A 72,089-nucleotide genomic window follows, 5' to 3' on the forward strand; every position below is an offset into this window, starting at 1 on the left:
GGCTCAAGCAATCCTCCCACCTCAGCCTCCCAAGTAGCTGGAACCACAGGATCATGCCACTATGCCCAGCTAATTTTTATTTATTTATTTATTCATTTATTTTGTAGAGAGAAGATCTTGCTGTGTTGCCCAGGCTGGTCTGAAACTCCTGGCTCAAATGATCCTCCCATTTCAGCCTCCCAAAGTGCTGGGATTAAAGGCATTAGCCACTACTCCTAGCCCACTTTCTTATTTCTGTTACTTATTTAGGGTGACACTGTCCAAGACTTGCCTAAATACCATGTTATTGTGTGTCTTTTTTCAATGAACATATAAACTGTGTTGCGAGTTTTAAGCTTCCTTTGCATCTCCCACAGTCCTTCCTGGGCATACAATGGAGCATAATCAACAAACATTCCATTTCAATAGCCCTCTTTGCACCTGTCTATAGAGTGCTGCAGCAATGACTCAACGCACAGCGCCCCCACGAGGAATCCTAGCTGCCAAAACACTGGAACTGGTGTATGGGTGTCTACACTAGAACCCTGGGAATCATTCTTGATAGTTTACTTCTATTTACCAAGCATATCCAGTCAGTCACCAAGTCCTTTCAAATAAATGTTTGGAACACATACTTTAAAAATTGACATACAATAAACTGTACATATTTAAGGTGTAAATTTGATATGTTTATATAACCATCACAACAATCAAGAAAATGAATGTTTCTACTACCCCCAAATTCCTCATACTCCTTTTTATTCCCTCCCATCCACTTTTCCCCCACCATCACATCAACCACTGATGGATCAGGTTCTCTCACCAAAGATTAATTTTCATTTTCTAGAATTTTATATAAATGGAATCGCAAAGTATACACTTTTCTTTGTTCTATATTCTTCACTCAGTGTAATTAGTTTTAGATTCATCCTTGAATTGTGTATATCAATTATTTTTCTCTTTATTGCTGAGTCATATGTTATCATACAGATACATAAAAATGTGTTTATCCACCAGTTGTTGGGCAATTCAGTTGATTCCTACTTTGGGATACTATTGGAAAAAATAATATAAACATTCACATATAATCTTTGTATAGATATATTATTTTTTCTTCTTCTGGATATCTGGAAGAACTGGAATATGTGGTAGATGTATATTTAACTTTTTTTTAAAAAAAATTACCAGACTATTTTTCCTAAGTAGTTGTATATTCCCACCAGTAGTATATCAGAGTTCCAGTTGCTCCACATCTTTGCCAGCAAGTGGTATAGTCAGACTTTCAAGTTTTAGTCATTCAAATATGTATGTAGTGGTACTCCTATTTTTTTTTTTAATTATACTTTAAGTTCTAGGGTTCATGTGCATAACGTGCAAGTTTGTTACATACGTATACTTGTGCCATGTTGGTGTGCTGCACCCATCAACTCGTCAGCACCCATCAACTCGTCATTTACATCAGGTATAACTCCCAATGCAATCCCTCCCCCCCCCCCCCCCCCCTCCCCGTGATAGGCCCCAGTGTGTAATGTTCCCTTTCCTGAGTCCAAGTGATCTCATTGTTCAGTTCCCACCTATAAGTGAGAACATGCGGTGTTTGGTCTTCTGTTCTTGCGATAGTTTGCTGAGAATGATGGTTTCCAGCTGCATCCATGTCCCCGTACTCCTATTTTTTATTTGTGCTTCCCTAAAGACTAATAATGTTGAAAGTGTCTTCATAACATTATTTGCCATCCACATATCTTTGTTTATGAAGTGTCTAATCAAATTTTTGACTGGCTTTTAAAAACTGGATTATATGTTTTCTTATTGAACTTTGAGAACTTTCTATATATTTTGTTAAGAAGTCCTTTAACATATATATAATACACAAATATTTTTCCAGACTGTAGCTTGCCTTTTTATAATGTCTTTTAAAGAGCATAAATTTACAATTTTGATCAGATCTAATTTATAGGTTTTTTTGTGTGTGTTTTTTTGTTTTATAATAGATTGTGCTTTCGTGGCATGTCTAAGAAATCTTTTCTAATCTAAGAATGCAATTATTTTTCTGTTTTCTTCTAGACATTTTGTAGTTCTAGATTTATTCTTAGGTCACTGATCTATTTGGAGTTACTTTTTGTATATGTTGAGATTGAAGTGTACTTTTTTCTTATATGGATATTGGATTGTACCTAGCTCATTTGCTGACAAAACTATCCTTCTTTTGTTGAATTGCTTTTGCACCTTTGTCAAAAATCAATTGTCTGTATATGTGTGGGTTTATTTCTGAACTCAATTCTCACCAATTGATTTTTTTTGTCTTGATGCCAAAACCACATGGTCTTGATTACTACAGCTCTATAATAAATCTTGAAGTCAGATACTATTACTCTTTCAACTATGTTCTCCTTTTTCAAATTTGTTTTGGCTCTTCTATATCTTTTATATTTCCATAGGAATTGTAGAATGAGTTTGTCAATTTTCACTGACAAGCCTACTGGGATTTTTATTAGGATTTCATTAAATCTAAAGTGTAATTTGAAGAGAATTGATTTTTTTAAAAAATAATGAGTCCGGGGGCGGAGCTTGCAGTGAGCCGAGATCGCGCCACTGCACTCCAGCCTGGGAGACACAGCGAGACTCCGTCTCAAAAAAAAAAAAAAAAATGAGTCCTTTGATCTATAAATATGCCTCTATTTATTTGCATCATCTTTGTTTACTCTCAGCAATGTTTTGTAGTTTTCAGTGTACAAATTTTTCATCAATTTTATTCAGAAGTATTTTGTGTTTTTTGATGCTACCAAATGGTATTTTATTTTAAAAATTATAATTTCCAATTGTTCATTGCTAGAATATATAAATATGATTGTTTTTTCATGGCGATTTTGTACTTACAACATTGTTAAATGCACTCGTTGTTTCCTGCAACTCTTTTTGTGGATTCCATAGTGTTTTCTATATATATGATAACATTGTCTGTGAAGAAAGATAGGTTTACTTCTTCTTTTCCAATTTGTATGCCTTTTTTTTCCTTTTTTTGTGATTCATTATACTGATTAGAACATATAACACAATATCAAATAGTAGTGGTAGAAGTAAACATCCTAGCCTTCCTCCTAATCTTAGGGGCTTTTCAATTTTAACTCTAAATGGTCACTGAATCCTTCATCTCCCCCCATATTTATCACTACTATCTTATCTTGGGTTACCTTATTTAGTCATCACAAACACCAAATAGAGCTCCTAATGCTCATCCTGCGTACTCCAACCCAGCTCCAGTTTCTTCCACGTAGTGCAACCAGAGTGCTATCTTCAAAACTTAAATCTGATCATCAAAACCCATGGACAGATTCCTATTACTTTTCTGATAAAGACCATTGCTCTTAATTTGGTTGACTGGGCCACTTATGATGGAATACCACTTAAAATATCTTAAAATTTCCCTCTTGTCCCACTCTGCATCTTAACCACAGCACATTGGTCATTCTTTTTTTTTTTTTTAATTTTTAATTTTTTTTTGAGACGGAGTCTCACCCTGTCACCCAGGCTGGGGTGCAGTGGCGTGATCTCGGCTCACTACAAGCTCTGCCTCCCAGGTTCACGCCATTCTCCCAATTCAGCCTCCGAGTGGCTGGGACTACAGGCGCCCGCCACCTTGCCCATCTAATTTTTTGTGTTTTTAGTAGAGACGGGCTTTCACTGTGTTAGCCAGGATGGTCTCCATCTCCTGACCTCGTGATCCACCTGCCTCGGCCTCCCAAAGTGCTGGGATTACAGGCGTGAGCCACCGCGCCCGGCCACATTGGCCATTCTTAAGTTCATCTGACTCACCATGATTCTTCCTGATTCTACCTCCGGGCCTAGGGATGTGCGATCCCCTCATCTCGGGAACACTTTCCTCAGTGTCTGCTTTACCTGATAAGCCTCTATTTCTTCTTTCTCAGAGAAGCCTTTGCTCAATCCCAATTACTAGGTTAGGCACTCGTTTGTTTAAGATCAGAATAAGCTGTACTTTTTGTTTTATCATTTTGAAGGCTGAAAATGTATTGAAATAATATTATTTGCTTTGCTCTTATCTCTATAGAAATTTCTTCCCCTGTCCCAATCAAAAACATAGTCAAGCTTTAGTGGGTTTTTTGGCTGAAGGACTTTTATGTTGTTGAGTTAAAAGAGGAGACACTATGCTGGAGAGCTTGAGCTCCCTTGCTTAATTTTTTAAAATAACCTTTTTATTTTAAAATGTTCAAGATTTACAGAAAAGTTTTGAAGATAGTATGGAGAGTTCCCAAATACCTCATGCTCAGTTCCCCAGTTATTAACACTTTACATTAGTGTGGTACATTTGTCATAGTTAATGAACCCAATATTGATATATTGGTATGTTATTGATATATTATTGATATATTTATCATTATTAGCACAACTACATGTTAGTAACTAAGATCTGAGTCTTAGGTGTGTTCATTGCTACTGGGGTATCATTATTTCAGAGACGACAAAGCAAGAAACTATATGTGCATATAATCACATGTATATATATGTATATTTATGAATGTTTTTATATTTTCATATGTATCTTTTTCTATACTGCACTAATTATGAGTTCATAGTTATGTCTCCAGCTCTAATCCATTATCACTTAGATCATTCTAACCTTTTCCCCTTGCTTATCTATAACTGTCCACTTCAACAGTGAGAAACCTGGCTTCCATATCTGTCATCCATAAATGTAAGTATTTAATTCCAGTACACATGTACACTGGTTGCAGAATAGAAGCAACTTTATCAACTAGAGTGCAGTGCTTATGTGAAATTCCTTTTGCCTTTAGTCTTAAGACTCCTCTCATTTCCAAAATCACTTAGGTCAGCACCTTTTCCCCTACCCTTTTCAGTGAGTTGGTACATACATTAGTAACACACATTCTTTTCTCATATTCTGTATTCCATTCTGGGATCTCTCTGACTTTCTAAATGATTTTTAAAATTTGCATACATTAAGATTCATTCTTTGTGATATAAAGTTCCATGGTCTTTGACAAATGCATTGTGTCATGTATTCACCACCACAGAATCATACACGATAGCTTCACTGCTCTAAAAGTCCCATGCTTCACCTATTCACTTTTCCATGCCTCCGTTCTGAATCCCTGGCAACCACTGATCTGTTTACCATCTCTCAAATTCTGCCTTTTTCATATATAATATAAATAGAATCATACAGTGTATTGACTTTGAACTGGCTTCTCTCATTTAGAAAATACATATTTAAGAGTTATCCATGCCTTTTAGCATTGGCTTGAGTGCTCATTTATTTTTAATGCTAAATAGTATTCTATACATATTCCATCTTATTAATGTATAATTTATGGATCAATTCATTTATTGAAAGACATTTTGGCTACTTTTCATTTTTGGTGATCATTAACAAAACTGCTATTAACGTTTGCTTACAGATTTCTGTGTGGACAGTTTTCAAATCACTTGGGTTAATACCTATACCTAGAAGCATAATTGCAGGACTATATGGTAAGATTATATTTAACTTTAGAAGAAATTGCCAAACTGTCTTCCAAAGTGATTGCAACAGGAGAGTTCCTGTTGCTCTGTGCTTTGCCAGCATATGACATTGTCGTATGCTAATTCTAATAGGTGTGTTGTGGTATCTCATTTTTGTTTTAATTCGGGCATTTTCCTAATGACAAATGATGCTGAGTCTTTTAATATGCTTATTTGCTATTTCTATATCTTCTTTATTGGTGTGTCTGTTTAGATCGCTTGCTTATTTTTCAATGTCTGTTTTCTTATTATTGAATTTGAAGAGTTTCTTGTATGTTTTAAATACAAGTCCTTTATTAAATATGTTTCACAGAAAATATTCTCCCAGTCTGTGGCATGTTTTTCTTTTTAAATCTCTTAACAGGGACTTTCACAGAGCAGAAGTTTTATACTTTGATAAAGTCCCACTTACCAATTCTCTTTAATGGATTAAACTTCTGGAATAAAGGACTATGATATTTCTTGCAATTTTAAAGTGCAAAATTTGTACCCACTATAAACTAATCAAGGTATAATTATATTTTTATTTGTGTTATTTGAAAATTCGCCAGGTGAGGTGTCATGTGCCTATAATCTCAGCTACTTGGGAAGCTGAGGAGGCAGGATCACTTGGGCGTAGGAGTTGGAGACAAGCCTGGGCTATATAGCGAGATCCTGTTTCAAAAAGCAAAAGCAAAAACAAACAAAGTCTTTGTTTTTGCTCACTAAATGCTAAGCTCCATGAGGTAGTGATTATGCCTTTTTTGATTACCATTATATCCCAGAGCCTAATTTTGTGTTCAGCACATGGCAGATACCTAACCAATGGTAATTGCTTTGTTCATATGTAATGAATGATTGGCGACTTCACTGTCCAGTGGACTGAATGTTTCCATTATTTTGTTCACTGTACTCTAAACTTTATTGCCTCTTTCTTTTCATTTTATTTACCAGGAAAATTCATAACTGTAGATGAGCGGAATCTTCCATGCATTCCTTGCTTGTATCAACCTAGAACCTGACCAGGGAGCTAAGAATAATTTTTACTTTTTAAGGATTGTTAAAATAGCAAAGAAAAGTATGCGAAAGAGGCTATGTGTGATGTAAAATATTTTCTATCTGGTCCTTTACAGAAAATAAGATTTACTGGCCGGGCGCGGTGGCTCATGCCTGTAATCCCAGCACTTTGGGAGGCTGAAGCAGGTGGATCATGAGGTCAGGAGTTCAAGACAAGCCTGACCAGCATAGTGAAACCCTGTCTCTACTAAAAATACAAAAAATTAGCTGGGCATGGTGGTGCATGCCTGTAGTCCCAGCTACTCAGGAGGCTGAGGCAAGAGAATTGCTTGAACCCAGCAGGCAGAGGTTGCAGTGAGCCAAGATCGCGCCACTGCACTCCAGCCTGGGTGACAGAGTGAGACTCCGTCTAAAAAAAAAAAAAAAAAAATTGCTGACTCCTAATCCAAACTATGGAGCATACAATGAAAAAATTTTACACAATTGAGCAGATTAGTCAACAACTTTTCTCCTATCCCCACTGAATCTACCATGTTCTCTTATCAGCTCACTTTCTCACTTTCTGCCATTATTTTCAAACCTATTCCCTATCCTCAAATCTCTGATCCTCTCATCTTTCATTTTCTCTACACATAGGTTTCACAGCCCCAAATACAATCTAGCTATATCTCACATTGTTTTGCTTTGCTATACTGGAGCTAGTGAAAATCCTCCCAGCCATGCTCTGGACCTCAGCCTTTCCTGCTGGAATGGATGTATGTCTTCGCTTTGCTACCATCCTTTCCTGTGGAGAAGCATCTCTCCATATTTCACAATCATCCTGCTCAGTTTAAATGGTTCAAATTGTGCCAGTTGTCACCATACCCTCATTCTTGTAGCCCCATGAGTGGTAGGCACATGGCCCCACCTTGGACAATTAGAATGTTCCAGCCACACGACTATGTATGGATCAGAATATGCCAGCTCCAAATATGCCACTTTGGCATAAGGATCATTTTGAGCTTAAAGACATTTGAGATTTAACTAATGCAGAAGGAAGTTTTCTCAGAGCTTTCCTTATTTGACTAAAAGCAGGAAATTTTGAAAAATGAAGACTGCCACAAATCCCCTCTTTCAGGGAAGTTTTATGGTCATGAAGAAGATAGAAAATGGGTGCTGAGATCGACCTGGACACACAAACCTTGCTCTGTTAGTTTCCCCCACATGCTGACCATTTTATGGTTTGCTGCCCTGGGAATCCAAAGACTTTTCTCTGTCTTGTCACTTTCCTACAAATTTATTGTTTTTTTTTTTTTTTTTTAAAGTAATATAATCTCAAGTTCTAAGCATGCTTTTGAGTCACTCATCACTGAGTTTTCCTCTGGGACTGTATGAGACATGTGTTAACAAACTCTGCTTTTTATCTTGTTAATTTGTCATTTGTCAGTCCAATCTGCAGGGCCCCAGTCAGTGAAACTATATTGGTAGAGGAAAAAGGTGTTTTTGGTTTTTCTCCTCTACACTGACATTGGTGGATTCAGAAAAGACATGTAACCAAAGTTGGGCATAGTCATTGTCCTGGGGAAGCTATTGTCATCTTTTCCTCTTGGAGAACCTTTCTGATGATCAAATACCAGAAGGAAGTGAAGAAGCGTGGATATTTTCATGTTTCTGCATGGTTAGGGATTTTTGGGGCAAATTTTACTGGGATTTGGGTTCAAGGTCAAGCCTTGAAACTTAAAGATAACTAATAAGATAGTAAGAGACTTGCCTCCCTAGAGATATGTTTCTATTTCAAGAGGTGATGAGAAAACATGAGAAAAGCTGGAGCATGAAGACATTCCAGGGGTGGTAAAACAAGGAGAAACTTGTCTTATATTCCCCTATAGACATTTACTTACTTACATGCCAAAGGGTTAGCACCCAGGATCCTTCCTATCCTCTCCCAAAAGTGCGTTTGTGTACGTTAGGAAGCAAAGGCTTCTTTCTCTGCTTCAGAAGGGAAACAGGGAGGTAAGTGTCTCTCTTCTATAAAAACTCTCAGATTCTTATGGGATTCTTTACCTATAGTACAGATCCTGGCAAGTATAAGGTGACATCTGGCTTTCATTGCATTACCTTATAAGGGGGAAAAATTAAGGTAAGGGGAGCTGATGCCTTTATTAGTATAAGTAAGTACAAATAATTTGTCCGTGCCCCAGAAATCATGTTTGTATTCTCATAATCATGAATAAATATAGATATTAAAACAATAGTATTTGTAAATTAAATTTTTATGTTCACAAATAGGCTACAATGCCCTTGGGTGTAGGAATCCTTGTGATTCATTATGGAGTTCCTAGTGCCTGGGAGCATGTGGTACTTAAATCTTTGTTAATGGCTGGTTGAACAGGTAAGTGAATTGTCTTAGTGCCTGAAGAATAGGTAAGTGTCATTCAGTAGAATGTGGGAGCTGATCTAACAACCCAAAGCTGCTGATGGCTCAGCGGGTAGGTAGGGCTTTCTTGAAATATTTGTCTGAAGAATTCCAGCGACCTAAAGTTGGTGGAATTGGGTCAAGTCTGATGAGGCCAGTAAGGGTGTTCCTCTCCCCTGTAGACTAGTCATGGGTTACTCATTTGCATGGCCTCGGGTATTCCGCTGCCTTGGTGCTGTCCTGGGTGCATTCCTTGAAGGACTGTTTCTACAGAGCAAAGGCTCTGGAGTGTATAGTGCCTTAGTTCCCCAGTCTCAGCTCTGCCCCTTGATAGGGCCAGTTTATTCAACTTCGTTGTGACTCAGTCTCCGATCTGTAACATGGGTGGGATAATAATACACAGTTATTGTGAGAATAAAAGAAGCCAGTTTGTTCATAGGAGTTAACATAATGGATTGTTGTGATGAAAAAAAAAAGTAGTAATTTCTTTTTCTTGTTTTCTTTCTTTCTTTATTTTTGTTGTTGTTGTTTTTTGTTTTGAGACGGAGTCTCACTCTGTCACCCAGGCTGGAGTGCAGTGGTGCGATCTCGGCTCACTGCAACCTCTGCCTCCCGGGTTCAAGCGGTTCTCCTGCCTCAGCCTCCCGAGTAGCTGGGACGACAGGCGCACGCAGCCACGCCCGGTTAATTTTTGTACATTTCAGTAGAGAGGGAGTTTCACTGTGTTGCCCAGGCTGGTCCCAAACTCCTGAGCTCAGGCAATCCGTCCACCTTGGCCTCCCGAAGTGCTGAGATTACAGGCACGAGCCCAAAATCCTTAGAAAAATACAGGACACATAAGTTCCATAGTTTTTTTCTAATTTACTATTCAATTTAAAAAGGTTTCAGAGAGAAAAGAAAGTCTAGTGAAGCCAATTTCTATTTTAATACCTGAAAACATATTTTATGGCTACTGAAAAATATAGTTCAAAAGAAATCAAATCAACATTATTGTCTCTGGTTAAGAAAGCTTTTCTCTAAGTATTATGACAAGTTTTATCCCTGAAATAATTTCCCCCAAATTAGTGCATGATAAATGAAGATTCTGCCTGAAACTATCTGAATTACATAAAAAGAATAACATCAGATTCTACATAAAATGCAAGGTATATTTTTAGTTACAAAGAACTATTGTCAGATATTCTAAGAAAAAAGTAAGAAAATATTTTCTACTTTTTCTAACAAGCCAGGGTACTGTTTTCAAAGCTTTTAAAGAACCTTGTTTTTTTTTGCTTTTGTTATCTTTCTAAGGTCCTACTTTCACAAGATGAAATATGATATTTAGAAGGGAACAACTGAAGCCTAATTGTTACTTTAATGGCTTAAGCCTCCTTTCATCCGCTAGACAAACAATTATTGAGAGTGTGCTCTGGGCAAAGTGCTGTGTTAGGCTGTCTAGATATATATTTATAATGTGTAGTGAGCCAGCTTCTCCTCTGTGTTCAGGGAGGTGCAGCTTTGCAGCGCTCTCAATGGGACCTAAAAGAGTTAATAGATCTCATTAGGTAACACATGGCACCACCATCCACCCAGTTTTTGGTTGGATAGCATTACTGAAGAGGCCAAGGTCTCGGTTTGATCCCTGTCTGAACAGGTTTCAGCCTTCCTCAGCAGTTTCAGGTCACAGACCATACTTTGATCTAAAAATTGAACCCAAGAGTCACAAACAAGCAATAGGGTGTATTAGAACACATTTGTTACTATCACTGATACATTGCGTGCTTACACTGTGTGACTTCCTATCTTAAAGATCATACTTTATTTTTATTGCAATCAACTCATTTGTTCAAGAACTTAATATATGGATCCAGTCTCTAATGCTTAAATAGTATTATTGATAAAATAACTAATGCGTATATAGTATTTCTTTCTTTTTTTTTGGTTTTTTGTTTTTTGTTTTTTTGAGACAGAGTTTTGCTCTTGTTGCCCAGGTTAGAGTGCAATGGCACGACCTCAGCTCACTGCAACCTCTGCCTCCCAGGTTCAAGCAATTCTCCGTCTCAGCCTCCCGAATAGCCTGGATTACAGGTGCCAGCCACCACACTCAGCCAATTTTTTTGTATTTTTAGTAGAGACAGGGTTTCACCATGCTGGCCAGTCTGGTCTCGAACTCCTGACCTCAGGTAATCCACCCGCCTTGGCCTCCCAAAGTGCTAGGATTACAGGCATGAGTTATCGCACCCAGCCATGTATATAATATTTCTTATGTGCCAAGCACTGTTATAAATACTTTACGTATATTAGCTCATTTTAATTTTCATGACACCCCTGTAAGGAAGAGGCTATAATACTACTCCCATTTTACAGATCGGGAAACTGAGGAAGAGAGAAATTATGTAACTCCCAATAGCTATGAAGTGGCAGAGCTGGGATGGAAAGCTAGGCAGTCCAGCTCCAGAGTCTATATGTCTGACAACTACGACCCTTGGGTGCAAATCCATTGTTTCAACTCATCAATCAATATATATCAATGCTCTCTTTGGTTATCTGAATATTACATTCTCATTTCAGAAAGTTGTACTAATTGCTACACTGTATTTTGTAAATGAACTGACAATATACATGGTCTTGAGATTTTACTCAACAGGGCGATTTGGATCTTTTTACCATTCTATTATCTCTTTGATACCCCAGGTGCCACATCCAGACATTCAAACTATCTTCAGTTGAGCTCCCGTTTACCTTTCCAACTTTCTCTCCAGATACTTTCTTCAAAGTTCTTCTTTCCATTTTCCGTACATAAATTGTCTTCTTTTCACCTAGTCACTTTAGTCTGAAATCACTTTTCTTTCTTTAAATTTTTTATAGTAATTCACATGAGTGCATTAACCTGGCTCTCTCTCTATATATAGGTATATATATTTTATGATAGGCACATACATATATAGGTATTATATGTGTATTATATATAAATATATAAATAATATATGGTGTGTATAGATATATAAATATATAAATACATATATGGTGTGTGTGCATATATATATAAATATATATATGGTATTATGGTATCTTCTCTATTGTTGCCTTGGAGTGTTATAAAAATCCTTGGCCACAATTTAAGTTCTTACATGTTTGTATCTTGACTCTTCAAATTTGCAATAGGATGCTAAACTCCTTGAGGGCAAAAACCTTGTATTAAGCCTGAAATAAAAGGTTTAAATTAGTGTGTGTATATATTACAGCCATGATCCATCTGGAAACAAGCATAAATCCTTCCCAAATTGAAAAAGAAATGCTGAGGGCCATTAAAAAGTACAAAGATGGATGGCATTGGTCTTAAGTCAGTAGAATAAACTGCTCAATTAGAGATTATTCCATTGCTTTTCTCTGTCTTTCCAACTCATTGAAAACATATCAATTATGAAATGTTTTTTCATATCTACTATTCGCAAGACAGGCTTAATGTCATGGTCTTTACGTAGGTATGTATAACTCATGGTCCTAAATTGCAGGGAACACACAATCTAGTTGGGCTTCTGGACTTTATACCTATCTGTAACATGTAACTAGCACCCCTAGCAGTTATAAGTATTAAAATTGTCCTGACCATGTGAGAGTTTACAAGAGGTTGGCATGCCCAGTCCATGAAGGTCAGATTTAACCTGGGCCCAGAAGATTGTAAAAAACAGAGAACAGAGGAAGGGTATTTCAGGTAGGCATATTTACAATGAGCAAAAAGAAACATGTTTGTTACATGTTTAGAAAATAGTATTCTGAATGGTTCAGTAATGGAAGATATAAATTGTAAGGTTGAAGTGCATAAAACTGTAAATATCATATACATTTCAGATTCTTAGGCCCTGGGAAGCCAGTAAGGGATTTTGAGCTTGGCAGTAATATTATGAGAAGGCTGGTTTAGGAGAATGAATCTGGCATTATAGTGCAGGTAGACTGAAGAGAGATTGGAGGCAGGGTATTTAGTAAAGAATTACTAGAAAACTTACATTCAGAGACTTTAGAATTTGGCATGCCTTTCTTGTACAAAACCCATTTAGGTAGAGGAGAAGATTGAAACTCAAATAGGTAAAGAGAATTGCATAAGAACATGATAAAATATTTTTGTTTTAAAGTCTATTTCTGTTTTTAATAATCAATTTATAATAAAAATCATCATCTTTAAAAATGAACTTAAAAGAAAAAGATTGAATCAAGGGCAATTCTACCAAATATCTATCTATATCACTATCTATCTGTCTATATTTGGGTAGAAACACAGTAAATAACATAGCTATATGAAATGGATAAAAACTTAGATTTTGCCATTCACTAGACTATTTGTCTTAGATATTAAAGCATCCTTTTACATGTATGGAAAACAGTATACCAATAAATAATTTCTAGCTATATTGCATTATTTGACAACCAGTCCTGTGTAATTTCCATTACATTAATGGTAGCAGTAAACATGAAAATGATGTCTCATGATTCGTTGATGACCTTTATTATTTTGTTGCTGGATTTATTAAGACAGCTCACATCATTTTCATATCATTTAATAGATTCAACATGTTTTCAAGGTTACTGACATTTCTGCTGGTTTTGAGTGGCTTTTAATGTTTATTTGCACTTGGGCAGGAACTGAAAAATCCCATCAAAAGACAGTTATTCATTTCCATTAAGGAGCCATGATGTATGGATGGTAATATGTTTTCATCTGAGTCCAAGGTAAATGCAAAGAAAGAATACTCATAAAATCTGAAGCCCTGGCCCATTTGCTCAAGAAATTTCCTTAGTAGTGATAACATTAGCCATTATTTAATTTATTGTGATATATGTAATAATTTCACAGCCAAAGGCCACCGATGGAAAGTGACATTAAACAAAAATGAGTTGCAGTTTAATTGGTTTGGAAACATATCTCAGAGTGTCTGCAATATTATAAAACTTCTTTAATACATCTTCCAGCATGAGATCTTATAAACTTTGATGTACTATTACTTAACACAGAGTTCCAATCTATCCTTAAATGCAGGGATACTGTTCTATGGCCAGAAGTTTATTCATGTGTTCATTTATGTATTTAGGCAGTGAATGTTTATTGAGTGCCTAGTAACTGCGATATAAGGTAAAAAAAGGATAAATGTTTTTTAAAAAAAGACATATGTGGATGGAATGCTAATGAAGATAGAACCCTGCTGCTCTAGGTGTTCATAGTAGGACTCTTATATAGGCTTTGATGTGACTTCTTATATAGGCTTTTATGAAATTATAAAAGTCTCTTAATTCTTCCACCAGGACAGACCAAGATGATCAGGAGATTTCACACACATTTTCAGTGTTGGTATACATCTAAATGTAAGTGCATCCCTGAAAGTATAGTAGGAGAATAAAGGAATTATCACGATTGATGCCCAGGTTACTAGCTCACAATGATCTCTTTCTCTCTCTTTGCATATGCATTGGTGGTTGAGATCAAACACTATTCCTAGCCAAATGTGGAATTTGAGAGAAGTGGTCTAAAGATAGTTTTGGTGGAAATTTGGCCCACTTGATGGTACTTGAAAATTAGTTTCCTTTGGAGCATACACATTGACTTGAGTCAGATATATGTGTGCAGACATGGAGAGTTGTAGGATTCAAAGTTTTACACTTATTAAGAGAACATGAGTGAAGATTCTAAGACTGTGGAGTGCACTAACTCCCTACTTCCCTGGCAGCTTTGTCCAAGAAACTGTACAGCTAGATCTTGTGCATGTGTGCAGGTGCGTGCTCCTCTTAGCTACGCATGGTGCAGTGCTTCCTCAACAGAAGCAGAAAAAATGAAGACAGTCAAGGAAATAGAGAGTCTCACTGTCAACTTCACTAAAGGTATTTTAGTAAAATGTCAACCTTACTATAGGATTTTTAGGGTCTAATGCCTTAGGCTAATGGCATTTTTTATTCAAATATGATTATTTTGACAAGATTTATAATTTAGTTATGGCAAACTCATTCCACTGTTATCATTTAATTCTAATCTATTTTCCTCCTTTTCTTCCCTCCTTCCCTTCCCTCCTCCCCACCCCAGTCACCCATTTGTAGAACCTTGCCAATAAGGGCATTAGGAAGGTGGGCAAAGAATGTTGTCTAATGATAAAGTAGGATTAAAATAGTAAAGAAAAGCACTAAAGAGAGCAAAGATAATACATACCACAATTTAACTTAGTAATTTCTATCCTATTTCCACCTTATTATTACTCTGACATTTAATCCAGAAGTCATTGGGAACCTAAGTTATCTAATTATTTTGGTACTCCATTGTTTGTATGCAAACCCAGACATAAAATGAAACCTTAAATTTACAGAAATATGCAGAGAACATATGCATTGCAAAAATGATTATTGTATACAAATTTATAGGCAAGCACACCATTGTACTGTGTTATCTTAACTCAAATTCTTAGTACCTTGAGGTAAAGCGAGAAAAGAACTTTAAAAGACAATGTCTTCTATTATCATAAAAAATATTTATTATAAAAAATTATCACATTTCTCTGTACATAGCATAAAGATAAACACACAATGTATACATTAATAATTTAAGTGGGCCTGAGTATTCAGTATCCTTCTACTAGAAACCCTAAAGCTCTTCCACAGATTTCACAAATACCAATGTAGATTATTTCTATTTTATCAAAGTCCATTTGCACCGTTAATGTAATTGAGATACTAACGTTTCTTTTTTCTAGTGTTTTAAAGATAGTTCACAGTGTTTAGGTTAATTAATTAATCAACTGATTTAAATCTTTGGTAAATACAAGTATTTACATGTAAAAATGTTTAGCTCAAATTTCAGTAAAAAACTGAAATGACAAATAACCTGCTGCAAACTGTTTTGTATAATCAGAAATGCGAGCTGGACTTCCACCATTAAGAAATGTTACTGTCTAGGACTTCTGATGATAAAATCTGAAATCCACAAAAAAATAGTTGAGCTTCTATTACCATTACCAGAAGCACCACAACACTAGGCCACCACAAAATTACACACACATGTCAAATTCAACATATAAACCATACTGATTATCTTACAATGCAGAAAATCCTCCTTTTTTTCTATATGCCAGTTTAAATGTTAATTGACACAGATAAGTTTATCTCATAAAAGCCTACCATCTTGTAAGAGTGAGAGCCATTTAAATAATCCATACTGCTTTCAAAAACACCAGCTCTTCCTCTTGCCAATGACACATGCATGAAAATACAGACTTTTTTTGAAATAATTTGTGGGGAAAATAGAAAAGTGCCTGCCTTCTGCTTCCCTCTCTACCTATATCCTTTCTTTCCTTCCTGCCTTCTTTCATTTTTCCCTTCCTTCTTCTCTAAGAGTATTCAGTGCCACTGCCTGCCAAACTTCAAATTATACCTTAACTCTCGCAAAAATACCATATGCATTTCGGTGTCATTCATTAGCTCTCGGTCACAATGATTCACAAATGAAAGCATGCTCACATGAGAATCTCTTATATCCAGGCTATTTGTTTTAAAAAATCACTCTAAAAGGTACTTAAATTCTAATGTTCTTGAGTCACTTGCGAATTAGAAATTTTTAAATAGACATATTAATGCTGGAGTGTACAGAATATAATTAAATATATCAAAAATATATCTTTTAAGCCTAGAAAATGGATGCCTTTGGATTACCATCATTTCAGGATAGAGAAAAGCCCTTCTTACTGAGTTAGGCTCTGAACATGTGATTTCTTTCACTAACACTAGTTTTTCCAATCTGCTGACTTATTTATAAGCAAAGCAAAGTAAGAGATATTTTTGCTGTTACTTTGGCAATTCTCTCTCCAATCCCCAACATCCTGAGTTCAGTGCACATCTAACAATTCACTCAAGACCAGGCACCTGACAATAAGTGTTCACTTAGTGTGTAAAGTAAACAGGAAAAGCAGCATAATAAAGGAGCTGTGTTTTTATCAGAGGAGCCTTCCTTCTGAGATTTTACATAAGTTGATGCCTTCACTGCAACCTTGAATAAAATGTTTTGAATTTTGAAACATTTGAATAAAATGTTTGAATGCTTTGAATAAAATTCCTCCTCTTTCAGCGTAAACCTTATTTTAGTCACCAGCCTTTCCTTCCAGAGCACATAAATATGTTCAAAATGTACATTTACATACATTTCTAACCACATAGTGTAAACTAAGTTTTAATCCTTTGCATGGCAGGAAAATGCTGGTATTCTGACACCAATATCTTTTGATGTGAACAAGAGGCCTAAAATATTAGTCTATTGAAACTGCTAACTGCCATCTTCATGCTCACTCCCTTTCTCATTCTTGTTATCAAAAACAGATGGAAAACTGAGGCTTATTTCTTTGGGATTTTATATAAACTCATGAGTTATTCTACATAAAAAAATAAGGAGCTGACCATCTGTTAACTCCTGTAGTCTTGCACTAAGTTCTCCTGGGTCACAGAAACAAGCTCCAATCCTCATTGGATCAGTGTTCTGATTAAGGAGTTTTCGTTGCTGTTGTTTGTTGTGGAGGAAACAAGGGTTAACACACAAACATTCAGGAAGCAGCACTGGTGCAGACCCACTTTGATCCCATAAAGTGTCTTGAGTGTCCCTCTTCACATGGCCGCTTCTTTTGCCAGGTTCTTTGGTTCCCTGCTTGGGATACACCAGTCATCAGCCTCAGAGCTCATCTGATAATGTTTGAAGGCTGACATGTTAAAGACTGGAAGTTTTTCTATAGACTCAGAAGACAAAGCCTAAAAGAAAAGGGGGGAAAAACATGAGACCAAAGACATTATGCATGGCATAATTTGCACTTGAAGTTATTATTCAAAATACATTCAGAGGTAAGTATCCAAACACTCAAATACATTCATTTAATTGATACAGTAATAAGAGCACAGTGGTGTCTGCACTCAGTCTATTGCTCTTTCTCAATAGTTTGAAGGCTTTTGCTCACTTAAGAAGTGAATACATTAACTGTTTCAGGTGATCAAAGGCCATTTGGCAAGTAATTCCAGTGCAAAAAATGGGAGCCTGAAAGTTTAATGTTTTAGTTGTTAATATCTGTAAATATATTTTCAGTTGAAATAGTTGGCAAATGATGAACAGAATCAAGACAGTGCTCTTAACAAAGAAATTGAGGCTTTACCAGAAACAGAAAAACATGCACCAAGTTTTATTTATTATTATTTTTAAACGGAGTCTAGCTCTGTTGCCCCAGGCTGGAGTGCAGGGGCACCATCTCGGCTCACTGCAACCTCTGCCTCCTGAGTTCAAGAGATTCTCTTGCCTCAGCTTCCTGAGTAGCTGGGGTTACAGGCGCCCGCCAACATGCCCAGCTAATTTTTGTATTTTTAGTAGAGATGGGTTTCACTGTGTTGGCCAGGCTGGTCTAGAACTACCGAACTCGTGATCCACCCGCCTCAGCCTCTCAAAGTGCTGGGATTACAAGCGTGAGCCACTGTGACCGGCCAACATGCACCAAGTTTTTAAGTTCAAACAGTGAATGTCTGGCACCCCACTGACAGTTTGCGAACAGTCAGCTTTCCTTTCCCAGGATTTCTAACAAGGTCAGCTTAAGGTCCTGAGTATCTTGATACCTGTTATTTTTTCAGGCTGGAACATTATTAGCATATACTTCCCACAAATCTAAGTAAAATAAAAGTACAGCTACTCTCATAGATGCCAAAAGGAGTTGCCTTAAAAACTTTGCATTAGCATGTCCTCATTCTGAAACTTTGGTAATGTATTAACACTTCTCAGGAAGCAATTTTGCTTCACTTGAGGCAGGTAGTATGGCCCAGCTTCCTCTTTGGTAAGTTATCATATTAAATAATGTACACACACCCAGAAACAGAATAGAATGACCTGTGGTCATTTGCATTAACTCAGTTTGGGGAATTCACTCTGGACCATAGCACTGAGGGCTATAAAAGCAGCAATGGTTTTAGAAATAGGATTTTGCTATTGAATTCAAGGGATACCTTTAAGTAGATGACAGCATCTGTTCCATATCCTGATAAAGAGTAGAGATTCAGATCTCCTTGAAAGTACTTGGCATAGAGACGAGAAATTGGCAAGCCGTAACCAAAACCAGCCTAGAGAAGAGAGATGTTATCAGGTAAAGAAGTGTACGCGATCAATGAAATACAAACAAATAGGAAATTACTGTCCTCACTGATACTAATGTCCTAGAACCTAAATAAATATCTTCTACTTCCAATCAGACACCCCTTGTTTCACCATTTTTAGCTTGCTTTATCCTGCATTCTCATATCCTTCATGTCTAATTTTACTAAATTGATCAACTTGTCTAAATAATCCCTTGCAATCCTTGCTCTACATTTAGAACTAGGTGGCTGAGATTAATTTAGCCAAATAATTGTTCTTACCAAAGGAGCATTCCGGGAATTATCCATCACAGGCGTTGGTGCAGTGGAGTATGTATAACTAAAGAGGCGGTCAATAATTCTCAGGGGAACACCACCTCCTCTGTCTGAAATCTAAAACAAACAAACAAGTCATCAGAGCCACACATTAAAAACAATGTCTATTTGTCTAAATAAAAATGGCTTTCCTTCATTTAAAAAGCACCTGGCATCTATGACTGTTATCTATTGCAAAAAGCAGAGAGCTTTGTTACAATTGACCCTATTTAATTCTCTCAAGAGACACCCAAAAGAAAGACAGAGAATGGTTACCTTAATTGTGAGGTCTTCTTTTCCCAAGACAACAATCACCTCAATTGGTGTAAGGGAAGGCCGATTTTCCTGGTGTTCAACTGTTGCCCGCATTGCATTCTAAAGGAAACCAAACCGTAAGGAATTCAATGGCAGAGGAATGAGGGACAATAAATATCTGTTTTTTTAATGTTTAAAATAAAAGTAGCACAGGGAGGGTAATTCAAAGTTCCTATTTTTTTAAGTTAGTAGTAAAACAGCTTTGTAAATAGCCATTTATGAATGTGTCATGTAGGATGTATAATGAAAAATATTCATTTACTGTGTAATATAGCTCCTGGGAGTAATGTCTAATGGAAAAACAATTCTGCTAGCTGTCAAGTTCTTATTTGTAAGCTTAATTTAAATGTGGAAATTGGTTTTTATAGTCCATTTCCTAGCTCTCCCTTTTCTGTCTTTCCATTACATTTTACATCCAAGCACCAAAGACTATTACATAACAAATGAACAGTGAATCACTGAACCAATTTATTGGCTTTTATAAAACTTGCTGTGAAAAGGTTGTTACTATTTAAGAGGACAGTTGATAATTCTAAATTAAATTTCAGTTTGCATTTGATTATCATCTAACTTTCACCAATGATGGCAAAATAACTCTATGAGTTGCATCATTCAACTTAAAAATAGATCAAATCAATGAAAAAGTATCCTTTGTCCTTTAACACAGAGCAAACTAAAAGAAGTTTTCAGTCTATTGGCTGAATATCATACAGATACAGTCTTGGTTTTCTTAACCCATTTTCCTTTCTCACCACCTATCCGCTTTCTGCTTTCTGGTGTTATATAATATTAAGTTCTAGTCATTAGCTGGAGTGAAATAAAGTAGATCAGATGTTTGTAGTACAATCAATACCTCACAGCAGTAATATTAGAATAAGTTAGGAAACGGGAAGTTCCGGAAAGAGTTATGTCAGAATTAGAGCCAGATTTCACTTTTTTTAGCCTGCCTTCTCTCCAATTCAGGGGACTCTTGGGAAGCATCTAAAAGCTTAAGGTGTTTTTCTATTTTTTGGTTTAAGTTCAATTTGATCTTAATTTAATTTGATCTTAGGACGCATGAAAGGATTTGATTCTTAGCACCAGGCTGCCTCAGACCAGTAACATCTGTACCCTTTGAGAGCTTGTTAGAAATGCACATTCTCAGACCTAAAGAATCAAAATCTCTGGGGTGGAGCCCAAGAATCTGTGTTTTAACAAGTCCTGCAGGCGATTCTAATGCACACTACAGTTTGAGAAGACAGCTCAACAGGCCTGCTAAGAAAAGTGTGCATTTGGACCAGCAGCATCACCCCTTAGCTTATTCAAAATTCAGAATCTCAGGCCCAACTCTAGACTTCCTGAATCAAAATTTTCACTTTAACAAAGTCCCCATGTGATTCATATGCACTTTAAAGTAGATGATTGAAGGAAGTACTGACTTTGCTCTGAGCACATTCTGGACTCTGAATGGGGCCATGCCACCTACAGGAATTCTGGACCTGAACCTCTGAGTTTGGAGTTGGACCAGCCTGTGGGGGTGGAGGTAACAAGGCCTTATTCACTGAAACATTCACCCCATGACCTCTCTTAATGAATGAATAAATGACTGGTGCTTTGATGGACACCTGAAAAAATAGTAGGAACCTCTTCTTGGCTCTAAAGCATTGACACATCATGAATTGTATGATGCATTCTCAAATACGTGTTGATGCTACAATGAGCTACATGTACTTCGTCAAACATTGACTGTGTAGTTACTTTCTCCTAGGAGGACTAGAAGCATTCTTGGGAAAAGATATTGAGGCTCCTGTTTTGTGGCAAATAATAAAGGAGATAAAAATATAACTGTTAAACCTTTTTAAAAGGTAAAATTTCAATTATTGTGAAGTATCGTACCTTAAATAGTTCAAAGAGCATATGATGGAGGTGAGAAGGAACATACACGATGTGAATTGGTTGGTCGGGAAATTTTCCTAGAAAAATAAAATTCATGAAGATTTTGTAAACAAATACTTCACTAAAATAAACCACCACATTCATGTGATTGACATTTTAGATTTCAAGAGGGTTGGCATATTCTCTATCTTCTCCCTCCCCAAATCCTGCCCTAGAACCTTCCCGCTTAAACAGTACATACTACTGGCTTATGTACAAAATGTTATTGTAGTTGCTACATAGTATTCTTTGGTTAATTGTTTTTTTGTAGAGATGGGGTCTCACTATGTTGTCCAGGTGAGTCTGAAACTGCTGGCCTCAAGCGATGCTCCAGCTTTAGCCTCCCAAACTGCTGGGATGACAGGCATGAACCACCTTGCTCCATATGATTAATTTTTGTATTTCTCCACAAATGTATGAAGTTGGGTAAGTGTGGAAGAATAGTGCTACAAATTAGATTTTGTGGATTATTTCTATTTTCACCATTTTTGTACTGGACAATTTCAGAGTCAAAATTATATGTATTTTAAGATAGAAGGGAAAAACTGTGCTTATAGCATAATATTGAAATTAATGCTAACTATAATTTTCATATTTTTAGTGCATGGTAAAATAATACACCTGATTTTTCTTGTTTTTTTGTATCACCCAAACATTAAATCTTATATGCTAAATATGCTCAAATTTTACCAAGAGGATAAAGAAAACAGAGAAACAAAAACCTCTTAATGCTTTTTGAAAAGAAAAATAAAAAGTAAAATAAAATTAGAAAACAAAACATAAAAGAAAAATAAAAGTATTATTCTTCAGTATTCCAGGCCTTGGCAAAGTTGAATCAGAAAACACAAGGTCTGGCACAAGCCCCTGTTTATTTTGTCAAACAGTTGGAGCAGTTTATCTACTAGTATTATGCAACAACCCTGTTTATGCTCAGAGATATGTTCCATTCTTTATTTGCTCTTCTACTTTTAGTTTAGTGTTTACTTACATTTGCATGTCCCTAATCTGTTAGGCTACTCTTTGAGCAACTTGATTTAAACTCTCACCATAAACAAACTGTTGCTGTATAAATATTACTTGAGAAAGATGTTTACTTTAAATAGAAAAAAGAAGTAATTCCAATTTAAATATACTGTTTTAAGATGCAACTATTTACCAGAACAGAATGGGAAGGGGTGAAAATAGTGCCTTTCATTCATCATGTAATCACTTCAGTCATTCAGACAGTATGGGAAGACCTTGTCAGAAATGAAGTTTTGCTTGTTTGTTTTTCTGAGACAGGGTCTCACTCTGTCACCTGGACTGGAGTGCAGTGGGACAATCACGGCTCACTGCAGCCTTGACTTCCTGGTCTCAAGTGACCATTCCACCTTAGCTTTCTGAGCAGCTGGGACTACACGTGTGTGCCACCGTGCCTGGCTAATTTTTATTTTTTGTAGAGACAGTGTCTCCCTTTATTGCCTGGGCTGGTCTTGAACTCCTGGGCTCTGGCAGTCTTTGCACCTCGGCCTCTCAAAATGCTGGGATTACAGGTGTATGCCACTGAACCCAGCTGAGTTGAAGCTTTTTGAAGTATGTTCTCCTTCCAGAACAGTAGTCTAAACCAATAGTGCAAATTTTTTTTTTTTTTTGTATTAGGGTGAAGGCATTTAACATGAGATCTACCCTTTTAACAAAATGTTAAGTGTACAATACAATATCGTTAATTATAAGCACTATGTTGAACAGCAGAACTCTAGGATTTATCCATCTTGTGTAACTGAAACTTTACATCTGTTGGATAGCAACTCCCCATTTTCCCCTTCCTCACAGCCCCTGACAACTACCATTCCACTCTGCTTCTGTGAGTGTGACTATTTTAGGCATCTCATATAAGTGGAATAATGCATCTGTCACTGGCTTATTTCTTGCAGTGAAATTTAAAGTATTTTTGTTTCCAGGTCTTATGGGTAACCTCTTTAAGAGGATATTTCCACAGCTATATCCTCCCTACTTCTGGTCTCCTTATCCCTCATATTCTACCGCAAGTAATCTTTCTTTGATCTAAGATATTGGAAAATAGTTGCTACTTTAATCCCATATTATTTGTTCAAAACATTCTTCTTTATGAATCCTCATTAGCAACTGAATAGGCAGAATTGGAGCCTTCCAGTTGAGACAGTTAAAGAGAACCTTGTCTTCAAAAAAAAATGTGTACAAACTCTAGGCAAGAGAAAAAAGGAACACAGAAGTTGCTTTATATTTACAAAAAAAAATCGTATTAGGAGAATACAGAATTTTCCATAGGTTAAAATATATTTTACTTAAAACTTACCATTCACTTGTGTGAGCTTTAATTCTGGAGATGTTAAATAATACTGATCACAGAGCATCCTTGAACACTCAAAGGCATCTGGAATAGAAGTTGTTTTTTATAACAATGAAATGAATTTATGCCAAGTACAGTTCTCAATTAATCTTCAGTGTCTGTATCGCCCTACTATAAAATATGCACTAAAGTACAGGTTTATGTACATAAAAATATATTTTAATATTTTATTGAAGAAAAATTAAGACAGTGTTTGCACTGCAGTTTTAGCAATACAAATATGTGCACTTCAGAGATTAAATACAATATATAAAATATGGCAAGTTAGTCACTTATATTTGGATTTTTAAATAATATTTTAAAGGAATGTTTATACTGTTGACTCTCAAAAGGAAAGGACCTTGAAGATAACATTTATAAAATAAAATGGAACACTCTGTGAACATAAATTCATTCGCAGAGTCACCTCAATTATAGATATGTCAATCATACAGTGTACATTTTCAATAAGCGAAATGCAGAAATATAGAACATACCTTGGACCACTGCTACCACATCACAGTTAGGATCAATGCTTCCAATGTGGGTTGGGTTTCCTGTCTGTGAGTCACTAAATATAAGAACTGTTGAAAAATAAAAACAAAATATTGTTATAAAATTCAGGATAGTGATTAGTACTACCACTGAGAATGTGACCTGCTGATTAGTGAAACATCTAGTCATAGTATGCCTTATATTCTACACCCATGTCAATATACCATGATCATGATGAGCTAACTTACTGTGCTGGTTCATCAGCATCCGAGTAGAAATACGGTTCATGTAAAATCGATCCAAGAAATACTGAAGATTTTGATTGGTGACTGGGTCAACTGTACAGGCATCTTTATACTCTATGATTCCTTGTGCCATTGTAGGGACTACATTATGGTGTCGATTTCGAACTTTGATGAGTGTATCTACAAAGCTAAGCCACAATATTTATGGTTAGTAAAAGTTCAAATACATTTCATTCACTTATACTCCTTAGGTTACTTCACAGAAGGCTAAAGATCTTTTTGCATTACTCATGTGAACAAATCAAATGATAAAACGTTAGTCCTTTATTAGTAATCTCATCACAGATTCTTCCACTAGAGGAGATAATTTCATAAACAGACTCATTTTGTTTCTAGCTTATATGTAAAACTATTAGCCTTATAACCAATGCATTCATCAGATGTATTCATTAAGTCTTCTCTTTATAAACTAACGATTAATATCTAATATCATCATTCTAGAGATGACTCTAGAATGCCATTGTAAAAAACTTTCAAAATTTCTTGTCAGATTTAGAAAAGATTCTTATTTAGGTAGCTAGAAACTATCAGTTACTCTGAAAAAAAATGTTTAATCTCCAATGACACTGAAATGTATTAAAATTATGTAATGGTAAATCCTCCTGCACATCTAATCATTGGAGTAAATTTATAGTAAAAATAGGTCTCCCTAGGGGGAACAAAAATGAGTCCCCTTCACACTTAGCATCATTTCTTCACACTTAGCATCATTTCTTCACACTTAGCATCATTTTCAATGCTGTATTCTTCACTTCCAAAAAACCAACAAGCCAAAACTTGTCATGTGTAAGGGGGTAGTGATTTATTATTCAGAGCTGAGTTCCTTTAATTTAGGTCTAAAAATATCTTAGGAATTTGTCTGGAAAGAACCAAAGTTTTAAACATTTATTCTAATGCATAGAGCTTACTCTGATAATGCTTTCTGGTCATCTGGGCTTTTCTCATGGAATTCCACCAAATCCATCAGGCTCTGTATATACCTGTAAAGAAACAGGCATGCTTTAAGTTTTAAAATTAACAGTCAGATACAAATGGCTGAAAATAGAATAACTTTTTCAAATAATTTTAAAAGAGAAAGTAAGCATTATGTTCAAAATTAAAACTTTCCTCCAGAACATTTGGAAAATAATAAAAATTTAAAATGCTATAATTTTTAATCCTTGACTTTCAAACTTAAAATTTAACGCAAAATGTTTCTTTAACTATTTCAGGTCAGTATTCAGTTTCCTGACTATTTTATTTGGCAAATATTTTCATTTCTTCTAGCAATAATACTTAGAAATAACTTTTTTAAAGCTTTTTATTTTTTTCTACTACATTCATTCATAGAAGAGTATAAGTCTTGACTGCAAAAGTAAATACTACACATTGAATATGTTTTAGATTGTAATTGTCTTATAGGTATATAATACATGTATTTCTTGAATCAATGAACAAAAGGCTGTGCAGTCAGTGGATTAAGATAAGGCTCTCATGCATGTCTGCCACCTGTGCATATCTCGCTTCTGTGATCCAAAAATTTGCTGTTTGGGGTTACCTACCATCTCTAAGCATCAGTATCTTCATTTATAAAATGAGATTATAACAACTGACACTGACTGCTGGCTGTGTGCCAGCTACTGTCCTAAGTGGGTTTTTTTTCTTTTTTTTATGGATTATCTCATTTCATTACACTCAAACATCCCTCTGAGGCATATACTTTACTCTCCTTAATGAGAGATGGGAATAATAATTCAATGGCAATAAAGAGTTTAAGACACTTGCCAAGGATTCCACAACTAGAAGTGACAGAGGCAGGATTTGAACCCAGAGCCCACTCTGCCAATCACTTTGTAAGTGACAAAGATTAGGCCTCCCCTCAATAGTAGTCATTTGAATTGGTTTCTAGGCATAGGATTTCTTTTGCAATATCAAACTCTTATTATTGAAAGTACTCTTCTATAATTGAAAATTAAAATTGCATGCCAATTATTTTTCCAATTTATCCTAGAACTCAAAATTTTATTATAAATTAGTCGACTTTTTCAGGGTAAAAATGTCTGTTTATAGTTTTATAGCTTCCCTAATGATAACTTATCCTAAATTAATTTTAAAATCCCTACATCTTTCAAAAGTAATTACCGTTCAGACAGATCACCTGTTTTCCAATTATGATGTTAACATAGTATAAGAATTCATACCCAGGTAACTGTTTCAAAACTAGAGACTTCAATATGGTTCACCACTTACCAGCTTTTAACTAATTGCACTGAAGAGGTATTTATTAACTGGGTCGGGAGGATATCAATTTCCCTCAGAATGTTGGCGAGCCTCACAGGCAATTCTTGTCGCAAAAATGCAAAAGAAGTTCTTTCACATGCGTTTTCTGAACCTATAATAAACGAAATTAATTTAGTTTTTGGGAAAAAGGTGTGTCTAAATGATATATCTAAATAGCATTAACTATCAAATATTGAACACACATATATTATAAAATTATATTTCACTCTCAGTTGGGTTACTGTTAATCGATAATTCAGGGGCGATTGTCTTCTTAATTGACTATCTCTTGTCTTCCTATTTTCCTTCCTTTCCTTTCGTCTTTCCTTCTTTCTTTTAAAAAGTGACAAATACAGGATAATTATTGTCTTCTCTTTTTGAAGAGGATTCACTTCCAAGAAGTAAGAATATCCCACAGTTCTTAGCATTTTTTAAAGACTGCAGGATTCGGTCACACCACAATGTCAACAACACAACATCCTTTAATGAGTGTGGACATGAAAGATGGGGGATAAGAGGCTGGAGTGGGAGCTGTAATATTTCCAGAACAATGATATCACATTTAAACCCTTGAAACTTTCCTTATAAGATTATTGCAACAAATGTGTAAATATTTTCAGCAATCATGCAAATATATGGAAAGTTATAATGATAGACAAATCTGTAGGGATGCAGAGAGATGTACCCTGTGGAAGGATGCCGGTGGCCAAGGAATAAAATCTATTAATTTGAGGCTATTTAATACCATTTAGAATCTTCTCCAAACAGTACTATGCTGTGAAGGAGGGGAAAAAGTTTCCAGTCCACTGTTAAGCGGTGACCGAAAGCAAAAAGTAATTTGACTGGAAGAACGGGTCAGAAAGAAGAGTGTGCAGATGAAGTCAAACCTTATCCAGTGAAGGCAGGCTTGTAGGTGGCCTTGACCTGGCGGCACCCTGTCAGAAAGTAACCAAATCTAGGAAAAGGAAAGGTGTGCTGTCGTCGAGGCTCCAGGGCTCAGCAGCAATGTGAACCCTAGTTATTTTAGCTTGATCCTAGCCTCCCTCTCCCGAGGCTGAAAGTTAAGGCAGTTCCCCATCCCCAGGACCCAGCTTGGGCCCTGTGTCCCCTCTCACCAAAGTCCAGTAGCTGCTTCATGGACAGCGGGGAGGGGCTGTAGCGCGAGAAATGCTCGACCTCTCGGGGCACCAGGCCGGCGCCGCTGAGTGAGCCAGCGCTGCGCAGCACGAAACGGGCCGCCTTCATCTTGACGCCCACCCGGCCTTGCAGGGACTGTGGCTCGCTTGAGGGGCTAAGGCTGCTCGCAGCAGAGCCTGGTTCCGAGGGGGCGCGGCGCGTCCGGGCGAGGACTGCAGGTGCGCCGGCTGTCTCGTGCGCCCGGGCCTGGGCTAGGGTTTGAGGGTGCCGCGGAGTGAAGAGGCTGGGCAGCGAGTCGGAGATGCAGTGGGTTGAAACTTAAGTTCGCGTCTTCCCACCAGCCGCCGCCGCCCGAGGTTTTATTTGTTTCCCCGCACTCTCCCCCCGAGTCCCAAACAGGAGGAGTCCCTGGAACTTGGAGACGCGCCCTGAACTCCAGGCCGCGCCAATCAGATCACAGAAAGAGGTAGGGGCCCCGCCCCCCTGGCCGCGGTCCCCGCAGAAATGGCCTGACCCGGTGACCACGGAGTGCCCTGGCACCGGTGCCCGCGGCTGTGAGGGGAATAGGGTGGGAAGAACAGGGAAGAGGAAGCAGAAGCAGGTATCTGGGGCAACGTGGGCTTAAGATTAGCCTCTTGGGACAGGGCTCCAAGTCGCGTGGGCTGGGGTCCCGCCCAGGCTCGTCCTTGTTTACAACTCGGAGGCTGTCTCAACGTCAAGCACTCCTGGCCACAAACTGTGTCGAAGACTTTGGGCTCCGAGTGCTCATTGGTCCTTTCTCAGAGCAGGGCTTTTACAGTAGCCAACAAGCTGCGTTCAAAAGTATGGGCTTCTCTGCCACTGGACAGAGAGAAAGGAATAAACAACCTAAAGACGTGCGCCCCCACCCCCACCGCCCCCTTTTCTTCAGAAGAGACCGGCACAGGGGAGGAATTGTACGTTCCTTTTGCTGAGACTTGAGGGGCTGCCCAAATACATTTACTTTTTCCTGTGGTAATAAAAGGCCACATCAATTCGTTCTTCTCCGGCAACACATTCTTTCCGTTAGGTTTAGTTCTATTAATTAAAAACAAAATTAAAAAGGGATCAATTTGTCAGTTTGCCTTACCTTTTGCTGTGATCAGATAATTTGTTCACTCTGACCTGTACGAAATGTCCTTACTCCAAATCTTTATCTGAGACATTCCATTCTACCCTCAAATGTCTGGCACAAGCTGTCTGCTGCAAAAAGTCTTCCTTGATTACTTCTCCCCACTTCTTCCAAATAAGGCCTTGGTCTTTCATAGTATTATTTCATAGCTATTTATGTTTTTATATTATCCCTCTCTGACTACCTCCTTTCCTGAAAGAGATCAGGGTAGGGACCCTGTCTGATACATCTTTGTGATTTCTACTTTTTCACTACTCAGTATTTATTAAATTAATGACAGTGGTTGAGACGCATTATCCTGTCATAAAAGTCTCATACTAACCTCCGTTTCCTCTCCTGACACTCTTAAAAGGCCTAGGGAATGAAACCACCGTGTTTGGGAAAGTTGGGAGTAAGAGATTTGGTTACAAATGTAATAGAATGGGAACTAATGGGGTGTTAAAAATGATAATTTGTTATAAAAGACCCCTTTTGACCTCATCCCTCTGCGTTTATTTTATTTTACTTTAAGTAATTAATTTATTGAGATAGAGTCACACTTTGTCTCCCAGGTTGGAGTGCAGTGGCGCCATCTCGGCTCACTGCAACCTCGGCCTCCCGGGTTCAAGCAATTCTGCTGCCTCAGTCTCCTGAGTAACTGGGATTACAGGCACACGTCACCACACCCAGCTAATTTTTGTATTTTTAGTGGAGATGGGGTTTCGCCATGTTGGCCAGGCTGGTCTCCAACTCCTGACCTCAAGTGATCCACCCACCTTGGTCTCCCAAAGTGCTGGGATTGCAGGAGTGAGCCATCGCGCCCAGCCTGCCCCTGCATTTACAAGCAGAATGGGCCACTGTGAAAGTCATGAGTGATCCTAGGCTCTGCTGTCATCCTTTGCCCTTTTCATCTAGGAGACTGCATTAAATCACAGGACAGATTTCCCATTCTATCTCTAGCACGAACTTTCTTCCAAGATCCAGATTCTTCTATTCAATTGCCTATTTGGTTTCTCCATTTGGATGTCTAATAGGCATCAATTTTGCTTCTCTAAAATCAACCACCATTACAAGGGATCTGAAACAGTCCTGGCAAACCCTTTGTCAGTTATGTGGCCTGTGTGGAGGCATCGTATTAGCTCTCCTATTATTTCCCCCATTGTCTATACATTACCTATAGATGGTCTAGAATTTGGGACTTTCTGTTATGACCAAATATTTTGTTCAGACCTTTGAGAAACAGTTGTGTGAAGACATGCAATATTCATGATCTTCCAATGAAGAGGATGGGGCCTGGGTTCTAAGAGAATATTGAGGGATGATCCAAGTATAGACTCTAGCAGTTGCACTTGAGTGAGACAGAAAAACAACCAAAAACACAACAGCTCAAGCATTTATCTGAAGCTGAAATAGTTGTGGGAATATGTGGGAATATGGGGAATTTCATCTCCACTTGTAGACAGGTTTTGATGCCACTATTATTTATATTTTTGTACTTGGAATCCTTTATTAAATATTTGCATAGCTTAATGCAGCAAAGAAATGTGTTCAAGTAGCCAAAAAACTAAATAAGAATCTCTTTGATGAAGCAAGTAAATTTAAGGTAAAAATCCCTTCTTTTTCTTAGGTTGGGTCCTAACAACATAAGTAAAAAGTAAAGCATGCATTTGCTTTTCTCACTGTATGTGGAACCTGGAATAGGCAAAAATATATATTACAAAGAATTATACTTTGATTTTCAGAGAAAAGGCAATGGAATTACGCATTACAGGCAGTCTAATTTAGGAAAGTCCCATGTCCCCAAGTACATTTTACCCAGCATTACTACTCTATGTGCTGTGGGTTGATTAAAAATCAGGTGAAATCATATGATGTTCACAGAGATGACTTAGGGCTAAATGTGAACTGAGGTCGCCAAAATTTTGTTTCTGTGTCATCCCTTCTAATAATATTTACCAAGTTACTGTCACAGTGCATTGCATTCTTCTGTGTCATTTCTGTATGATGGGAACTGTTATTATAATTGGCAGCATTCATGATAGCTGGCCTAGAAAGGTCAGGTCAAGTTGTTTACCCAGTTGGCTAAGATGCTATGTATTACCATGATTAGAGAGTGACCTGAGAAAAGAGTGGCACTTCTCTTTTCAGGTTGAACACAAATCTTGGAGGTTATCTGGTTGGGACAGAGGTGAAACAAAAATATTATTTGGGGGCAATTGGTATGACAGATCCATGCATTCATTTGAGTAAAAGTAAACCATGAGAAGACTATTAAATGATTAATGCTAAGGAGTAGAAGAAGTAATCAAAGCTGTTCCCTTGCATACAATGCTGAACATAACATCCCTGCTTGCAATACCTGATTCCTAAAATTTCCATGGGCACCTTACCTAGCATTAAATGAATTCTGTTCAGTTTGCCTGGAAAAATCTAATAACATAAGGCCACTAGTAGAACTTTCAGAATGCAAATCACACTTTTTCCAGAGGGTGGAGGATGGCCAATTTGACAAAATCGGTCAGATCACTTAAAGAGACATCTATTCAATTTTTCCACCTCTAGGATCATATTCCAAGAAAGCAATTTAAAATACACATAACAGGAACTCCAAAGACATGATGGAAAGATTAACAGACTTGACCATAGAACATTAAAGTTAAAATATGAACAGCAGACTTGGAGAATATATTTACAGAATATGTAATAGACAAATCATTATGTAAGAGATGGCTGTTTCAGTAGGGAACCATGTGGTCATGATCTATTCCCTCATGGAGATGATAGACTTGTGGGGGAAATTGGCATTACAAAAGCATATGGACAATAAGCCTATACGTTAAGATAGGACAAGGGCTAAGAAGAAAATGATTGTGAAGAGTGTAATAGGCTGGAACTACCTTAGATTTGGTGGTCAGGGAAAGTCTCCTTGAGTAAATGACAATTAAAAGAAAGGGAATGAGCTTCTACTGGGGTTGAGAGGGAACACTGGTGAAAGCATATTGGTGAAGCTATTGGGAAAAGCAGGACCTAACTCAAAATTTGGTCTCTGATGTTTCTTATAGTTACTGTTAACCTAGAGGATACTAGGTGCCAGGAGCTGGAGTAGGTGCCCTGATGGGTGCAAAAACGTCTGCTCTCATGCACCTCAGATTATTAGCAGATGATAGAAAACAATAACTAATTATTTTTTAATTTATTAGATTTTCATTTAATCCTCAGGGTAAAATGCTATAATTAAACGCATTTAAAAAAGAGCCCATAAGAAAGGTTCATGCCATGGGCAATTTTGATTGTGGTGGTATTGGTGGTAATAGTGATGGTGCCAGACAGTGGATATGTTAAGCGTGATCTGGGGTGTCTGGAGGAAGAGCTATGTTGGGGATCAGGAAATACTACTAGAATTGGCATTCTAGATGGCTGTAGAAAGATGAGCAAGATTTTGGCAAGTAATTGGTAGACAGTGGGGAAAATTGTCCAAGACTGAGTAAAAGCACAGATGTAGGAGCTAGAGATACATTGGAGAAATAATGACTAGTTTCATCTGGCTGCTGTCTAGAGTATCCTAAGGGCAGAGGGAAAGGAAGATTCAGTTATCCCATGAAAGCCTGAAATGCTAGTATGAGGACTATGAGATTACTAGAGTAGGCAGCAGGGAACTGTTAAAGCCTTTAAATCAGGGAGCAATGTGTTTTCTGTTCAAATTTGTTAACAGTTAAATAATTCTACTAAACTTTATTGAACGCCCACTATGTACTAGACACTGTGATTGATGCTGAGGACATAAAGATGAAGAAGGCATAGTTTGTCTTCAAAGATGGGAGAAAGACATGAAAATAATCTAAAAAATAGCATGTTGCATATACGGTATGTGTACTGGGGGGACAAGCAGCAGCCAGGGGAGCTTCCTTGGAGGAAGTGATAGGTCATCTGACTTATAAAGGTGGAGCAGATATTCATAGAAGACAAAGAAGAAAGGTGTTGGAGCAGCGAGGAGAGGGACTGAAAAGAGCCATTTGTTGGTAGTATCTCTAGGCTTTGTCAAATCTGATAAAGAAGAATTTTTTTAAAGTTCTCTAATATTCTAAACCTGTACCGCTGGGAGGAGGTGATTTTATTGATAGAAGCAGGGAAGTCAAAAGTGTCAGGAGAAAAGGATAAGTTGACTGAGGACGGACCAGTAGTGCAAGTGATGGGTTTGTTTGGGAACACTTTGAGTTAATGAAAAACCATACGAGAGTCATGACTAAATTACCGTGAAGGCAAGATGAGAACCCAAAGGCTATTAAGCCTTTGCTGAGAAGTGAAGATAGATGGGTGAGATTCTGTCCCCGGTTTCTTTATACAAGATGCCCTTCTCCTATCAGCCTACAGCTATATCTTACTTTTTTCTGTGCACAATAGTTCCTGCTAGAGCAGCTCTTTGTTTCATTCTTGGCCTCCTTTGTTTCATATCAAGGCCAAAATCTTTTCCCTACATCATAGCAAATGGGTTCATTCTTCTTTTTGCACTTGTGGCTCCAGTGTTATCTGGAAAGAAAAGGAAGCAAATCCTGAAGCTAGCACATCTTGACTTTTCATGGAAAGATAAGAAGAATTTTGCATCAGTTTCAAATATAGGTTAAGCATTGTTTTTACCCCTACAAGAAATTTCTCAATTGTGTTTGATGTTTGCCTTTGATGTTAGTAAGGAAAGGTGAATAAAGGAAATGAAAAAACTACTGAAGAAGGAAAACAAATGTGTACTAAGCATATAAAAGCATGCTCAAACTAATGAGTGAATAGGAAAATAAAAAGTAAAAAGATAATAAGACACCATTGTTCTAATATTAGACTGGCAAATAAAGAAAAGGTTGGTAAGATCTCCTTGTTGGCAAGGCCTGGGGAAATGAACACTCTCCTATATTATTTGTGGGGATGAAATTGGCAAGTTTTTGTTGGAAGGCAATTGGCAGAATCTATAGAAATTTTAAAGATAGCTACCCCATGTCTCAGCCATTTCACTTCTAGCAACTTATCCTACGGTTTTACTGACAGAGAGAATAAAGATATATGTACAAGATTGCTCATTGTAGCATTACCTGTAAAAACAAAAATTGAAAAAGAACTTGTTTCGACAATAACACATAGTGTAAATAAATGATACACCCATGCACTAAAACACAATGCAGCTGATATAATGAACGACATAGATTTTTGCAGCAGCTTTGAGGTCTACCCTGAGATTTCTTTTAAGGAAGTGCTTGCCGTTAGTTGCAAGGAATGAAATTAGCTGACAGCCTTCAGCTGCAGAATCTTTGGGATCCAGACAGCATTTGAGCTGAGACCACGCCCTTCTCAGGCAGCCCCACAGTGATGGAGGAGCATCTAGAAGGACCTGGCCATTTTTCCTCAATGTAGGATCCCTCTGATGGGAATTCTTTGTCTGGAGACCCGAGCTGAGACTTTGTCATATTGGCATCCCTGTCCCTGCTCAATTCTGCTCTCCATGCCCCCTTTTCTATCACAGATATCATAGTCTGAAAGCTTTCCACACCCAATACTTCTTCCTATACCCCTTAGCCTTTCTGGATCTCATTGAGGCTACCATTTTACTTTCCTTCATTCTTCTTATGTCTTTTCTTCCCCTCTTATCCAGCATGGACGCCATGAACCAACATTATAATTAGGCTCTTGAGAAAACCCTTAACTCTCTCTCTCTGTTACACTCACTTGGCAAGTCTAATTAAAACTACTCTAGTTAAACCCACTAAGCCTTTGTTAAAACTATTCTAAATATATGGCCTGATGCGGTGGCTCATGCTTGTAATCCCAGCACTTTGGGAGGCCGAGAAAGGTGGATCATGAGGTCAGGAGTTCAAGACCAGCATGGCCAAGATGGTGAAACTCCATCTCTACTAAAAATACACAAATTACCTGGGCGTGGTGGCATGCGCTTATAATCCCAGCTACTCGGGAGGCTGAGGCAGAGAACTGCTTAAACCCAGGGGGCGGAGGTTGCAGTGAGCCAAGATCGCGCCACTGCACTCCAGCCTGGGTGACAGAGCAAGACTCTGTCTAAAAAAAAAAAAAAAAAAAAAAATTCTAAGTGTAGAAAGTGGTTACAAATTTCAATTCATAAATGTCAAGTGTACACGTGTTGATATTTTCTTTACTTTTGATTTCCTGTAAGTCAGTATAATGTCTATTAAAGGTCTTTTGGTTAATGTGGGATTTTATTGTTATTTTCCCCTGGAGCAGCATCTATTTTCCCAGGAGTGTATATAGGCCCAAGTTACCAGGGAAAGTAGACAAGTAGCCATGCTAGTTTCCACTGAGATGATTCCTATGAAATCTAGTCCTAGATTATTGGTTCGTGCAGATTGCCACTCCATCATGTCTCATTCCCATCCAAAAGACCCATTTGTGCCTGGCTCTCTTTGTCGCTCTGGTTGTTCTTGGATCCAAGGACAGCATTCCATTCTGTTGTTCCTGAAATATACTGAACCATACTCTCATACCCCATCTACCTTAGTGCCCCCTCTGTTGTGACCTTAACACATTGGGCTACAGAAACTCTACAAGGCTGTCACAGGTCTGTCTGCCTAAATCCCTCATGAAGCCATTTTTATTCCTGCTATTTTCTAAGGTCTTGGCATAGGGAATGAGTCTCAAAAGTGTAGTTCTTGAGGGGATTTGTAGCATAGTGAAATCACAATAAATCACATCAGGTTTCCCACTATTGCCCCTTGAACTAGAAGAGACTCTCTGATTATAGGGGTGCAAAAGAGAATAAAAACTAGAGGAGACTTGATGATAGCCCAGATGAGCCAAAAAAGGGGGTTAGGGGTGCATCACAGAAACCACATATAGGTTTTGTGGATCTGAGAAAAAGGAAAACCTGTATCTCAATTCCTCAGTAAAGCAGATTTCTCAAAACTTGTGTAAGTATTTTTGGCTCCTTCTGTGAGTCATGGTGCAGCTGCCCAGATTGGGGAGAGGATGTTGAGATCATAAGAAATATTGGTGGAAAACGCACTTGGTTAATATTTTAAATATTATATGCACAAACATATACACAAATCTATGCAGAAGAAAAATATATCAGATTATCCATAGTGGTTATTTTTGGGCAATGGAATTACCAGTATTTATATTTGCATTTTAAATGAGTTTTCAAATGTTAAGCCATGAAATATGTGTTACCTCTGAATTGTAAAGAAAATAAATGTTATTCCAAAAGTTGAAATGAAAATAGATGTAGCAAGAGAATGGGCAGAGGAAGTTGGCAAATATCTGTCCAAATAGGCTTTACACTGACTTGGAAGGCAAAATTGGGACCAGGAAATGGGCCAGCAGCCCTCCTGCCTTCTATTTCTTTTTTTATTTTTATTTTGTATTATGCTTTAAGTTCTAGGGTACACGTGCACACGTGCAGGTTTGTTACATATGTATACATGTGCCATGTTGGTTTGCTGCACCCATTAACTCGTCATTAGCATTAGGTATTTCTCCTAATGCTATCCCTCCTCCCTCCCCACAACCCATGACAGACCCTGATGTGTGATGTTCCCCACCCTGTGTCCAATTGTTCTCATTGTTCAATTCCCACCTATGAGTGTGAACATGCGGTGTTTGGTTTTCTGTCCTTGCGATCGTTTACTCAGAGTGATGGTTTCCAGTTTCATCCATGTCCCTACAAAGGACATGACCTCATCATTTTTTTATGGCTGCATAGTATTCCATGGTGTATATGTGCCACGTTGTCTTAATCCAGTCTACCATTGATGGACATTTGGGTTGCTTCCAAGTCTTTGCTATTGTGAATAGTGCCGCCATAAACATACGTGTGCATGTGTCCTTATAGTAGCATGATTTATAATCCTTTGGGTATATACCCAGTAATGGAATCGCTGGGTCAAGTGGTATTTCTAGTTCTAGATCCTTGAAGAATCACCACACTGTCTTCCACAATGGTTGAACTAGTTTACACTCCCACCAACAGTGTAAAAGTGTTCCTGTTTCTCCACATCCTCTCCAGCACCTGTCGTTTCCTGACTTTTTAATGATCGCCATTCTAACTGATGTGAGATGGTATCTCATTGTGGTTTTGATTTGCATTTCTCTGATGACCAGTGATGATGAGCATTTTTTCATGTGTCTGTTGGCTGCATAAATATCTTCTTTTGAGAAGTGTCTGTTCGTATCCTTCGCCCACTTTTTGATGGGGTCTTTTGATTTTTTTCTTGTAAATTTGTTTAAGTTCTTTGTAGAGATTCTGGATATTAGCCCTTTGTCAGATGGGTAGATTGCAAAATTTTCTTCCATTCTGTAGGTTGCCTGTTCCTCTGATGGTAGAGAAGACGTTAAATGACCTGATGGAGCTGAAAACCATGGCACGAGAACTTCCTGCCTTCTATTTCTAACAAGCTCAGGCATACCAAGAGACTTGGAGACTTAAAACCTGAAGAGCCTGCAATTAACTTTCTCTCTTACTATTCCTGCTCATTGTCTTCTGTGGACTAATACTGAATCATGAAACTTTGCTTACAGTTTTGTGGCCTGTTCCTTTCCTCTGATTGCTGATCATTGCATGAATTTCCTGAGATTATCACTGAATAGGACCTTTCTTTTTCCTGTATCCTCTACTACACACACAGAGTTCAAATAGAATTCTTTTGGTTGGAAAACGCCAGATTTTGCCAAGTTCCAGCCTTGGTTTGTGTAGCACTGGCTGGCTTCCTTAGACCACTTTTTCTGGGGTTTCAGATAATAAAAAGGAGCACAGTCAAGCACCAGGTCATCTGAAAGACAAATTTTAGAGGTCACTTTCTTTTCTGATTTTGTTGCTTAGCCCAGTGCAGGGGCATCAAAGCTGTATCACCATTGCATTCACTGTCTAGGTAAAAATGGGAAAATTCAGTCAGTTATATTAATATTCCTTACTACTTGCAATTTATGTGCACTGGCCTATTGTTATGAGCAATGCATTGCACATCTACATTTTTGGCAGTAAAAGGACAGATACCCAGATGTCATACTAATTTTTCTGCATTTGTTTGAAAATACTAGTTTAAGCAATTACATGTTATGCAAGTGGTTAGTCCTTCCCTCTCCAACTTGGCTGCCACCAGTAATAATAGATCATAACATCTTCTCCTGTGTGATCTGATGTGGCCTTGGGATTCATCCCAACACAGGACTCCAGAGATCAGTGGATCAGTGAATTACATTTGGGAGATGCAACCCCTGTTATTACTGGGCTGGGGGCCCCAGCAGCTGCTGGTGGGGTATTCTGCCCTACAGTAGCACTCTACCTCCACCCTCCCCTTTCCATTTGGAAGAACTATCCTTTAGTGAGACTGTCAATGGAAAACATGAAAACCATTCATTTAATACAACATTTTCACTTGCAGAGGAAAAGCAGGCAGAAGAGTTAAGTCACCAGAGTCATATAGCTGGTAGGAAACATGGGTTCTCTAAATCTCAGTTTAAACAGAAATCCTTGTCACACTCTTCTGGCCATTGAAAGCGTAAGATTTTTTTTTTTTTTAATTGCCTTTCTGAAACTTTAGAAGAATACCTATTTGCCTTGTTGGCCAAAACCAGGCAACTGTGTGAAACAGTTGAGTGCTAAAACAAACTAAACAGATGCTGGAAACTCAACCGTTTGTTTCTTGAACAAAATTGATTTTACCTGATGTCCTCTTGAGCATCAGTTAGACTTTGCCAGAGAGAAAACTAGACTGTCTGCAAATTTAATAATAATCACACAGACACACACTTCTTTCCCCCTTTAGTTTCCCATTTTGAAAATAACTCGAAGGCCTGACAAATGCTGAGTTTGGGCAACATGGTTGTGTTCTTAATTGAGGAAAGCAGGCCTGCCTGACCTGTTTCAACAGTCAGTGCAGAATTTCAAGAGGAAATACAAACAGGAAGGGTTAAGGGTCCTCTTTTTTGTTCTTTATTCCACCTCTTGCACACTAGGGTTCTCTCACCTCTTCTTTCAAATAGGCTTCTCAAAATGCACTGTGTATTGGAGCAAAGAGGGATTGTTTATTTTTATTTTAAAATAAGAAACGAAACCTATAAATTAGTGCCCTAGGGAAAAAACAAAGTTACTTTCTGCTATGCACAATTTTTACCAGCATTGTGTTGGAAGGAAGAAGCAGCTGGCCTGCGGAAGCTAAGCAGATGCTGGGGCTCTCTGGAGTAGTCTAAGTGGGTGAAAGGTCAGTCCCACACCCACAGCCTGGGCGGGACTGCCTGGCTTCAGTCAACAAGGGGAAGCTTAGTAGGTGAAGGGTCACTGCTGCTGGAGCAGAACTAACTTTCCATGCCTCAGCTCCCAGGCATCTAGTTTCTGTTCATGGAAATAGAGCTCACTAGGGGAAAGGTCGGTGAGACCAAAGTGGCTCTATCATAGCCCTGATCTGACGCTGTGTTCTTGCCTGAGGCTCAGCTGCTCGGGTCTCCTGGCTGTTAGGAATTCTGTTGCTCAAGTGGAAAAAACAGATTGCAAAGTACTTCATAGATCACCCTGTACTGAGTATGGCAAACTGATAAACAGCCTACTTACTGCTACATTTATATTATGTAAAATAACTTTGCCAGGAGAGATTGTTTTCAAAAGTGTATTTCAATAAAGAAACCTGTAGGTTTTCTTATCAGTTGCTCTCTATAGAGCAATGATTCCTAATCTTCAGGTAGTTTAATGTGCAACATTGCTGTGAAATCTTTAAAACATGGTGTTTGAAACGACTCCAGGTCAGCAGAGAACTTCTCCATGTTCTAGACAAGTGCTTTTTAGATTGTGGGTTGTAACTAATTAGTGGATCATGAAATCAGTTTGATGAGTCACAAAGAGCATTAAAATGAAATAGAATGGACGGAAAAAAGCACTTTTGTGATAAGTGCAGTTTTTTGGGGGGTCAAACTTTTGTTTCAGGTCTATCTGAATGATGATGTAAGAAGACCACTGTTCTGGATTTTAAGAACAAAAGCTTTGCTGCTTTGAACCCCCAAATAATTGCTCAAATTCAAACTGGTGGTTAGCTTTTTAAAAAGCTCAGCTGATTCCACAGGATGTTGTGGCTGTGAATTGGGAAACCTGCCATGCTATTATTTTGAAAAGTGCTGTGCACAGAGTGTTCCTCTCAGATGGTTTCCAGAGTTAGTTCTTTACAAGCATTCCCTCTTGAAACATCGGGAATCTAAATAAAGGTAAATAAATTCCATTTACCAACCCCCAAAGGTAAATTGATTCAAGCGAGAAAGACTTTGGTTGCTCACAAGGCTGGATGAAAACTTGTTTGATGTAAACTTCATTCAAAGAAAACTGAACTAGCTAAGAAGGAGCCATGATAGCCTCTCTTACCTTTGCGATTATGGGGTGGTAAACAGGCTGTCATGAAAACGTCTAGAATCGGCTACATGGTAGGATTTGCGCTCTGAGAGGATGGAGCATTCCCACTGCAGGAGCTGAGCAACAGCATAGAGGACCATTAAGTTACTATAAGAGAAAGAACCCAGAAATGGGGTTTGTATGGAGAAGATAGTAATAGTGGTGCAGGGCTTTAATTTTTGGATGGCCGATTTTTCCCTGTCCTTTCTTCTTCTTTCTTATTTTTCTTTTGATTTTCTTTTAAATGAGTGCTTCTGAGTTATGCTAATCCTTCCTTGGCTGCTAACGGATATGGTATTTCAGGATGCAGTTGGAAAAATCTATACCCTGCATCAATTTGAAAGGAGATAGGAGGCCACAGAGATATTAGACATGTTTAGGACATCTTTGAATGACTGAGATTTCTACATTTTATCTCAATATTTTGACACAGCCTTTAAGGAAACTCATATTTTTCTTCTGCCTCTACATTGAGGAAGAAGAATTAATATATTGTAATCTATCTTTCAGAGAAAGGTGTCTAATGGTCTAATCCACCAACTTCAGTATGCTGATTTATGAAAGAATTGCTCAAACCCAGTGAATAATAGCACTTCCCCTTCTTTCTCAAAAAAGGAACATTTGCTTTATTTTGGCAAGGAATAATTAAGCTAATTTCTCCAAGAACCTTGAAATAAGTGGCAACGAATAATGGATTTGTCCTTCAAAGAACATTTCAAGCAAGCCTCTTATCAGCTACGAATTCATTTGAGGCAGTTCCAGGTCAGCCATAGGCAATTTTTCTCATTAAAATGCTGTTTAAATGGTTGTATCCAGATGACACAGGAGACATATCAGACAAACAACACCTGCAAGAAGAATTGGTGAAGTATTGATTTTTCATCAATCAAAAAGTTTACTAAGCAGATGAAAATAATTTGCCTCCACAGTGACATTTTCCTGAGGTCTTGCTAGTACTTTAAGGCATTGTTTTTTCTTTAACACCCAAACTTTAATTACCAGAAAAGGTTAGCATCAAAACAAAGGACATGTTGGTAATTTAGAGGCCACATCAGAAAAATAAATTCCTTTTGGTTTGAATGAATTTTTAGTCTCATCTCCTTCTCCCACTTTGGCCACATCCCCCTCCCCAGTATGACCATGCTTTCCTGTGTTCATGATCATTCTGTTAACAATGGATAGATTTGGAGATTTCTTTCTAGTTTTATAAGTTTTTCTAAGTTTTATACATCTGTCAGTAAACGCAACTATTCAGTTTAAAAAAAGAAGCAGTATTTTGTAGCAGAGAAGTATGAGTTGAGGACATAGGAATCCTGTTTTACATTTCTTTTGATATTTACTCACTGAAGGCCTTTGGGGGAAAATTATTTCATCTCCCTACATCTCAGCTTCCATATTGACAAAAATTTTATTGTTCTAGATGACCTCTAGGGTACAATCCACTTTTCAAATCTCCTTGGTTGCTCATTATTGATTTTAAAATTCTCACAGAATGAATCTGAATAATTGTTGCATTTCCCTTATTGAGGAAGTATCTTTGATTAGAGTTCATTTAGCATAAACTCCTTCTCCAAGTAGGACATCCTTACAGCATCCCAAACCAACAACCCTCTCATTGCCGCTGGGATACTTCAGGTGACATAGTGCTCCCTGTATAGTAAGGAACTTTATTTCCTCTTGGCACAGAAAGAATTTTTATTATTTCTTTATGCTAAAACATTGACTTCACTCTACCTGTCTCTTGTTTTTCTAGTTCTGCCCTCTGGAAGAACTTGAAATAAATTTAGCCCCTTCTAGTTTCTTCATCTAACATTTAGTAATTTTGGCTATCTCATAGCCAAACTTCTAGCTTGCAAATTGTGCCCCGATTTCCTTTTGGGAACACCCCTGTTGTGTTTTGTCTTGGAAGAGGAAGTGTTTGCCTCTCATAAAAGACACAGGGATCTCTCTTTTCTTCATTCCCTCCTATAGCCAGGGTCAGACACCTGACCTGATCCAACTCCTTGATCAGATTTGAATTTTAAGTGAGTACTGCAGCTGCAAGAACCTGAGGGCAGGTCTGGTCATTCATCATTAGTGACATTGGAGGAAGGTAGCGGTGGGGACCATATGGCTCCTATGTGTGGCTCTGCTGGACTTCTGGCTGCCCTGTCTCAGAGTTCCCTTCATCTTTGCTAAGCCTTATCCACCCACCACTTGTGGATTTTGTGAATAAATTTCCCATTTGAATAAGACAGCTCTAGTTAGGTACAACCACAGCTTTAAAAAATAGGCTTAGAAGCTGGCAATTAAGATGCTTGAATTACATTCCATGAAATTTCTCCCACATATTTGGAGGCCAGTACCATTACGCCTGTGTATTCTTTTCCCCAAACTTTTACCCGTTTCCTTTGATATCATCCGCAGACTTTCCAGCATCTTGTAGATTTATAATGGTGCTTAGTTACATTCTCTTTCTTCTTACTATTTTTGACATGATTCTCTTAATAGTGTAGATCAGAGTTGAACTGGCTTTTGATGCAGTAACATTATACTTTTGGCTGAGTTTATTGTCAATGCAAACTCCAATGCCTGGTTTTCCCTGTCCCTCAAAAAACATATACACTTAACTAATTGATTTTTCAAAGCGAATAAAAGTTTTTTATATTTAATTAACCTTGCCTGTCCAGATATTAATGAATTCAAATTCATATTGATGAACTTTGTTTTCAAAATTAGTTTGTGTTACTTGAAAATTTAACAATTCTGTTTTTGACATTTGACCAAGTTGTTTTTAAGCATACAGCAAACCATAGAAAACTATTTCTGGAAGAAATATAATAGAATATAAATTCCGTAAAATGCTGCTGAAAAAAATAACACCATGCTCAAATACATGTGAAAAATGCACATATTAAATCAGCCTTTTTGAGATTTAAAATATATATGTTGATAATTAAAAACCAAGTAGAATTGACTTGGAAATTTCCCTCTCCAGATTGACATTCATAAATTAATTTAGCATTTCCCAAACTGAATATAACAAGTGGATGAATGAATCTAAGAGCCTAAAGAATGGTTTTCTGAAATAAGACAATCAGATAAGAATAGAGAAAAAAGAAAAAAAAGAAAGAACAAAAGCTCTGAGAAATAGACTCAGTAAAGAGACTGAGTAAAGAGACAGAATCTGAAACTTACTTGTGTCCCTGAAGGAGATGGGGAGAATAGAACCAATTTGGGAGACATATTTCAGGCTATTATCCATGAAAACTTCCCCACCTAGCTTGAGAGGTAAACATTCAAATTCAGGAAATTCAGAGAACTCCAGTAAGATATTTCACAACAAAATGATCCACAAGACACATAATCATCAGATTCTTCAAGATCAAAGTGAAAGAAAAATTTTATTTTATTTTATTTTATTTTATTTTATTTTTTTGTGAGACAGAGTCTCGCTCAGTTACCCAGGCTGGAGTGCAGTGGCATGATCTCGTCTCACTGCAAGCTCCGCCTCCTGGGTTCTCGCCATTCTTCTGCCTCAGCCTCCCGAGTAGCTGGGACTACAGAGGCCCACCACTATGCCTGGCTAATGTTTTTTGTATTTTTAGTAGAGATGGGGTTTCACCATGTCGGCCTGGATGGTCTCAATCTCCTGACCTCATGATCCACCTGTCTCGGCCTCCCAAAGTGCTGGGATTACAGGCATGAACCACCACGCCTGGCCCAAGAAAAATTTTAAAGGCAGCAAGAGAGAAAGGTTAGTCACCTACAAAGGGAAGCCCATCAGACTAACAGTGGACCTCTCAGCTGAAACCCCACAAGTCTGAAGAAATCAGAGGCCAATGTTCAACATTCTTAAGGAAAACAAATTCCAACCCAGAATTTCATATCCAGCCAAACTAAGCTTCATAAGCAAAGGAGAAATAAGATCATTTTCAGACAAGCAAATGCTGAGCAAATTTGGTACCACCAGACCTGCCCTGCAAAAGCTCCTGAAGGAAACACTAAATATGGCAAGGAAAGACTGTCAACAGCCACTACAAAAACACACTGAAGTACACAGACCAGTGACACTATAAAGCATTCACACATACAAGTCTGCAAAATAACCAGCTAACACTATGATGACAGGATATGTCATGTATGTCAATACTAACCTTGAATGTAAATGGGCTAAATGCCCCCAAGTAAAAAACAGAGAGTGGCAAGCTGGATAAAGAACCCAGACCCATTGGTATGCTGTTTTCAAGAGACTCATCTCACATGCAGTGACACATGTTGTCTCAAAATAAAGAGATGAAGAAAAATCTACCAAGCAAATGGAAAACAGAAGAAAGCAGGGGTTGCAATCCTAGTTTCTGACAAAACAGACTTTAAACTAACAAACATCCTAAAAGACAAAGAAGAACATTACATAATGGTAAATGGTTCAATTCAACAAGAAGATCTAACTATCCTAAATATATGTGCACCCAACAGGAGTACCCAGATTAATAAAACAAGTGTCTAGAGACCTTCAAAGAGAATTAGACCCCCACACAATAATAGTGGGAGAATTTAACACCTCACAATATTAAATACTAATATAATACCTGACAATATTAAGGAGATTATCAAAACAGAATATTAACAAAGATATTCAGTACCTGAATTCAGCACTGGATCAAATGGATCTAATAGATATCTACAGAACTCTCCATACCAAAACAACATAATATACATTCTTCTCATTGCCACATGGCATATAAAGTTGAACACATAATCAGAAGCAAAACACTCCTCAGCAAATGCAAAAGAACTGAAATCATAACAATCTCTCAGACCACAGTGCAATCAAATTAGAAATCAAGACTAAGAAATTCACTCAAAACCATATAATTACATGGAAATTGAATAACCTGCTCCTGAGTGACTTCTAGGTAAATAATGAAATTAAGGAAGAAATTAAGAAGTTCTTTGAAACTAATGAGAACAAATATACAACATACTAGAATTTCTGGGACACAGATAAGGCAGAGTTAAGAGGAACATTTGTAGCACTAAATGCTCACATCAAAAAGTTAGAATGATCTCAAGTTAACAATCTAACATTACAACTAAAAGAACTAGAGAACCAAGAGCAAACAAATCCCAAAGCTAGCAGAAGCCAAGAAATAACCAAAATTACAGCTTAACTGAAAGAGATAGAAACACGAAAAGTCCTTCAATAATTAACAGATCCAGGATCTAGTTTTTGAAAAAAAAAAAAACAACAACAACCACAGTAGAATAGACTGCTAGCTAGACTAATAAAGAAGAAAAGAGAGAAGATTTAAATGAACACAATCAGAAATGATGAGGGGATATTACCACTGACCCCACAGAAATACAAACAACCATCAGAGAATCTTACGAACACCTCTATGCACATAAACTAGAAAATCTAGAAGTAGATAAATTCCTGAACGCATACACCTTCCCAAGACTGACCCAGGAAGAAATTGATCCCCAAACACACAAATAGTGAGCTCTGAAATTGAGTCAGTAATAAATAGTCTACCCACAAAAAAAAAAAAGAAAAAAGAAAAAAGAAAAAGCTGGGACCAGACAGATTCACAGCTGAATTCTACCAGATGTACAAAAAAAGAGCTGATATCATTCCTACTGAAACTATTCCAAAAAAATTGAGTACAAGGAATTCTTCCCTAACTTGTTCTATGAGGCCATCATCATCCTGATACCAAAACCTGACAAAGATACAACAACAACAAAAAAAGAAAACTTCAGGCCAATATTTTTGATGAACATCAATGCAAAAATTCTCAACAAAACACTGGCAAACCAAATCCAGCAGCACATCTAAAAGTCTATCCACCATGATCAAGGAGGCTTTATCCCTAAGATGCAAGGTTGGTTCAGCATATGCAAATCAATAAATGTGATTCATCACATAAGCAGAACCAAATACAAAAACCACATGGGGCCGGGCATGGTGCCTCACACCTGCAATCCCAGCACTTTGGGGATCAAGGTGGGTTGATCACCTGAGGTCAGGAGTTTGTGACCAGCTCAGCCAACATGGTGAAACCCCGTCTCTACTAAAAATACAAAAATTAGCTGGGTATGGTGGCACACACCTGTAGTCCCAGCTACTCAGGAGGCTGAGACAGGAGAATCGCTTGAACCCAGGAGGCAGAGGTTGCGGTGAGCTGAGATTGCCCCACTACACTCCAGCCTGGACAACCAGAGCGAAACTCCATCAAAAAAACAAAAAAAAATACCACACAGTTATCTTAATAGGTGCAGAAAACACTTTCTACAAAATTCAATATCCATTCAGGTTAAAAGCTCTCAATAAAGTAGATATTGAAGGAACACAGCTCAAAATAAAAAGACCCATCTATGACAAACCAACATCATACTGAATGGGCAAAAGCTGGAAACATTCCCTCGAAAATGAGCACAAGAAAAGGATACCCTTTCTAACCACTCATATTCAACATAGCAATATAGCATTGGAAGTCCTGGCCTGGGCAATCAGGCAAGAAAAATAAATAAAGGGCATCCAAATAGAAAGAGAGGAAGTCAAACTATCCCTGTTTGCAGAGGACATGATCCTATATTTAGAAAAACCCCATAGTCTCAGCCTAAAAGCTTCTTAAGCTGATAAACAACTTTAGCAAAGCCTCAGAATACAAAAATCAATGTGCAAAAATCACTAGCATTCCTATACACCAACAGCAGTCAAGCCAAGAGCCAAATCAGGAACAGAAACCCATTCACAATGGCCACAAAAAGAGTAAGCCTAGGAATACAGCTAACTAGGGAGGAGAATGATTTCTGCTAGGAGAACTACAAACCACTGCTCCAGGAAATCAGAGATGACACAAACAAATGAAAAAACATTCCATGATTGTGGATAGGAAGAATCAATATTGTAAAAATGATCATAGTGACCAAAGTGATTTACAGATTAAATACTATTCCAATTAAACTACAATTGAGACTCTTCACAGATCCAGAAAAAACTATTTTAAAATTAATATGTAACCAAAAAGAGCCCGAATAGTCAAAGCAATCCTAAGTAAAAAGAACAAAGCTGGAGGCATCACACTACATGACTTCAAACTATACTACAGGGCTACAGTAACCAAAATGGCATGGTACTGGTACAAAAACAAACACATAGAACAATGGAACAAAATAAAGAACCCAGAAATAAGGCCACACTTACAACTATCTGATCTTCAAAAAGCCTGACAAAAATAAGCAATGGGGAAAGAACGCCCTTTTCAATAAATTGTGCTGGGATAACTGGCTAGCCATATACAGAAGAGTGAAACTAGACCCCTTTCTTATAACATATACCAAAATTAAGTCAAGATGGATTGAGGACTTAAATGTAAAACCCCAAACTATAAAAACCCTGGAAGACAACTCAGGTAATACCATTCAGAACATAGGTATACGCGAAGATTTCATGACAAAGATGCCAATAGCAATTGCAACAAGAGCAAAACTTGGTAAATCTAAAGAGCTGCTGCACAGCAAAAGAAACTATCAACAGAGTGATCAGGCAACCTATGGAATGGGAGAAGAGTTTTGAAAACTATGCATATGACAAAGGTCTAATATCCAGCATTTACGAGGAACATGAACAAACTTACAAGAAAAACAGCCCCATTAAAAAGTGAGTAAAGGACAGGAACAGACACTTTTCAAAAGAAGACATAGTTGCAGCCAACAATCATATGAGAAAATGCTAAATGTCATTGACCATTAGAGAAATGCAAATCAAAACCACAATGAGATACCATCTCACACCAGTCAGCATGGCTATTATTAAAAAGTCAAAAAGTAACAGATGCTGGGGAGTTTGCAGGGGGAAAAACGAATGCTTATACATTTTTGGTGGGAATGTAAATTAGTTCAACCATTGCGGAAGACAGTGTGGCAATTCCTCAAAGACTTAAACAGAAATATATCAGGGGAACCAACTCCCAATATTTCAACATAGGTTCTTTTCTATTTTCCCTAAGTGTCAGCCAGTCTGACAAATAAAGAGAAAGAGTACAAAGAGAGAAATTTTACAGCTTGGCCTCCAGGGGTGACATCACATGTCAGCAAGTTCCTTGATGCCCACCTGAGCCACAAAACCAGCAAGTTTTTATTAGGAATTTCAAAAGGGAGGAGTGTACACATAGGGAGTGGGTCACAGAGATCACATGCTTCATAGGGCAATAAAAGATTAGAAGGCAAGGGGCAGAACAAGATCACAAGGTGAGGGTGAAATTAAAATTACTGATGAGGTTTCACGTCCCACTGGGCATGTATTGTCTTGATAAACATCTTAACAGGAAACAGGGTTTGAGAGCAGACAACTGGTTTGACTAGAATTCGCCAGGCTGGAATTTCCTAATCCTAGCAAGCCTGAGGGCGCTGCAGGAGACCAGGGTGTATTTCATCCCTTATCTTCAACTGCATAGGACAGACACTCCCAGAGTGGCCATGTTAGAGACCTCCCCTTGGGAATGCATTCCTTTCCTAGGATTATTTCTTGCTGGGAAAAGAATTCAGCAATATTTCTCCTGTTCACTTTTTACAAGAAGAGAAATATGACTCTGTTCTGCCTGGCTCCGCAGGCAGTCAAACCTTAGCGTTATCTCCCTTGTTCCCTGAAAATTGCTGTTATCCTAGGTTTTTTTTTAGGGTGCTCAGATTTCATATTGTTCAAACACACATGTTTTACAATTTGTGCAGTTAACGCAATCATCACAGGGTCCTGAGTCGACGTACAGCCTCAGCTTATGAAGATGACGGGATTAAGAGATTAAAGTAAAGACAGGCATAGAAGTAAGAGTATTGATTGGGGAAGTGATAAATGTCCATGAAATCTTCACAATTTATGTTCAAAGATTGCAGTAAAGACAGGCATAAGAAATTATAAAAGTATTAATTTTGGGAACTAATAAATGTTCATGAAATCTTCACAATTTATGTTCTGCCGCAGCTTCAGCAGGTCCCTCTGTTTGGGGTCCCCGACTTCCCACAACAGAAATACTATGGAAATACTATTCAACTCAGCAATCCCATTACTGAGTATATACCCAAGGGAATATAAATCATTCTACTGTGAAGACACATACATACATATGTTCATTGCAGGACTATTCACAATAGCAAAGACATGGAATCAACCTAAATGCCCATCAGTGATAGGCTGGATAAAGGAAATGTGGTACATGTAAACCATGGAATACTATGTAGCTATAAAAAAGAACGAGATCATGTCCTTTGCAGGGACATGGATGGAACTGGAGGCCATTATCTTTAGCAAATTAATGCCAGAACAGAAAACTAGATATTGCACATTCTCACTTATAAGTGGGAGCTAAATGATGCAAACACATGGACATATAGAGGGGGACAACACACACTGGGGCCTATCAGAGGGTGGAGGGTGGGAGAAGAGAGAGAATCAGGAAAAATAACTAATGGGTATGAGGCTTAATACATGGGCAACAAAATAATCTGTACGATAAACCCCTGTGACACAAGTTTACCTGTGTAACAAACCTGCACATGTGCCCCTGAACTTAAAATAAGGCTTAAAAATAAGAATTCATAGCCATCTTTTAAATTTCCCACACCTATCTTCTTCCTTGGAAGAATTGATGATAGCTTATACATTTTTAGAAATATGCTAAAAAATTTTAAAGATGATTTTTAAAAATTGAAAAAAATTTACGTATCTAAACATCTAAGAATATATGAACTCTATAGATAGAATATTCAGTCTTTCTACAATCAACTAGACCATGGAGACTTATTTTTTCACAGAGCATTTTTCAACACTGGTATGGTAAATTTAGTAAAACTGTGTCAGTAAATATTTTGGTACTATGGTTATCTGCCTAGCTTTCTAATCTCAAATCTTGGTCTAATGAATGACACACATGTAACAGTGCTATGAGCAAATATTAAGACTATTTCTTGAAATAAGCCAGTTTTTAAAAAATCAACTTATTGACTTAAAATCAGTTTTATTATTTACATACAATAAAATGTGCTCCTTTAAAATGTACATTTTTATGAGTTTTGGCAAATGTATACATCTCTGTGACTATCACCATAGTTATTATTTAGAATATTTCCATCACTCTGCAAAATTCTCTCATGCCCCTTTGCAGTTAATCCTCTCCGAATCTCTGGTCCGGGCAATGAATGGTCTTTTTGTCACGGTAGATTATATTTCCTTATCTCTAGAATGTTATATAAATGGTGCCATATACAATGTACTTTTGTGTCTGAAGCTTTTGTTTGTTTATTTTTTGTTTAGAGACAGAGTCTCACTGTAGTGCAGTAGTGTGATTATGGCTCACTGCATCCTGAAAGTCCTGGGCTCAAGTGATCCTCCCCACTCAACCTCCTGAGTAGCCTCTTTGCATGTTTTTGTAATTCATTCATGTTCTGTGTATTGGTGGTTCATCATTTTATTGCTGAGTAGTATTCCACTGTATGGATATAACACAACTTGTTTATCCATTCACTTGTGATGGGCCATGAGACTGTTTCTCATTTTTAGCTGTTATAAATAAAGCTTTTATGAACATTTATGTATAAGTTTTTGTGTGTACACCAGCAGTGTATGATAGTTTTTCCACATCCATGTCAACACTTGGTTTGGTCAGTCTTTTAAATGTTAGCCATTCTAGTGGATGTGAGGAAATACTTCACTGTGGTTTTAATTGGTAACTTAGATGACTCATGTTGCACATTTTTCATGTGCTTATTGACCATTTATATATGCCTTCTTGTGAAGTTCCTGTTCAACTTTTTGTCTATTTTTAAATTGTGCTGTTTGTCTTCTTTTATTTATTTGTTTATTTATAGAGACAGAGTCTCAGTCACCCAGGCTGTAGCAGAGTGGTGCGATCATGGCTCACTGTAGCTTTAAACTCCTCCCACTTCAGCCTCCTGTGTCTTTTTATTATTAATATGTGAGAGTTCTTTATTTACCTACATGTATCTAATTATATATGATACACATACATGTATGTATATACGCAGTCTTGTATATATGCATATATGCATATATATACACACACACACACACACCACACACATATATGCATATATAGTATTTTGGATATATATTCGATATTTTCTCCCAGTCTGTGGTTTGACTTTTTACTTCTTAATGGTGTCTTTTGATGAGCAGTAGCTTTTAATTTTGATGAAGTCTAATTTTTTCTTTAATGTTCTTGCTTGCCTTTTAAAACGCCTTCCTAGGGCATCTTTGCCTGCTCCATGGTCAAAGAGAAGCAGTGAATTTTCTCCTTGTATCCTTGTGTTGGCTCATTTCAGCCATCACGTTAAAACTTCCTTCCATTCCCTTCCCCCTTTACCTTTCCACAGACTCAACACGAGTTGGCTGGAAAAGAGAGTAAGCTTCTAGTTGTTGGGAAATCTACATCAGCTAATATGACAGGGCAATGGTCAGTCCTAATTTAAAAAGAACACAGAACATTTATAACATGTTAAACTTTACACCAGTAGAACACTCTGAGAGACCTTTCTTGACCACCTAATTGATAAGGCTCCCAAGTTACTCTTTACCATGTAACTGTGGGAATTTTCTTCAGGTGCAATTATCATTAATTATCTTCTTTGTTTGTTTATTACCTATTTCTCATATGACCCCAACATAAGACTGTATGCTTTTCTGTCTTGTTCACCTGTAATTGGTGCATGAATGAACCAGTAGAGGGACCAGATTGCCATGTGGCTGATGGTATTGACATCAATTTGGGGCTTGTGGCTCCCACCACTTCAGCCTTCCATCTCTGTCACTTTCTCTCACTATGTTTGTGAATTACTATATGGGGGTAAAACCTTTCATGGAACTGCTAAGCTCATTCCTTTATGGAGGCAATCCCTCAATTTCTCCATATTTATGAAATTTTGGATTTCTGAAACTTCTATGTTCATTGTGGATAAGGGAAGATTCAGAATAAGGATAATGGGGGAATTATTCAGAGATTGTTTCTTTCTGTAATTTCCTCTCTAGCCTTTTAGATGGGTAATTAACAATAGAATATTGGTTTTCTTAGATTGTTGCCTAGTAGCATAAGTTTGGTTAAAGCAGTCCTGCTGGCATTCTAGAAAAAGGTTTCTTTTACTGGGGTTTATCATTCAGCTGCTGAAATTCACACTGTGTGAAACTTGGCATGACAGCTCTCAGCTCAGTTGCAACTTAGAAGAAAACAGATTTCGCTTTGCTTAAATTGTTTTCGATTGACTGGTTAAGAATAAATTAAAGGTTCTTGTAGGTAATAGCTTCTGCATTCAATTAAAAAATATCATCAGGCAGCTGCTTTTTTTCTTCCTTGAAAGTACAGAAATGATTTTGAGCTACTTAATTGATTTTCCTATGAAGTTTTTTGACTGACAGACTGTGCCTGATTCTTCCTCAACATTTTTCACTCCCACCAATATAGGAAGAGAGAATGGGAATTGGATGAAAAATACAATCATCCTGCTATGTAAAATCTGAAAGGCCAGTCAATTCATCTCTTTATTTCTTTATTCATTCAAACATTGATTCATTGATTAAACATTTATCTCTCAATTTGGTCCAGGTTTGCTGCACAAGCATTTAATATTTATCACACTTGGGATATTTTTTGTTTACAAATGACTGTAGTTTGCTATTCTGTAAGCTCCAAGTTGGCAGGTGCCATGTGTTTTTTATTTAGTGCTGGATAGTAAGAACCCAGAATAGTGGATGATGAATTGTGAACTTTCAATAAGCATTTGGTAGAAGGAGGGAAGGAGGGAGGGAGGGAGGGAGAGAGGGAGAAGAGAGGAGGGAGGAAGGGAAGAGTTAGCAAGAGCTTAAAGTTAGCAAGAGCTTAAAGACAGCTAATGAGTTCTCCTGTGCTCTGCAGAGCCACGGAACATCAGGCAGGAGGATGCTAGGAGCACATATACCAGAGGCCAAGGTTGCTGCTCAAACCTTTCTTTTCTTTGTTTAATATGGTCAAAGAGAGATTCTTCAAGAGGTTTTCCCCCTTAACAATGTAGGCAAGTCATGCTTTCTAAACCAAAAAATTCATTGTATGTCACACTATGCCATAGAGGCTCAGGCTGTATTCTTCATATTGAGAGGACAGTAGTTGTGCATTTTCTTCTGTAGCTGCTGGTAAGGGGCCCAGACTTGGAGATGGGGGCCTGGAGTTCTATTCTACCTTCATTTACAGCTGGTTGAGAGACTCTGGGGCACCTGCCTAGTCTTCTGTACTTTAGTTTCCTCAGCTCAAAAATGAAGGTAATAATGACAAGAATACCAGCTTCATTGGGTTTTGTGAAACTAAGATGTGCATCTATGTGAATGTGCTAGAAGAAAAGTCATTATTTTAAAATAAATTTGTGTTGATATTATAAAGAGAAATCGAGACAGTTTTGGATCTTTCACCCCGCTACCCCTGGGGGCAAAACAACTATATTTAATTGGCTCTTTCCCTTTTCATTTGGGTCTCTGCTTAAATATCACCTCATCGAAAGCTTTCGCTGACAATTCTGTTTAAAGCAACATACGTCACTCCATGGAGCCTATCAATCTGTTTTATTTTTCCTCTTGACATTTACTACTACCTGGCATTATACTAAGCATTTAGATTTTAGAATGTTAGGCAGGGCTTGTTTGTTTTGTAAACCTGGGTTTGACCCACTGTAGATACTTAGTTAGTTTTTGTGGAAAGAAGGACCTGTCTCTCCAAATGTGACACAACAAGTTAATTGCTCTCTTTGCTCATTCTCTACCTCTAGAAAAGCTTTTTTCTGGGAAATGTGGCCAAGAGCAGGAGGTGCTGTATTGTCTTGATATCACCATGAAGAATGCACTTATCAGTAACACACATTTTTGTTGTATTGATGGGATTTTGGTGACACCTTAGTCCACCAGTTACCAACTTGGGGCTCACAAGGCCAGAAAAGTTATTGGAGCTCCTTTTAATACTTCAGAAAGCCTAATGAAATCCATCCCACTCTCCTTAATAAGGCTGTAGGGGAAAACTAATAAATAATTCAGAGGCTGTAAAACTTTCCCAGGTCACAGTAATTCAGTAATTTTTTTCATGGTGTTCCTAGGCCCAAAGACATTCCTAACAGTTCTGTTGATTAAATATTTACATCCAAATGACTTAATAGTAATAGTTTATATAGTATCTGAGAGATGTTGTTATGTTTTCCTAGAAAATTTAAAATATCTTGTACTGTCCTTATGAACTTGTTGCAGTAATCTAGAGTGCCTCGGCACACAGTTTGGGAACCATGGAGATGATAAGAGCTTCTAAACAGTGTGTCTTTCCCCTATTACTAAGACCAGGTTGCTATAATTTAATTTGGCCATTGATGATATCATAGGAATTCCTGAGACAAGAGCACTGAGCCATAAGTAACTCTTGGAGCACAAGTCAAGGAGTTATGGTGTTTGACTTTAACAGGTGGAATCCTGCCTCCATGGTGGCCAATACTGAGCAACCAAGAGTTCCATGTTCTAAGGGATGAGATTATTACTTAATCTTGTTTATTAGTAACCTTATAATCTTGATAGCCATTTATATGATTTCATAATACTACTATCATAAACTTTGCTGCTAATAAATCATTTGTGATCTGGATTAACACTGACCAAAAACTAGTGATAATATAGGCAGAACAAATTGTTTATTGCTTAATACATATGCATTTTGCTTGGTAAACAGAATCATTTGAAGAGTCCACTGACATGACGGGCACAGATGAAGTAAACTTTTTTAAAAAGTTACATTTGTGGTGAAAATATTTTGAATAAGTTATCCAGTCCTTTAGTTAGATGTGGATGCACCTTAGTCTGATTAGTGAAGTGGCTCACAAACTCACTTGAAGGAGAAATAGTGAAGGCTAGCTCTGCAGGAGACTACCCAATTTCATTATGTGACAATTTTGATGAGGAGCACTGTCAGAGGGTGACATTTTTTAATCCTCCTCTCAGACTTTGGATTCTGGATTTGTATATACATAATCCAGCATATGCAGTAGGTGCCTGACCTTGAAGGTCTAGGATGGTTTGAATCAATATTCAACCATCTAATTGTATGAGTTTGGGGTTTGGCTTATTTTCATTCATTAGATTGAGTTGTGAAAAAAAATCTTTTTCACAACTATCTTCACAAGCTATCTTTTAGGAAAAGCTATAATTTGAAGTTTAAGAAGTTTCATGAATTGGCAGTCACAATTATAGGTAGAAGATCAACAAGGCAATATAAGATTTGAACACTATAAACTAACCAGACCTAACAGATATCTGTAGAACATTCTATGCAACAACAGAATATACACTTTTCTCAAGTTCATATAGAACATTATCAAAGATAGATCATAAGCTAGTTATAAGACAGGTCTCATTAAATTAGAAAGAATTGCAATCATACAGAGTATGTTCTCCAACCGTAATGAGCTAGAGACCAGCAAGAGAAAGAAATTGAGGAAATCTATGATTGTGTGGAAATTAAACAACATACTCCTAAAAAATCAATGGGTTAAATAGAAAATAAAAGAGAAAATTAGAAAATACTTACATATAAATGAAAATGAAGATACCACCTACCAAAACTTACAGATTACAGCTAAAGGATATACTAAAAAAGAAGAAATATTACAAATCAATCACCTCACCTTCCACTTTAAGACACTGCAAAAAAAGGGCAAACTAATCCTAAAACAAGAATAAGAAAGGATACAGTAAAGATTAGGACAGAAATGAATGAAATAGAGAATTTAAAAATACAGAAAAATCAATGAAATTAAGAGTTGGTTCTGAAAAAATGAGCAAAATTAGCAAAACTTAAGCTACTCTGAAGCCTGAAAAGATGTTGTTGAAAACAATGAAGACTAAAATAAGTGAAAAGATATCCTATGTACATGAATCAGAAGACTTAACGTTGGTAAAATGGCAATAGTCCCCAAATTGGCTTATAGATTTAACACAGTCCCTTTCAATACTCCACCTGGTTTCTTTGCAAAAACTGACAAGCTGACTTTAAAATTCATTTAAAAAATTGAAGAAAGCCAGAATAACTAAAATAATCTTGAAAATGAACAAATTCGGAGGACTAATGCTTTCCAATTTCAAAACTTCATACAAAGCTACAATAATCAAAACAGTGTGGTACTGCAAGAAGGGTGGACATGTGGATCAATGGACTGGAATTTAGAGTCTAAGAATAAATTCTTACACTGGCAGTCAATTCACTCTTAAGAACTGCTAAAACAAGTAGGGGAAGGAATCGTCTTTTCAATAAATAATACTGGTACAACTAGTTATCCAGCAGCAAAAATTGAAGTTGGACCCCTACTTCACATCATATATAAAAATTAAGTAAAAGTGGATTATAGACTTAAAATCAAGAGCAAAACCTCTAACCCTGTTAGAAGAAAATATAGGCATAAATCTTCATTACCTTGGATTTGGCAATGATACTTTAAATATGTCACCAAAAGCACAAATAACAAAAGAAAAAATAAAACAATTGACTTAATCAAAACAAACTTTTGTGCTGCAGAGGGCACCATCAAGAAAGTGAAAAGATAACTTACTTAGTGGGAGAAAATATTTGCAAGTCACATCTAATAAGGGACTGTATTCAGAATATGTAAAGAACTCTCACAACTCAATAATAAAGAGAAAAACAGTACAATTTAAAAAATGGTAAAGGATCTGAAAAGACCTTTCTGCAAAGAAGATATACAAATGGTAAGTCAAAACCACAATAAGACACCACTTTACATTCATTAGGATGACTATAATAAAAAGATAATTATAAGTGTTGGTGAGGATGTGAAGGAATTAAGACCATTATATTACTGCTGGTAGAATGTAAAATGGTACAACCACTTTGGAAAACATCCTGAAGTTCCTCAAAAATTTGAACATACAGTTATCTTATGACCCAGCAATCCTATTCATAAGAAATGAGAACATATATCCAAACAAAAAGGTTGTACATGAATAATTGTAGCAGCATTATTTATAACAGCCAAAAGTAAAAACAACCCAAATGTTCATCAACTGATGAGTGGATAAAAACTGTGAGGTATAGCCATACAATGGAATATTACTGGGCAATATAAAGGAATGAAGTACTGATACATCATGCACACTATGTGGATAAATGTTGAAAGCATTTTATTAAATGAAAGAAGCTAGTCACAAATGACCATATATGGTATAATTCCAGTCATATGAAATGTCCAGAATAGTCAAATCCAAAGAAACAGAAGTAGATTGGTAGTTACTTAGGGCTGGGAGGATTTGAAAGGATAGCTAAAAAGAATATGGATTTTTATGGCATGATGAAAATGCTCTAAAATTTTGGTGATGCTTGCAGAACTTGGAATATGCTAAAAACCATTGACTTATAGTATTTAAATGAAAGATATGTATGGTATATGAATTACATCTTAATAAAACTTCTACCAAAAAGATCAATAGTGTATCAGCAGTAGACTATATACATCAAAGAATAAATTAATGAATTGGAAGATTAATCTGAGAAAAATCACTCTGAATTCAGCACAGAAACACCAAGAGATAGAGAATATGAAAGAGAAATATAGTTTGAGAAGCCCTAGCTTGTGTCTAGTGGAGTTCCAAAAATAAAGAATATAACATATGGGAAAAAGAAGGTATTTAAAAAGATCATGGCTAATTATTTTCCATAATTTAGGAGAGATCAAAAGCCCCAGACTGAAGGAGTTCATACTGAACTCACATACTAGACAAAAAACAAACAAATAAACAAACAAACAAAAAACACTGCAAATGCTGAGAGAAAAATCATGTTCTTTTAAAGGAATATTTAGACTACAAAAAATTTTTGTTCAGTGACAATGGATGCCAAAAATAGTGAAACATCTTTAAAGTGCTGAGGGAAATAAACTATTACCTACAAACTCTGTATCCATCTAATCTACCATTGAAGAATTAAAATAAAGACAACTCAGAAATCTAAAAAGTTGGCCTGGTGTGGTGACTCAGGTCTGTAATCCCAGTGCTTTGGGAGATCAAGATGGGTGGATCACCTGAGGTTAGAAATTCCATACCAGCCTGGCCAACATGATGAAAACCCGTCTTTACTAGAAATACAAAAATTAGCCAGGCATGGTGGCACATGCCTGTGATCCCAGATAGTAGGGAGGCTGAGGCAGGAGAATCTCTTGAACCCGGGAGGCAGAGGTTGCAGTAAGCTGAGATTGCACCACTGCACTCCAGCCTGAGCGACAAAGCAAGAGCTTATCTCGAAAAAGAAAAATAAAATAAGAAAGAAATCTAAACAGTTTCACTACTCATGGATCATTGCTTTACGAACTACTAATTGATGTAATTCAGCAGGAAGGAAATTAAATCCAGAAGAAAACTATGGACTTAACAAAAAATGGTAAGCGAAGAAATTGTAAGTATGTTGGGTATAGTGGAAATACAACTGAGTCCTATCCAATCATCCTATATTTCACATCAAAGTATCAAGCAATATGATCACATTTGATACTGAACAGATTTGGGGTCTTAATCTACGAGAATCTTTTTCTGGCTTGAAAAGATTGAGTTTCCTACAGATAGAGCTGAGATACTTTTTTTCTCTTTTCTTTCTTTTTCTTTTTCTTTTTCTTTTTTCTTTTCTTTTTTTTTTTTTTTTTTTTTTTTTTGATACGGAGTTTCACTCTTGTTCCCCAGGCTAAAGTGCAATGGTACCATCTAGGCTCACTGCAACCTCCGCCTCCTGGGTTCAAGCAATTCTCCTGTCTCAGCCTCCTGAGTAGCTAGGATTACATGCGCTCACCACCATGTCCAGCTAATTTTTATATTTTTAGTAGAGACGGGCTTTCACCATGTTGGCCAGGCTGGTCCTGAACTCCTGACCTCAGGTAATCAACCCACCTCGGCCTCCCAAAGTGCTGGGATTACAGGTGTGAGCAACTATCCCTGGCCAAGCTGAGATACTTTTTAAATGTTCTTTGAGTGTGTATGTGGTGTGTGTTTGTGCATGTGTTTGTGTGTTTGTTGGTGTTTGTTTGGGGAGAGAGGTATATCTGACTTGCTACAGGCCTTCCCTCCTCCACTCAGGAAGTTTGTAGTCAGCAAACCAAATTATCGAAATGCAAGTACTGGTGCTCCTTGGTTCTTTACCTTCTCCCTCTATTCTCTAGCTCTTACACTTCACTCGTCTCACTCCCTTCTCCCTTTCCCCGTCCTCTATCCCTGTTGGTAGTAATTCCTCCACTGATTGCTAGACACTGGGTGAAAAGCCAAAAAGCTATTTAGTGTATCGATAGTGAGGAATCCACTTGGTGGTTAGTTACATTTAACCTGAATCCTGCAATGAGCAATGATAGTGCCACTGCACTCTAGCCTGGGCAGCAGAGGGAGACCCTGTCTCAAAAAAAAAAAAAAAAAACTATAGTCACTGGAAACTATTAAAATGGGTTTTGTCTTTTTTATTTCTAGCATCATCTAGTCAGTATATCAATATGAGATGAAATGGCCAACTGTTGGCCAGACTTTGGAATAGCAAGTCTCCTGTAAATTACACAATGTACCGAGCTCAAAGGCTCAGAGAACATGAGGATCATTGTTCTTTGGATATGATGCAGTACTGCTAAGTGCCTTTTCATCTTATACACCAAGTTCTCATATGATTGAGAAAACCCACTCTCTGGAGGTCCAAGGAGACATCATTAAATGGTGACTGTTGGTGCAGTAAAGTCTTAGTTCTGCCTCAGTGACTTGATCTATTACCTCAAAGCCTCATTCTCTTTCCAAGTCACAATGTTACTTTTCTTTTTATCTTGTAAGGGCCTAGAGTATTTATAGCATTGACGTCAGTAATCTGATGACTTCCGTGCAGTCGGCAGAGATCAGCTCACATTTCTATCATTCATTCGCTTGAACAATCACAAACAGAAAGACAAGCAGACCCCTTTCCACTCTTGTGCTATGTTTACTCTAAGTACTTTGCTGAGACTTGGCAACAACCAATGGAACCAGGAGATAATTTGTTTGGATTAGGTCAATAGTCATCCTCTGAGGTTTTTATCTGTCTTGTTTGTGATGCTGCAGTGGTCTCTCTTCTGACATTTCATCCTACTCATTAATGATTTAGACAAATCCATCTTATAAATGACACAGAGAGCTGAATCACTAGCATTTATTTTTGAAATTCACATTTAAGTCAATAATTATTTTTTTTAAATGCTGTCAATATACGCCTACTAAGCTTAGTTTCTTAAGTAAGAAAATATAGATGGAAACTCAGAGAATTCCACTTTCTGTATGCTATATAGAGATGTACAAACATGTAGCTGCTTAGAAAGGCCACTCTCACTGCTCTCATAATTTCAATTATTTTGAAGAAGGTGTTTCTTTTCTTGATAGATTAAGTTTAGTAACTTTTTTTAAAGAAAGAGAATAGTTACGGAAATAAGTACTCTGTAGTTTCTGTGTTTCTATGTGAATCTCTAACCATGCTTTGTATTTTGATTTTCATATGTCTCTTCCCTTTAAAAAAATAGATTGCCTATGTCAGATATTCAGACTCTTTCATGAGTTCTAGTGCCTTTCCCCTAGGAATCACTAAAAAACAAAGAACAAACAGGTTCTTTGTTTTTCTTTTTTTTTTTTTTTTTAAGTGATCTTTATAAAAAATTGAGATATAGATTAGGGAGGAGCTCAAATACAATACAAGTCAGGAGAAGTAACTGCTGGCTGCTTTGACAGTCAACTTCAAAATCTCACTTGCTTAACACAACAAAGAATTATTTCCTGCTCTTATTACAGTCCGATGAAGGCCAGACAGATTTACTCCAATGGTATCTCAGAGATTCAGGCTGCTTCTACATTGCAATAATAGTATCTCAAAATTCTTTGCTTCCAATATCACCAATGAGAGAGAGAGAGGAGAATTGTAGTGAATTCACACTGGCTCATAACTGCCTTGGACTCATAGTAGCACCTCATAAACACTCACATTTCCATTGGCCAGAACTAGTTATGCAGTTCCAACCTAATTACAATGCTGAAAACTGTAGAAGAGTATGTAGAGTATTTGGTGAGGACTATTTCTGCTGTTAAATTACAGAATGATTTTGATTCGTAGAAAATTGGAGCTGAAAAAGATTTTATAGGACATCTAGACTAATCTATTTCTTTCATTTTACAGATTAGAGAAGAATCAGAGATTAGAGCAGTTAAGAGACTTGGCCAAAATTGTATATTCCCAAGACATGACAGAGGGAGGAATTTCTATTATAATAACTAGTGTTTATTCAACTCTGGTTATGGGCCAGGTATTGTGCTAACATATTTACATGTCTTCTCTCCCTGCTGCGTCACACTAACCCAGTGAGAAAGACACTGTTCTTATCTTCATTTTAAAGATGAGAAAAATGACAAGTAAAATATCTCAGGTCACACAGGTAATAAAAGGCAGAAAGGATATTCAAACCCAGACTGCATATCATGAAAAATGCCGCCTTACAATCAATCTATTTTTTGATGCCCACTCTTTTTGCTCTGGTCCCCAAATTCCCCTTGGGATCATACCAAGAGATGACACAGCTCTAAGATTAAATAATAGAAAAGTCTTCATCAAAGGACTCTGCTGCAGGAACTTTAAAAACAGAAACTGCTGCAATATCCTTAATTGTCTAGAAGACAGGTTGAAGTTACTTGTGAGAGTAGAGACAAAGCTACGACATAAACATGGGCAAATCACTACTGGATTAGCATGGAGAAATCTGCCCCTGGCTATACAGAGGGTGTTTCCCGTAAGGCCTAGAAGGATTTTCTGTCATGTGGGAAGTAGTCATTTCACAATACTAGATCACAAACATTAACTTACACCCATAAGTAAATGAATGGAGAAAATAAATGTTGCAATGTGTGTGTGTGTGTGTGTATGTTTGCATATATATATATACACAGTGTGTTCAAGGATTGTCCTCTACTCTTTACCACAAGTAAAGAATATAAGTAACCTTATCAAAATTTTCCTAAGACCATTAACGACTCATTACTTCATTTTAGAGGTCACTGTGGCCTACCACTGATTCAATCTTAAATGATCACTGCTCCTTGACTGTGAACAGCTTTTATCAAAGCAGAACCAAGTAACATCCATTTGATCACAGTTAGAAGTATGCTCCTAACTCACTTAGAGGAAGTAATGGGTTAACGGATCACAAGTTATCACAAGCTTACTTCTTAAAGAGGCCTCTTCTTTTTCCTTTGGAATCATGTAAAAGTTACTTTCCATTACAAAAGCATTAGATAGCAAGTTATAAAGCACTAGGCTTGAAACTTTAAGACTGTTCTAAAAAGTGAGTGGGTTATTAGAACAACAACAACAACAACAACAACAACAACAAAAAACCAAGAGGACCTATCCTTTCTTCATGTTACTAAAGAGTCCTCTCCAGGCACTAAGACATTCTTTGAAAGAAAAAAGCTAGTGGTTGTAGGTGACAAAAGGTGACTTTTCCATGGCCCTGCGAAACAAACCATCCCTTTACACCCTTTGTCTTTCTGCCTAGACACCCCTGGCTAAGTAAAAGATTGGGGTAGCCAGGTCTCTGGGCAGGTGATATCTAGCACCACATTGAAAATATATCCTAGGTGCAGTAATGGGACGAGAATGGAGACAGCTGCTGAATGATGAAGGCGGGAGTGCACAAGGGTGAAGTGATGAAACAGGTACAGAAACACTTGTTTTCACAGGTCAGATGGGCAGGAGCAATATTCTAATACTAACCTTTGGGATTATATATATATATATTTGTTACCTATTTGCAAGGCTCTCATCACAAATGGCCACTGAAGGAATAATAGCATAATTGCTAACCTATTTCCATGGACTCTAACTCCCATTTCCATGGACTCCCAGAGACCAGAAAGCAACAGCAGACAGGAAACCTGTCTTGATTTTACTGAGGCATCTCAGATGCCTCCTTTTTGTTTTAAAGTATAACGAGGACAGGACATGCATAAATGACCAGAATTTCCAAGAGGGCAGGACAATTCTGGGAAGCTTGACATCAGGTTCTATCAACATCATCTCATAGAATTCTTAAAAAACAAGTCCCAAGTATAAAAATAAGCTAATATATTAAAGAGGAATAAATGTAAAGCCAGATATAAAGTTAAATTAATTAAAAGATAAGTTGGAATGTTATGTTTACTTTAAATTTTCAACAATAAAATCAAGTGGAAATATTCGAACATCTATAGATTATTTTTAAAAATGCAAACATGAAGCCAATTAATTCGAGATGAAATTAATCTACATGACAATATTTTCTTTTAGGCAATGAAGAAATGTAAAGGACAATTTATCATGCCATATGTTTGTCTTTTATGGATTTCTTGAGGGAGAGACTGTAAAATAAGCATAACAAAATGACAGTCAGTTTATTTCTTTTTTAAATAAAATTGACTCACGTTTCACCAGTTAGAATATGGTTTGCATAGTCTGGTATTCTCAAGAAGCAAAAACTTTTTTACAGACTTCCTCTGAGGAAGGGATCCCAGGAATTGAAGTGGAGAACAGTGGCAAGTGAAGCAGGGACAGCGAGAAAGCCGGCACAAGGATGCATTCTTGAGTTAGTCACTGCTGTGGGCAACTGAGACGTTGATAATCGGCGTTGCCTATGCCTGAGTGGACCATCCAGGGGATGCGTGGGGGCATTTATCCACCGGCTCCCATTCTCCACTGATGAAGACTTTCCCTCTGGCATTAACTCTCTTGCACTTTCAGGCTACACAAGTGTGGAAGTGTGGCAGGGTCTCAAGGGGTCCTTCAAGGTGGTAGCAGAAAAACTACCAAGGTCAGAAAGTGAGAGAAAATTGGTGAAACTTACATGAGGTGACCAGAGGAGCTGGCTGCAGCAATGTCTGTAGTGACAGGTGAGTTCAGAGGAAGAGAAACAGAAACAAGAGGAGTCCACTGCATCTGACGACCCAGTTCTAATTACTTGCTGTGACTGCCAGGAGTCTAGTATTGAGAATAATTCAGTCCAGTGATGCTGAACTCAGCAACAAAGAGCCCAATGTTTATGAGGGTGCGAGTTATGGTATTCCTTAAATTCATTCTCATTTTGTGATCTGGATAATAGAGGGTCATGCCTGTGTCCTCTTTGATGGAAGAGAGGTACAGGAGGACTGTGGCTAATGGGGTAGCCAGAAACCAACATGACTTACTCTATATGTTCTCTTTCATAGGAGTGTTTAGATACCACTCAGATATATAAAATAGAATAAGATTCTTTTCTCAGTATCTAAAAATTTCTGCCATGATTTGGACTGGCAGAGAATAACCAATTCTTTGCTTTGGTTTTCTTCAAATTGAAGAGAATGACCCATCAAGAGTACGACAATGAGAATTTTCTACATAAATATTATTAGAAGGTGAAATGATACTTTTTAAAGAAGAAGAAAAGAGAACTGTATATTATACACAATCTATAGATCTCTGAGTCTCCAATATTCTAGTTACATATCTAATTTTAGCCACGTTCTTCATGCTATATAGCTTTGGGCAGGTCCACATTTTCTACTTCTATTCCTGAAGGATTTGGCCAGGTCCTATGCAGGGGAATCCGTTAGGGGCCATCTTTCTTTCAACCCCAAATGTCTCAGGTTTCTGGGGACTTAAACTTCACATCTTTTCACTTCCTTCATATTTCCTGGAATCTCTAATACTTCCTTTCCCTCTAGTTGCCCGGGGACAAATCAAGAATCCCTGTTCCTTTATTATGTAACACAATTTAACGTCTGCTTTTTCTCTATCTCTTTCTTCCAGACTAGCCCAGAGGCTGTTTCTTTAACAGAATAACAATAAGACCCAGAAACAAACCTTCCCAAATAAATTCTGCCACTCAGTCAGAATATAGCTCCAGTGTGTTTACTTTTTAAAAAAGGGAAATTTTTTTCCTTATAAATAAACTAAAGTCCAATTCTCCAAAATAGGCTTCGAGCTAGCTTAAGTTTGAAGCCTAAGGAAGATTCCAGAGAAATGTTAGTAGGATTTCAAGTGGCTACAGAAGCCTATGCTTGTGGAAAAATATTTAAATTCATCTCTCAGCTAGAACAGGAGAAGGACATAAGGAAGTTTTTTCCCTAGAGTAATGGAGATAATCAAGCACCAGAAATTCTAATTATGATGACTTTAATGATGAAGCATATGACTTAGAGATGCCATATGCAGTGGAATAAATAGAACTGAATATTTAACCAGGTAAAAGAAAGGATGAATAAAATAACCACAGAATCAGATTGTTAATTGAAAGTCTTGAGTTATGAACTAAGACATTAAAACTTTTATATTGGGATTAGAGAGTCCAGTTATTTCCCCTAAGAGTTTGCTCCTTACTCTAACTTAAAATGGAATGGAACCCTTGATGTAGGAGGTAGAATTTGAGGGGACTTATTTCTTCTTAAATTGGTGGAAGATATTTGGACAAAAACAGTCCTTTGTTGTTAATGCTCAAGAGCATCCAGGTGATATTTAGGCAGTGCTGATGATTGATAAGAGAGATTATGCGTGATAGAGGAAGAAACTCCCATCCTACCAAATGTAAAATCTAAGTGCTCTTTGTTTAAGCCAAGTGACAAACTGTATCCCAAAACATAATGCACATACTGAAATTAATTAGGACAATAGAGTAAACTAAATAATGCAAGCAAATATTTACGTATTTGAACACTTTTTTTTTTTTTTTTTTTGAGATGGAGTCTTGCTCTGTCACCCAGGCTGGAGTTCAGTGGTGTGATGTAGGCTCACTGCAACCTCCGCTTCCCGGGCTCAAGCTATTCTCCTGCCTCAGCCTCCTCAGTAGCTGGGACTACAGGCACCTGCCACCATGCTAGGCTAATTTTTGTATTTTTAGTAGAGACGGTGTTTCACCATATTGGCCACGATATATTTGAACACTTCTAAGGTCCTCAGTGCGAGGTGAGCTGGAATAAAAACTATCTTGAAAGAGTTATTCTAAAACTGCATTAGTTTTCCATTCACGAAATGCAATTGTATTTCCTTCAAAGTTATTTTCCAAGCTGACCATACTTATGAAACTATTCAGAGAAATGATGGCACACTCTTTGTATGCATAGTTTTTTTAGGAAATTGATTTTTATTCTTCATGCACCAAACTTGCATTCACTATAGCCAGAAACTCAGAGGCAGACATCTTTGCAAATAGCATTTTGCTTTGCCATTCCTGAGAACTAGAGAACTGGCACCGGCTAAGGGGTGTGGGTTTGGGATTGGAGCATGTACGGGCATCAGTTCTACTGTGGGCCCTTATTGCCACTCTGTGGTTCTGAAGATGAGATCCACTTGGATTATTGCAGATAAAGCCTCTTCACTGTTGAAACTGAGACTTGTAGACGCATGTATAGTGATGCCAAGCAAATTCTGTGACTTTGTTCCCATCCACATGTTATTTATCAAGCTCCCACACACCCTGCAAAATGCCATTTGTAGATACCTTTGTTTGTACAGCTATTACCCCAGGTTTTAAATCTGCTTTATATCCTCATGCTTAGGACTCTGCCTGGCCTTGGTCTGCATGGTATGAGTAGCTAGTCTGTAGCTTCTCTCTAGCACGCCATCTCACGTCACATTTCTGTGCGCTCTGTGTACTATAGCCCAAGGTTAAGCAACGCTCCATCCCCTTACCAGCAGGGGTTCCTAAGGCATTGTACTCCAGGTCAGCTCAGAGCTCCTGAACGTTTCTTTCTCACAGGAGAAAATGGTTACCTCAGCCTGGTAAGAATATTTAAGGAGCCAAACCCAGCTCTGTGTCTGATCAGATTAGCTGTAATCTTGTGGCCTTTTGCTTTGAATATGTGATGAATACTTTGACTTATGCCAAACTCCAGCATCTAAGTCTCCGTGACATCTGCCTTTCAACTACATCTGGGTGAGTCCTTATCTTGATTATCCACCTGCCACCCAAGTTTCTCTAGGACTGAAGCTGGCAGTACAGCTTCTTTCTACTCTCCTTTTCAGTGAATAGAAATCTGTCCTTGGTCAGAAGTCCCCATGTCTGAGTTGCTGATGCCCATGACCAGATTAATCTGAGGCCAGTTTCTTTCCTACTTGGTGCCTCCCCCTTACTTTAACCACAGTTAGCCCTGCCTGGCTATTGACTGCTGTCTCTGTGGCTTATCACTGTGACTACACCTTCTCCTTGTCCCAGCATCTGTCTGCGAAGCCAGCATCTCTCTGACTCCATGTACTTGTCATTTCTGATCTTAATCTTTAAACAGCTAATCAACATCCAGTGATAGTAATATTATCTCACCTTTGTGGAGCATTTCCTATGTGTTAGTATCGGGCTAATTATCACTAAACCTCATGGCATTTCCAAGGTAGATTGAATTACCCCATTTTACAAATGATAAAAATGAGTCTAGGATCAACTATATAACCAGAAGGTGGAGGAGCCAGAATTAGGCTTGGTCTGGGGTCAAAACCCAGGTTCCTCTACTTCACCAAACTGCCTTCCTTTGAGAATAGCTGCAGTGTATTATCTTTAATCACCCCAGTGTTATTATCTTTATTTACAGGTAAATATATTGAGACTCAGGGATCTGATGAGTGAGGAAGCCAATATTTCAGTCAAGATCAAAAACCTTGTTCTTTCCACCACACGACACTATCTTCCACTACAGCACTTCCTACATTATAAGTTGAATTTTTGCTTTTGTAAACACTCACATTTCAGCCTGCAACCGGTTGAAGTGCCCCTATAATATGGTCTCCTGTTACTGCATCTGAATGCTGTGGCTTTGGATGACACTTTCTTCCCTTTTGAGGTTCTGCCTCCTTCTCGGCTTCCCCTTCCACTTGTCCTTGGAATGATTCATTTTTCCATCTTCTCTTCATCAGGCATAGATTGTCCCTGAGGATGCTTACAGAACTTGAAATATCAGCCAGAATGCCAGCTTTAAATTACAATGAGTAACGGAGCTATCAAGCTCTCTGGTGACTCATGTGTGCTGATCGGTACCTTCTCTCCCTGTGGGAAAGTCTACGTGGGATGTTAAATTTATAATTGGGGATGGGCTAGCAAAAGAAGAATTGGAACAAGAGAAATTAGATGAGGTGACAGGGCTTGACAGGCTACATGGTCCATTACATCTATCTCTGTGTTTGGGATTTTGCAGCCAGCGGCCTTGGCTGGTTACTGGTTAAATTGTTGGACCTGGGCATAGACTCCCTCATACAGTGCTACTGTCGAAGCTTGAAAAGTGGTTACTGTGTTTGATATGCTTAAACAATTTCAAAAACGCTGAAATAGTTATTATGAAAACATGTATGGAATAGATATAACATGTAAAGACTAAATACAGCTAATATCCCTTTACTTACTCTAGGCAAGAAACAGAACACTACCAAGAACTTTGAAGTTTCTGTGTGTGGCTGTCTTATCCTCTCCCGCTTTCTTTCTCAGATAACTACCAGCCAGCATTTTGTGTTTATAATTTTATTTCATTTTGTAGTAACATTACTTTTTCCTTGAATCTCTAAAGAACATATTGACTTTGTAGAAATCATACTGTGTGTATTTTTTCAATTTTTTTTTGTTTTGTATATCTGAAATTAATTAAATTTTACTAAGCATACTAATCCATTGTAGTAAAACACAAATTATTTATCTATTCTATTGTTGATGAGCATTAGGTTTGTTTAGAATTTGTGGAGGTAAGAAACAGTGCTACTATGTACATTCCTGGGTATTTCTCTTGGTGCATAAGTGCACATGTATCCAGGATGGAATATGGGTCATGGTGATACACATTTTCAATTTTATTAGAAGATGACAAGCCGTGTTCTAAAGTGGTTGCAGCAATTATTGATACTCCTTTCAGCAGTGAAAAATCCACTCTTTTCCCACATCCTCACCAGCATGCAATGTTGCCAGACTTTAATTTTCATCAGTTTTGTGAGTGTGATATTATCTCACTGTAGTTTGAATTTACACTTCATAATTTCTAACAAAGCTGAGCATCTTTTCATATGTTTGTTTCCACCTACGATTATTCATCTGTGAAGTTCTTTTTCAAGGTTTTGCCCTTTTTATTGGATTGTTTTCTTTCTTTCTAATTGATTTGCATGAGAGAGTTTTTGTTTGTAGTCTTTTTTGTACATATTTTGGATATTCATAGTTTATCAGTTTTATATGTTAAAATTCTCTTTTCCCAATTTGTGTATTTCTTTTAATTATCTTCATATCTTTTGAATGAAATGATAGAATTTCACTTTTCCTGTGTGGATTCCAAGACATCCCTCCCTACATGGTGATCATAAACATATTCTGCTATATTTTTATCACTGCATTTCTCATCTAAGACTTTAATTTAATGGAACTGGTTTTTATATATGATGTATAATAGGGAGACATTTTTGTTTTTTCACTTGTGGATACTCAAGTGTGCCAGGATAGTTTATTGCAAAGTCTAGTCTTTCTTTAATGACTTGCTACACACCTTCTGTCATATATCAAAGGCCCGTAAGTATATCTGTTTCTGAGCTTTCCAGTCTGTTTCAGTAGAAACTTGAAAACACCCCCTTTCTTAATTATTATGGCTTTATCATGCTGCTAAGTATGTGATAAAGAAAGTACTCCTTTTTCCTCTTAATCGTGGCTGTTTGCTTTTCCATATAAATGTTTTAAATCAGCTTATCAAGCACCACAAAGTTCCATCTGAGATTTTAATAGGAATATCTTTGAAATTACCTATCAATGGTAGAAGAACCAGTACTTCTATGAGGTCAAGTTTTCTTGTCTATATATGTGATGATTGTAACTGTTTTCAAGGTTTTCTTTTTCCTATAAAGAAAAGCTGTATACTTTCCTTCATAATGTTCTTGAAAAAATTTCTTATATTTATTTATAGACATTTTAGAATTTTGATGTTTTTAAAATATCTTTTAAAAATTGCATTTTTCTGTTGAAACTTATTTTTGTATATTGATTTTTATACTGTGGAATTGTGCTAAAATATCTTATTAATTTCAGAAATGTATTTGTAGGGTCTTTTGAATTCTAATACACAGATTACCTCCAAAAAAAGTCAGTTTTTTTCTCTTTCTTTCCAGTTCTCATTATTGGCTAAGACCTCCAGCACAATATTATACAAGTGGTACTAGTAGACGCCTTGTTTTGTTCCTAATCTCAAAGAGAATACTTTCTCTTTTTTTATTTTTTCATTTTATTTATTTATTTATTTATTTATTTATTTTTGAGACGGAGTCTCGCTCTGTCGTCCAGGCTGGAGTGCAGTGGTGCGATTTTGGCTCTCTGCAAGCTCCACCGCCTGGGTTCACGCCATTCTCCTGCCTCAGCCTCCTAAGTAGCTGGGACTACAGGCGCCTGCCACCACGCTCAGCTAATTTTTTTTTTTTTTTTTTTTTTTTTGTATTTTTAGTGGAGACGGGGTTTCACCATGTTAGCCAGGATGGTCTCGGTCTCCTGACCTTGTGATCCGCCTGCCTCGACCTCCCAAAGTGCTGGGATTACAGGCCTGAGCCACTGCCCCCAGCCTCAAAGAGAATACTTTCAATATTTCACCATTAAATACGATGTTAGCTGTAGGTTTTCCGTAGGTACTCTTTGTCAGTTTAGGGAAGTTTTGTTTTATTTCTAGCTTATTTTCTTTTCATTTAGAAAAAGATGGGGAATTTTATCAATTGCCTTTTCTGTATCTATTGAGATGATTATATAATTTTCTCTTTTCTTCTATTAATAGGGTGACATACAATAATTGATTTCTTATGTAAAATCAAACTTGCTCTCCTGGGATCAGCAAATGAAGCACTATCTGAACACACACAAACACACACACACTTCTATATTATGTTATTATTTCTGCTTAGGATGGTCATATCTATGTACATGAGCAAGATTGATCTGCAATTTATGATTCCATTCTCACATTTTGTTGGGTTTTGTATCAAAGTTAAAGCAGCCTAATAAGGTAAACTAGGGATATTCCCACTTTTCTACATTCCGAAAGAATTTGTGTGAGATTTGAATTATTTTTTCTTGATTATTTGCAGACTTATTTCTTCCTTATTTGCTGTAAATTGCTGGCAACGCTGACTAGATCTGACTTTTCTGTGAGAAGACTTTTAACTTCAGATTAATTTCTTTTATGATTATAAGACTGTACATTTTCTGTATCCTCCTAAGTAAATTTTGGTAAGTAAAATTTTTTTAGAGATTTATTTATTTCATATGAGTCGTCATATATATCACATAAAATTGTTCATAATACCTTATTATCATTTTAATCTTTGAAGCACCATTGATTTTTTAATTCCTAATATTGTTTACTAGTGACTTCACATGTTTTCAAAATTTATCTTCAGAGATGTTTGTCAATTTTATTAGTTCTGTCAAAGAGTCTTGATACA

General features: G+C 37.4%; 1 protein-coding gene across 1 annotated transcript; it reads right to left on the reverse strand.

The window, feature by feature from the left end:
- Positions 1-15,374: 15,374 nt before the first annotated feature.
- Positions 15,375-28,811, reverse strand: PDK4 (pyruvate dehydrogenase kinase 4). The gene is made up of 11 exons (XM_003896298.2): positions 28,078-28,811; positions 26,933-27,074; positions 25,612-25,683; positions 24,647-24,831; positions 24,401-24,487; positions 23,871-23,948; positions 21,518-21,594; positions 19,604-19,702; positions 19,295-19,405; positions 18,887-19,000; positions 15,375-17,656 (listed from the first exon to the last, which is right to left on the reverse strand). The coding sequence occupies exons 1-11, from the start codon at positions 28,205-28,207 to the stop codon at positions 17,516-17,518; spliced, it is 1,236 nt and encodes a 411-aa protein (XP_003896347.1). The 5' UTR covers positions 28,208-28,811; the 3' UTR covers positions 15,375-17,515.
- Between the last annotated feature and the right edge of the window lie 43,278 nt (positions 28,812-72,089).

The sequence above is a fragment of the Papio anubis genome, chromosome 4, assembly GCF_008728515.1.
Source record: "Papio anubis isolate 15944 chromosome 4, Panubis1.0, whole genome shotgun sequence".
Taxonomy (NCBI): domain Eukaryota; kingdom Metazoa; phylum Chordata; class Mammalia; order Primates; family Cercopithecidae; genus Papio; species Papio anubis.

Bases quoted from the DNA above. Each gene is read 5' to 3' on its own strand.
- PDK4 (XM_003896298.2), bottom strand. From the start codon at position 28,207: ATGAAGGCGGCCCGTTTCGTGCTGCGCAGCGCTGGCTCACTCAGCGGC. The intron at 27,075-28,077 runs GTGAGAGGGGAC...CGTTTATTATAG, and splicing joins GAAGCAGCTACTGGACTTTG to GTTCAGAAAACGCATGTGAA. The intron at 24,488-24,646 runs GTAAGTTAGCTC...ATTTTTCAACAG, and splicing joins GATGCTGATGAACCAGCACA to TTCTTATATTTAGTGACTCA.